Source organism: Podarcis erhardii, assembly GCF_964252035.2.
Source record: "Podarcis erhardii genome assembly, chromosome: 2".
NCBI lineage: Eukaryota > Metazoa > Chordata > Lepidosauria > Squamata > Lacertidae > Podarcis > Podarcis erhardii.
The window spans coordinates 117,051,334-117,114,819 of NC_138498.1; the positions used below are offsets into that span (position 1 = coordinate 117,051,334).

At 45.4% G+C, this 63,486-nt stretch overlaps 3 protein-coding genes across 10 annotated transcripts; all 3 read left to right on the forward strand.

The window, feature by feature from the left end:
• Window positions 1-379: 379 nt before the first annotated feature.
• On the forward strand, window positions 380-14,193 carry LOC309336611 (zinc finger protein 446-like). 6 transcript variants are annotated; one of them, XM_081852637.1, is made up of 7 exons: window positions 380-397; window positions 4,691-5,678; window positions 6,742-6,838; window positions 7,504-7,649; window positions 8,544-8,670; window positions 9,800-10,009; window positions 12,870-14,193. In XM_081852637.1, exons 2-7 carry the CDS (start codon window positions 4,932-4,934, stop codon window positions 13,799-13,801), a joined length of 2,259 nt encoding a protein of 752 aa, XP_081708763.1. In that variant the 5' UTR covers window positions 380-397; window positions 4,691-4,931; the 3' UTR covers window positions 13,802-14,193. The 6 variants fall into 6 exon arrangements, with proteins under 6 accessions (XP_081708763.1, XP_081708761.1, XP_081708762.1 ...); XM_081852635.1 differs by lacking the exon at window positions 380-397 and adding an exon at window positions 2,200-2,290; XM_081852636.1 differs by lacking the exon at window positions 380-397 and adding an exon at window positions 2,354-2,400.
• A 7,586-nt stretch (window positions 14,194-21,779) lies between these two features.
• Window positions 21,780-38,146, forward strand: LOC309336690 (uncharacterized protein). The gene is made up of 7 exons (XM_081852864.1): window positions 21,780-21,859; window positions 24,364-25,522; window positions 27,193-27,268; window positions 27,910-27,992; window positions 28,262-28,379; window positions 28,669-28,776; window positions 36,591-38,146. Exons 2-7 carry the CDS (start codon window positions 24,791-24,793, stop codon window positions 37,466-37,468), a joined length of 1,995 nt encoding a protein of 664 aa, XP_081708990.1. The 5' UTR covers window positions 21,780-21,859; window positions 24,364-24,790; the 3' UTR covers window positions 37,469-38,146.
• Window positions 38,147-44,500: 6,354 nt separating this feature from the next.
• Window positions 44,501-57,202, forward strand: LOC309336673 (uncharacterized protein). 3 transcript variants are annotated; one of them, XM_081852822.1, is made up of 8 exons: window positions 44,501-44,625; window positions 47,993-48,831; window positions 50,696-50,816; window positions 51,426-51,508; window positions 52,973-53,105; window positions 53,240-53,323; window positions 54,069-54,515; window positions 55,179-57,202. In XM_081852822.1, exons 2-8 carry the CDS (start codon window positions 48,136-48,138, stop codon window positions 55,661-55,663), a joined length of 2,049 nt encoding a protein of 682 aa, XP_081708948.1. In that variant the 5' UTR covers window positions 44,501-44,625; window positions 47,993-48,135; the 3' UTR covers window positions 55,664-57,202. The 3 variants fall into 3 exon arrangements, with proteins under 3 accessions (XP_081708948.1, XP_081708947.1, XP_081708949.1); XM_081852821.1 differs by lacking the exon at window positions 44,501-44,625 and adding an exon at window positions 46,593-47,192; XM_081852823.1 differs by lacking the exons at window positions 44,501-44,625; window positions 53,240-53,323 and adding an exon at window positions 46,593-47,192.
• Window positions 57,203-63,486: the final 6,284 nt, after the last annotated feature.

Sequence of the window (63,486 nt, forward strand, 5' to 3'; positions counted from 1 at the left end):
GCTCCCTCGGCCAATAAAGCGAGATGAGTGCCGCAACCCCAGAGGCGGTCACAACTGGACCTAATGGTCAGGGGTCCCTTTACCTTTACCTTACCGCCCTATACCCACAAGTCTCAGGACATTTGCAACATAAAATTACAAAACGAAAACAACCCAATTAACACCTCTTCCCCCCCCCCCATTTTAAAAGGGCATTGGATGTCAATCAGCCAAAGGCCTGGTTAAAGAAGAATGTTTTTACCTGGCGTCTAAAGGCGTATAATGAAGGTGCCAGCTGAACCTCCCTGGGGAGAACATTCCACAAATGGGGAGCCATCGCAGAAAAGACCCATTCTTGTATTGACACCCTCCAGAGCTTACATGAAGGAGGGCCTCAGATGATGATTGCAGGCTTCAGGTAGGTTCATATGGAAAAGGGCAGTCCTTGAGGTATTGTGGTCCTGAGCCGTTTAAGGCCTAAATGTGTTAGCAGGAGCCGAAAAGAGTATAGTGAAGGCCCCTGCATGGTTTCTGCAGCTCTAAAAGATTGATTTCTTACAAATGCCAAACAAGTATTACGTGGAACCTGTAACACTGCCAGTTCCTTTACGTCTCCCCGTTAGCCTTTTGTTCACCCCAAGCTTTCCTTTTTAAAAAAATGTATTGTATTGATTTTCATGAGGAAATGGCGACACAGAAACGCAATTTCCCAGCCGGCCGCCAGCCCACAAAACCACAAGCATCTTTGAGTGTATCAGACCGTTCATAGAGCAAAAGCAAGACCAATTGAGTCTCCAGTTGAAGAGCCCCTTCCAAACATTCAGAAGGAAGTTCTTGCTAAAATCAATCCTTCACAGCCAGCAGTCTTTACATTTGCAAATGTCTCAAGCTCTGCTAATACATAAACATCTTTAGTAGCAATGGGACCCATCCTTAGTCAATTAATTCAGTACCTGTCTATTCAGCATTTCAATAAGATGCTCTGGCAAGCCCAGGAAAACAATTAGCTTGCATTGTTAAAATCTGAGTGATAGGCTTGTCTACAGAAACCTGAGTTCTGAACTTTGCCTGATTTACATTTCTGCATTTCTGTGAAGTTACAGATAGGTAGCCGTGTTGGTCTGCCATGGTCAAAACAAAATAAAAAAATTTTTCTTTCCAGTAGCACCTTAAAGACCAACTGAGTTAGTTCTAGGTATGAGCTTTCGTGTGCATGCAAACGAAATGTGTATGCACACAGAAATGTGCATGCATTTCTGTGAAGTTTGCATTATGATATTGGGTGTGAGGGGGCATGTTGAAGCACATAGCCTCAGACTTTGCGAAGTTGTAGGCCTGACATGTTGCTGTGTTTATGGGGTCTGGTGTTGTGACCATTCGGTCCTGTTCTCTTTTTATTACTTTCTGAGGTTTTGTTGAGAGTTGTTGTTTCTGTTGATAATATTCTATTGATAATATTTTTTTTTGTACCTTTATGTTTGACATATTTTTGGATTTTTGTGGAAATTGTTATGACTTTTTCTGTTACGTTTATAATTACGTACGTTTTTTTCCGTATTGCAAGCCGTCTTGAGCATAGTTTTAACGAAGAAAGGCGGCATACAAATAAAATTATGAATGAGTGAATGAATCCCCACCTGAGCTGGGGAGGGGGGGACGTTCTATCATAGTAGGGATCCCCAAGGGGCATCTAGTCCAACCCCCCCCCCACCAATATTTTCAGTGCTTAGGTCCTCTAAAGGTTAATGTGTCTTTACTCCTGGACTGCCAGATGCTGCTCAGGTTCACTCACTACAACCCTGGATTCAACAATACTTGCCTCCTAGTCCAAGGTGGTACAGTGGTCAGACCTGGGAGACCCGGGTTCAAATCCCAACGCAACCATGAAGCTCATTGGGTGGCATTGGGCCAACTACTAACCTGCCTCACAGGGTTGTTATTGGGGATTAAACGAAGCCGGGGTAAGAGGCCCAAGAGCGCCACCTTGAGCTCCTGAAAAAGCTGGGAAATTCTTATTTTTGTTGTCGTTGTTTTTAAATCCCTAACGACGCCCTTCACCCGAGGAGAACAGGGCGCTTTACAGTATAAATTGCAGCAATGCAACGAATAAGCAAATGTGCATATTTAGATGCAGGGAAGAAGCAAATATGCATAGGGACATCCGTCTGTTTTTTCGTTTTTTAAAGCAAATTTTCTCCTGTAGCCACCCAGTCCTTCAACAGGGGGCGGTCGGAGGAGCGTCTTTCTGCCTCTGCAGCTCCGCCATTAAAACACCGAGGAGGAGGAAGAAGAGGCGAAGGGAGCATTTTAGGTAGGGGTGGGGTGGAGGAAAAGAGGGGCTGGCAGCGGGAAAGGAAGATTTGGGGGTCTGGGGAAGCGTCATAGGCGCAACTGCAGCAGCAAAGCGGATTGTTTGGAGAAGTAAGTTGCAACAGACGCGCGCTCTCTCTCTGTCTCACACGCGCACGCACACACACACAAACAAACACGTGTCTTCTTGCCGCTTCCGGGATTGTGCAAAGGTGCGCCTGCGAAGCCCCGCGGTTAATCGCAGAAGCCCCACGTGCCACGTAGCCGCCGGCTGCCCCGCTTTAAGTCGCCCCGCCTCAGTTCTCCGCGTATGTAGTATGGGAAGCAATAATAACAAATAGGTCGCAGGGTTTCTTTGCTGCAGTCCCGCCCCACTTCTTCTCTCCCAGAAGCTCAAGGTGGCGCGCACGTTCCCCCCCCCCCACCTCCTCGTTTGGCCCCCACAACAACCCCAAGAGGTAGGTCATTATTAGTATTATTAGTATGCCTCCCTCCATCCGAGGATCACAGGGCGGTTTACCATATAAAAACACAGATTAGGTTGAGCGCAGGCAGTGATTGGTGAGCTTCCTGGCCGAGTGGAGGGATTTGAACACAGGTCCCCCATGTTGTTGCCAGTTACTCTCAGCCTGCCCTTGACCCGAGATTATGGGAGAAGCTTATAATTTAAAGTTGCTGTTGTTCAGATTAGCCCCCCCCCCCCAATAAGCAATGGTGGGATATTAAAGACAGATTTTTATTATCGTGTTCCTGCAAATTGTTCTCTGCTGCTGCTGCTCCTCTCAAAATGCAATGCACTCTACGTGGGTCTACCTTTGAAGGTGACCCGGAAACTACAACTAATCCAGAATGCGACAGCTAGACTGGTGACTGGGAGTGGCGGCTGGGACCATATAACACTGGTCCTGAAAGGCCTACATTGGTTCCCAGTACATTTCTAAACACAATTTGAAGTGTTGGTGCTGACCTAAATGGCTTTGGCCCAGCATACCTGAAGGAGCATCTCTACCCCTATTGTTCAGCCTGGACACTGAGGTCCTCCTCTGAGGGTCTTCTGGCGGTTCCCTCACTACAAGAATTGAAGTTCTAGGGAACCGGACAGAGGGCCTTCTCGGTAGTGGCGCCCTCCCTGTGGAATGCCCTTCCATCAGATGTTAAAGAAATAAATAACTACAGTCGTACCTTGGATCTCAAACGCCTTGTGGCTCGAATGTTTTGGCTTCCGAATGCTGCAAACCCGGAAGTGAGCGTTCCGGTTTGTGAACATTTTTTGGAACCCAAATGTCCAACTCTGCTTCTGACTGAGTGCAGGAAGCTCCTGCAGCCAATCGGAAGCTGCACCTTGGTTGTCGAACATTTTCAGAAGTCGAATGGACTTCCGGCACGGATTCCGTTCAACAACCAAGGTACCACTGTATCTGACTATTAGAAGACATCTGAAGGCAGCCATGTATTGGGACGTTTTTAATGTTTGATGTTCTGATATTTGCTGTGAGCTGCCCAGGGTGGCTAGGGAAACCCAACCAGATGTGGGAATAATATTGCTGCATTACATAGCAGGGTTGTTCCTCAGCCGCCTCAAATTGCAATATGTCGATGAAATCCCCCAAATACATTAAAAGCCTGCTTAAGATGCTAGTCTTCATTTTGGTCTGAAAAGTGGGCATAACCTTCCTCATAGATCTAGTGCGTTAGCCACACTGGCTGTTAATACTCACATTAAAGAAGAACTTAAGAAGAGCTTGCAGGATCAGGCCAGCAACCCGTGCAATCCAGCATCCTGTTCTCACAGTGGCCAACCACTTCCCTTAAGGCAGCGTTTCCCAAAACTGGGCCTCCAGCTGTTTTTGGACCACAGTTCCCATCATCCCTGACCATTGGTCTATGATTCTCTATTGATATTGGGGTTGATAGTCCACTTTTACTAGAGAATGTGCCCCGTGCTCCAAACTCCCATAGTTCTAGGTGCATTATACAACACAGAATTTCATTAGTGTGAGCAGTTTCTGAGCTCTGGGCGCAGTACTGTGCCTAGGATTTCAGATTAAAACTGCAGAGTGGAAGGAAAGGAGGACATTTTTCTGCCTCGTCACTTCCATCTACTCCCTGAAGAGACATTTACGGTGGAGACGACGACAGGGCAAGGACTGGACAAGGTGAAAAATGAACATAATATTTTGCTGCAGTTCATTCATTTTCAGCTTTGTATTCTTGTTATTAAAAAGAAATGTCTAGACATTCCCTTGTTGCGCCCATAACCTAGGTTTAAGCTGCCATTTAGCTCCTAGCTTTCATATCTCAGTTTCTAACACTGAATGTGCCCCACCACCCTGATTGCTAACCACTTTTTGGCTTTTGTTTTCCTTGACTCCATTGTGTGTGTGTTTGTGTGATTCTTTAGCTCAGGCAGAAACGCCCCTTTCAACTCAGGAAGACCCCAGGGTCTTCAGACTACTGGGGTCAAAGGCCAATTGCAGCTCTATCGCCACCAAGCAAATTTCATCAGACCTGAACCTTTTTCTCTGAGATCTCCTTGGACTAACCATCTCTCTGTTTCCATCAATATCAAGAACTGGTAAGGATCTTCCTTCCCCCCAGAACCAACTAGCCAAAATCGCTAGCTTTTTAGCTCAAGAGTTGGCATGAAGATGATAGAGCAAAAATATGCAGGCACTGAACCTAAAGGGGGGTCAGAAGGAGCAACAAAGCCTATCAGAGCAGTTTATTCTGAATATACGACCAAGCAGTCAGGATGTGGAGCGTCTGAAGACGGCAAAGGGGGACCTGGCAAGGGAAGGCAAGAGCGATGGGAAGCCCAGTGGCAGCAGTTCCTGAAGACCCTGCAGCCCCTTCACCCAGAAGGGGGGAGCCCCCCAGAGACGCCCGAGTCTGCCCCCTGGGAAGACGCCAAGGCCTTCCTGGCCTCCTTTGAGCAAGTGGCCAAAGCCTGCCGCTGGCCCAGGGGAGAGTGGGCGGCCCGGCTCCTGCCTGCGCTGAGCGGGGAAGCAGATGAGGCCTTCCGGAGCCTGGAGGCCGGAGACAGAGAGGATTATGGGAAGGTGAAGGCGGCCATCTTGCGAGGGGTCGCCCTGAGGATGGAGGCCGAGCGCCAACGCTTCCGTCAGTTCTGCTGCCAGCAGGTGGAAGACCCCCGGAGGATCCACCTGCAGCTGCAGGATCTCTGCCACCGGTGGCTGAAGCCAGAGAGACGCAGCAAGGAGCAGATCCTGGAGCTGCTGGTCCTGGAGCAGTTCCTGGCCAGCCTCCCGCCAGAGCTGCAGAGCTGGATCCGAGCAGGAGGACCGGAGTCATGTTCGCAGGCGGTGGCCCTGGCAGAGGAGTTCCTGATGGCCAGCCAGCAAGACTTCGCCGAGGCTGCAGAGTGGCAGGTGGGAGAATAATGCATTTAACTGGACACAGAATGTGTCTTAGGCATGTGCAAAGTGTTTACATGTATCCCCTCTGAAAAAGTGCGTTAACCTTTCACAACTTCAGCCAGGAAATTTGGGGAACATTCCTGTGGGGTTTTGCCAAGACAGGCAGAGGGGAAAAAAGAACAGCATTTTTGTTTTGTAATTGCGGTGATAATAATAATAATAATAATAATAATAATAATAATAATAATAATAATACTACAGTGGTGCCTCGCAAGACGGAAAACTCGCAAGACGGAAAACTCGCAAGACGGAAAACTCGCTAGACGAAAGAGTTTTCCGTTTCGGAGGCGCTTTGCAAAACAAATTTCCTATGTGCTTGCTTCGCAAGACGAAAATGTCTTGCGAGTTCCTGCGGGGGTTTTTTCCTTCCCCCCCCCCTTTTTCTAAGCCGCTTATCCGCTAAGCCGATAAGCCGATAAGCCGCTAAAAGCCACTAAACCACTAATAGCGCTAATCCGCTAAGCCGTCAATGGGCTTGCTTCGCAAGACGAAAAAACCGCTAGACAAAGAGACTGGCGGAACGGATTCTTTTCGTCTTGCGAGGCACCACTGTAATAATAATAATAATAATAATAATAATAATAATAATAATAATAATAATATCCTTTATTAGGCATAGCAAACCACACATTATCAAACAGACACTGTTTACAATTTGTATAAAATGAGAGCTCAACATAACAAGGTTTTCCTAGTCGGATCTTTAACTCCAGAGAAAATCAATTTTCAGAAATAATACAATACAACACTACCACATCACCAATCAGTTAAGAACCACTAAATCTCTTTATAATGGCCCAGTCTTTCTACATGGACAGCACTCAAAAATTCAGCCACTATTAAAGTAATTTGATCATTCCTGTCCGAAGGCAGGTCCTGAACCGTTGGTACAGTTCCTGAACCATTGTTTTGTAATTTTAAAAAGTGTTGGTTTGGGCTGTAAATCCAAGTAAACCCCACAGAGTTCGCTCTGTTCCGAGTATGACCACCCTCACTGATTCAAGAACCATTGCAGGATCCGTGCGTGGATTCCATGGATGCAGAGGAGGTGCCATTGGACGTTGCTCAAGGACGGATCTCCAAAGACAGAGATGGGGAGATCAGTTTGCTAGGTAAGGATTCACCAGAGCGACTAACATCGCAGTCCTAACCATGTCTGCTCAGAAGTAAGTCAGGGGTTACTCCAAGGAAGAGATGGGGACCTAAGAGTTTTGCACCTTTTGTATGAGTGGTATAATTTGGACAACTAGGTGTAACGGAAGTCTCTTGTGCCTTTAAGCTGTCTAGTGATGAGATTTTGACTGGTGAGATTTGTCACACGGGGTGATGAAACACTGCGCCCGTTGAATTTCCCTATTCTACACAACAGCGCAAGGTTGCTTCAGAGGTGCCAAAACTAGCATCTCGCCAAAATAATTTGTTGTATGCTCAGGCGAAGCAACCACAAAGTACCAATTAACTGCATATTCAAGTCTGCCCCAGGTTTTCTAGATTTTCTAGTCAATTTTCCTTTGATTGTGACTTGATCTAGTACTAGAATTTGGAGGACACATCCTCTGTAGGATGCTCTAGTTAGGCATGATGTGAACTGTTGGCATCCAGTTATAGAGTTGTATAGTTGGAAGGGACCCAGGGGTCATCTAGTCCAACCCCGTGCAATGCAGGAATCTCAACTAAAACATCCATGACGGGTGGCCATCCAACCTCTGCCTAAAAACCTCCAAGGGAAGGGGTGGCCAGGTTTCACTTCTGAAATTGTCCTTTCCATCCTTTGCAGGTGGCGACATCAAAAACTCAAGTAATTCCGGTTTGTTGCTTCCTCCTGAAGGACGGGAGATGGCTGAAGTTGTCCTGAGCGAGGTGAGCTTTGGAGACCACAGCAATGCTTCCCGGGGCCGGGGTCTCAGTGTGCAAGTAGAGGAGGTAAAAGTCTCGCTTTTACCCCAATTTGCTGCTTTTCCTCTTATTCTGCCTCAGGGTATTTCTGCCCTAGTACTGTAGAGCTAATTTTAGAGCCCAGTTAAAGAACCAACAGCAACTGAGCAAACTGTCCACAAAAAAATAGTAACCTGGCTGTTGTTAGTTGTTTATAGCATGCTGGTTTCATTTTAAGAAGCAAAGAAGAAACTCCCAGTTTTTGACACTACCTTGCCTTGTCCACCTGCAGATGGTGTTTGTTCTCCATAGGTGACTATGGCTATTTATGTTCCCAGTATGTATTCATCATCCCTTTCTGTGTTCTAAGTCACAGTGCAGAGTGTAGCTTTTCCTCAGTGTTTAATTTTGTATTTTTACAACTGGATTGATCGAGATGCGGGTGGTGCTGTGGGTTAAACCACAGAGCCTAGGACTTACCGATCAGAAGGTCAGTGGTTTGAATCCCCGCGATGGGGTGAGCTCCCGTTGCTCGGTCCCTGCTCCTGCCAACCTAGCAGTTCAAAAGCACATCAAAGTGCAAGTAGATAAATAGGTACCGCTCCGGCAGGAAGGTAAACGGTGTTTCCGTGCACTGGTCTGGTTCGCCAGAAGTGGCTTAGTCATGCTGGCCACATGACCCGGAAGCTGTACGCCGGCTCCCTCGGCCAATAAAGCGAGATGAGCGCCGCAACCCCAGAGTCGGCCACGACTGGACCTAATGGTCAGGAGTCCCTTTACCTTTACCTTTACAACTGGATTGAGAGCTGAAACTCTTATTTAACGGGTCTGGGGTTTGTTTGTTTGTTTCTGGGGGAAAGAACATTAGCATCATTTGTGCATTTGCATTGTTTCTTATGCAACAGCATCTGATGGCGGTGTTGGGGCATTTTATGTTTCCAGGGACTGCCAAATTCCAAGGAGACAGGCGTGCCTGTGCACATGTTTGAAAGAACTCCAACACAGCCAGGCCAACAGACTATGTTCTGGCAAGTCCTGCCAGAGGACAATGGAAATGTCCTGTCTTTTGGTAAGGGTCGCTCAAGTCCAGTAAACAACTTGCTGTTTTTGGAATTTGAAAGAGGAAGAAAGAGCCTTTTCCCCAATTCTGTGTACTGCAGTACAAGTCATAAATACAAAAACATTAGGAATAACAGTAAGAGCTGTTTGACAGTGGAACAGTCTCTCTTGGGAGGTGGTGGACTCTTCTTCTTTGGAGCTTTTTTTAGCAGAGGCTGGATGATGATGATGATGATGATAATAATAATAATAATAATAATAATAATAATAATAATAATAATAATAATAATAATTTATTTTTACCCCACCCATCTGGCTGGGTTTCTCCAGCCACTCTGGGTGGCTTCTAACAAAGATTAAAAATACATTAAAATGTCACACATTAAAAACTTCCCTGAACAGGGCTGCCTTCAGATGTCTTCTAAATGTCAGGTAGTTGTTTATCTCTTTGACATCTAATGGGAGGGCGGGCGCCACTACCGAGAAGACCCTCTGCCTGGTTCCCTGTAGCTTTGCTTCTCGCAATGAGGGAACCGCCAGAAGGCCCTCAGCTCTGGACCTCAGCGTCCGGGCAGAACGATGGGGGTGGAAACGCTCCTTCAGGTATACTCTTTAAAGGGCAACACCAACACTTTGAATTGTGCTCAGAAACCTACTGGGAGCCAATGTAGGTCTTTCCTTGAATGACTGAGAAATGCTTTTTCTGAGGGTGTTGAAAACTCTTGGGAAACCAGAGGCCTTGGTTTGCTTCAGATAGCACGATCCCCGGGACTTGAGTGTGAGATGTCCCTTTTGCCCCTTCAAAACAGGAGCCATCGTGTGAGACATGCCCGATAGCATTCAGTGCCCCAAATTCCTTCTGTGCAGGATTAGCTGAAGCAGTTTCTGTACAAATAGAACAAAATAGCCATATTTATTCCCTTTATTTAGAGCGGCCGCAAACCAACCTGGGTTAAGCCTGGGATGTAAGGAAAGGAGTTGATATCTGGCTGGAGGTAGGGAGAGAGAGAGAGATAAAGCTTGAGCTTAGCAGATATACTTCGATTATGCGGAAGGGTGAACGGTGAGGAGAGGAAGGAGGTTGCAGGCTTCTAGAAAAGACCAGAGCATGGACAAAACCCCTCTCTCTGTCTCTACAGGTGAACAAAAGAGATGCTGGATCAAGAGCGAAACATCTCAGCGGGGAGAGACTTTGCCAGAGGACATACACAGAGCATGCGCAGAAGTACCTCAGTGGGATTTTCCTCTGACGTCTGAAACTCACGAGCAGCCATGTGAGGGGAAAGGGCGACAGAAGAAGCCAGTGGAGAGAGAGGGAGAACGCAGTGAGCACACAGAAGTTATTCCAGGTGTTGTTATCCTGACCTCCTCAGGGCCCATAGAGGGGGAGAAGCTTCCATTTTCTGGGTACAGGAGGAAACACAACAACAAGTCAGGGCTTGTTGTGAGTCACCCTGGAGAGGACCGCAGCGAACGTCCTCTGTGGGGCAAAGAAAGCCAGACAAAGCGTTGCTTCTGTAAACCTCAGGGGATGCTTACAGGAGGGAAACAACATGCACCTGCCGAGTGTGGAAGAAACTCTTTGGTTGGCCACCAGAATATTTGCACAGAAGAGGAACCCAAGGAAAGTCTTGAGGGTGGTCAAAGTTTCAGATGCAGGCTGCAGAATCATCAGGATGTTCCTTCAGGAAGGAAGAAGCATGAATGTTCCACATGTAGGAAAAGCTTCACTTCCAGAGCAGGTTTAACAAGGCACCAGAGGATTCATACTGGAGAGAAACCCTACAGATGCCTTGAGTGCGGGAAAAGCTTCAGCCGGGGAGAAAACCTGTGCAGACACCGGAGGGTCCACACTAGAGAGAAACCGTACAAATGTTCTCACTGCAGGAAATGTTTCGGTCAGAGGGGGGACTTGAAGATTCATCAGAGAATCCATACCGGAGAGAAACCGTACAAATGTCCCGAGTGCGATAAAAGCTTCAGGCGGCGTCAGCACCTGATGGGCCATCAGAAGACCCATAGCAGAGAGTAACGGTTTCAAGTTCATCAGAGCACCCACAAGAGACCTTACAAATGCCAACAAGGGCAGGAAAAGCCAGAAAAGATTGGTTAAGCACCAGAGCACTTTTAATATTGTCTACCATCAGATCCTATCACCACAGATTCCACTTTCTCAATACTCTCGATAGCAAGTGGGTGGCCACTATCAACTATTTTTGCCCACAGCTCCTCAGCGGCATGCTCTCCTGGTGAAGGAAGTTCCAGAAACCATTTTTTATCTTGTCAATAGTGGCTGCAGTATGGGACGCAGGTGGCGCTGTGGGTTAAACCACAGAGCCAAGGGCTTGCCGATCAGAAGGTTGGCGATTCGAATCCCCGCAACGGGGTGAGCTCCCGTTGCTCGGTCCCTGCTTCTGCCAACCTAGCAGTTGGAAAGCACGTCAAAGTGCAAGTAGATAAATAGGTACCGCTCCGGCGGGAAGGTAAACGGCATTTCCGTGAGCTGCTCTGGTTCACCAGAAGTGGCTTTGTCATGCTGGCCACATGATCGGAAGCTGTACACTGGCTCCCTCAGCCAATAAAGCGAGATGAGCGCCGCAACCCCAGAGTTGGCCACTACTGGACCTAATAGTCAGGGGTCCCTTTACCTTTAGTGGCTGCAGTCTTAAAAACTGCATACTGGGCATAGTTAGTGGAATATCTCATGTGTCAAACTGCTTGGGATTAAACCATTCTACTTGCCATTGCTTTTCCTCAAGGAGCATTGGGAACTGGAGTTTGGGGTGGGTCTTTTGGCAGCCCAGAGATCTGTACTGACCTCTTGATGTACAATTCCCAGAGTCTGATTCTGAGTTGTCCCCTTCTCACTTCAACAGGGAAGCCATAATATGGAGACATGGGTGATAGTATGGAAGGGGGGCAGGTGATCAGGGTCTTCAGTGCCCCAAATATATCTTCTTTGTGATTAGTTGAAACTGGTTTTGTATTTTTAAAAGGCCAAAATAGCCATATTTGAGAGAGTTACTACTCTGTTAGACGGAACACTTGGGAGTGGGGGTTAGTCCAAGTGTGGGGAATCTTTGACCCTCCAGATGTTGCTGAACATAGCCTGGGATGTTGGGAGTTGGAGTTCAGCAACATCTGGAGGGTCAAATGTCCCCCACAGCTGATTTAGCCAGTGAAACTGCTGTTGCTGGCCCCTATGGACATAACCATTTATTCACAAAGTACTTTAGCTACTAGGAAGAAGTAGACAGGTTTAGACTGCAATCCTTAAAAAGTCTGCTACCTGGCATTGTGGACTTAATTAAAATTACAGGCTTTTGATACCAGCCTTTAGAACAAACTATAATACATTGTTGCTTTCCTCATTTACCCCCAATGTACCCCAGGAATTGCTTTTTCTGAGGGTGCTGAAACCTACTGAGGAACCAGAGGTATCATGTTTCCCTCAGAAAGCAAAACTCCTGGAATTTATGTTTTTGCCCCTTCATAAAGCCATGATGGGGACACGGGTGGCGCTGTGGGTTAAACCACAGAGCCTAGGGCCTGCCGATCAGAAGGTCACGGTTCGAATCCCCGTGATTTGAAAGCACGCCAAGTGCAAGTAGATAAATAGGTACCACTCTAGCGGGAAGGTAAATGGCATTTTTGTGCACTGCTCTGCTTCACCAGAAGCGGCTTAGTCATGCTGGCCACATGACCCAGAAGCTGTCTGCAGACAAATGCTGGCTCCCTCAGCCTATAGAGCGAGATGAGTGTGCAACCCCAGAGTCGTCCGCAACTGGACTTAATGGTCAGGGGTCCCTTTACCTTTAAAGCCATGATGAGAGATAATGGCTGACAGAATGGTTGGGGACGGTCTCATTTACAGTGTGGAAGATGACTTTCCTCTGCAACAAGTTGAAACTGATTTAGTGCGAGCGGACCTGAATAGGCGCACTTGGCTTTAACATCTTAATTTAGATATGTCACAAAAGGCACCTCTCCCAGAAGCAGAACTGAGTGAAGAGGAGAACCTCACTTGTGGAGAGAGTGGTGATGCGTGGCTAGAAGTTGAGAGAAAAAGCTGAGTGTAGCAGAGAAGATTCAGAATTGCCTAGAAAGGGAGATCTGGCAGGACAGAGAAAGCCAGGAGGGAGGAGGTTGCAAGAGTCTAGAAAAGAGGTGACCAGGTCCTGGACAAAATTCCTCTCTCTTTCTCTTCAGGTGAACAAGACAGGTGCTGGATGAAGATGGAGAAATCCCAGTTGGGAGAGAATTTGCCGAAGGAAATGCACAGGGAGTTGGTGGGAGAATTCCGTCGGGATATTTCGGCTGTGACACCTGGAATTCCTGAGGAGAAAAATAATTCCAAAGGGCAACGGGAGAAGCAGCCGGTGAAGAGAGACACACAATGCCTCTCAGGAGTAATTGCAGTCTCTGTTAGCGAAACCTCAGCAGTGGCCACAGACAGTGGAAAGCCCTGCGGGAGAAAATATAAGTCAGAGAACCCTTTTGAGTGCCCCACATCAGCGAGAGACAGCCAGTCGGTATGTTGCCTTGAGAAACTACAAGGAATACTTAGCGGGCAGAAACAAAATGCCTTGCCTGCATGTGGGGAAAATTTATGTGGGAGAGAGGAATTCGTTGGACACCAGGACAGCCGCCCAGAAGAGAGCTCCCACGAATGCCCCAAAGATGAGAAACGCTTCAGACATAGACATCGGAACAATAATTCAGGAAGGAAACCCCATGAGTGTTCTGTGTGCGGGAAAAACTTCACCTTCAGAGCAGAGTTAGCAAGACATCATAGAATCCATACGGGAGAGAAACCATACGGATGTTCTCAGTGTGGGAGAAGCTTCCGGCAGAGAACGCACTTAGTTAGGCACCAGAGCATCCATACTAGAGAACTGTTCCAATGCCCCGAATGTGGGAAGGGCTTTTCCCAGAGAGATACGTTGAAAAGACACCAGAGAACTCACAGGACGCTCCCGAGGCCTGCGTCCTCTGAGGGTGGGGAGAGTTCAAATCAGGGCAGCATGTTCGCTGTGCAGGCCCCTGCCATACCTGTACCAGTGGCCATATTCCCATTGGAAGTAGCCAGCATTAGGCCTCAAAATGGGATTGAGCTCAAAAAGCTCTCTGAAAGCCCGTAGTAAAGAACAACCATGTCCACTTTCAGTTAGACTCCAAGTCTCAAATGTGTTAGTCACAAGGCACCAGTTATTCATAAACATATAATAATATCAACAATTTTGTTATTTATACCCTGCCCATCAATATACATAATGCATGCTGAAACTAAAAGCTTACCCACGAAAATGCAGTGGTGAGGAAGCATGCATAAGCAGAATACTGTAGTTGTGGCTATAATCACAGAATTTGGGCTGCAATCCTCACCCCACTTTATCCTGGACATAAACCCCATTGAATTCAGCAAGACAGACATGGTTAGGAACACACTGTTCTAGTCCTTATGGAATACCCTCTCCATTGAGGCATTTCATCCCGACTTCATTTTATTTTTCTCTGCCTACTTAAAACACACCGATTTTCACATTGAAATTGAAATTAATTTGAAATTAATTTATTACGGTCATAGACCAGAAAAAAAACAAAAAACAACGGTAGTTTACAAGGGGAGTAATGGTGTCAATTAAAAAAAAAACATTGGCTTGTTGCACATCAGAGAATCCAGAGGGAAAGAAAATGCTTAGCAGGACTGAGAACATGTAATATCCCACTGCAGGAATACCTGCAGCTGCTGTTGAAAGCAGAACATCTAGCAGCAGGGAGGCAATAAGAGCTCTGCCGACACTGTAGGCCCCACAGCATGGGTCAAGGATCCTCCCTCTGTCATCAGCCCACGGTCATGGCTTCACTTTAACCAGCTTATGCACATCCTCTTAAAGCCAGACATTGTGTCACAGGTGAACAGAAAGCTTATGGCCTCGGAAGGTTTGCCATTGAATGCTTAATTCTGCTCACTGAGGGGGGGTGCGCGCGCACTGGCCGCCACACTGCAGGGCCAGCACTTAACTGCGGGACCCGCAGTGCGCCTGAGCCCCGCAACTCTCCTGGGAGTGACATAGTGGCTTGGGCACCTGCAGGCTCTGCGCTGCCCAAAATGGCAGTGGGGGACTTGTGTCCGCCGCCCCCCCCCTCAGCTGCCCTACAGGTGATGGGGAGACTTGGCCTTCTCTCTCCCCTCTCCTTGGGAGTCCTCCGGGCAGCTGCTCAGCCCCAAGGAGAGGTGCCTCCTCACGCTGCCCCACAGGGGCCTGGGAAGCAGAGACATGAGAGGGCATCCGAGGAGGGAGGGAAGGAAAGAGGGACAGAGGCCAGTGTTGCCCATGGCACCCCTAAGCATCATTCAAGGCATCCCAGGGTGCCATGGCACGCTGGTTTAGGGATAGTGTGCTCAAATGAACAGTAGGGGAACATTGTGGTCCAAAAATTCTTGGATCCATTATCCTCCTGTGCATATTTGACACCCATTCATCCTATAGATGCCTCGAGAAGATCTTACGAGAAGGCCACCTCAAAGGCATGGAGTTGTTTACTGCGTTAAAACCATTTTGACTTGTTCTGGTTTGCACTTTTGTGACCTTTATTTCTCCTTTGACAAGCCTCCTATTTTCTTGGAGGGAAACACTCCCAAGTTACATTTTGTTGCATTCGTTAAGGTTTTGAAAATGAATAAAAATTAATTAATTAATAACCTCTGAGTGTAGCACTGTCGTTCTGTAACGGCTCACTGTGAGATTACAGAAAAATAAGACTCCAGTTCTGAAATGGAGGCAGGGGCATATTGTCTTACATTTTTCTGGAGGCTGGACCAGTTGAACGTGGGGGACTTGTTTGTTCCCAAGCGTGCATCAGTTCACTTCATGGCATGCATGCGGCCGCCACAGAACTGGGGGGGCGGGGCAGCCCCTTCATTTAATTTTCTTGAGGTGGCCCTCACGGCCCTGCATAGATGGTGCCCTTGTTCCTTTTTCCTTTCTAGAGAGGAGTGCTGGGGTGGCCATGACAGGAAGTGTCTCTTGCATAAAATGGCAGAGTGTTTAAGAAGCCAACAGCTATATCTTTAAAAAGATGGCAATACTTTTTTTTTTAATCAATGAGAAGTCTTGACATTCCAAAATATAAGGGAGAGTTGTCCTTTTGGGCTTTCTGACTAAGTTGAACTGGGCACAAATATAAGCAAGGCGACACCTGGCTTACTAGCAGTACATGTGAAAAGAATCTAGGGGTCTTGTTGGACCACAAGCTTAACATGAGTCAACTGTGACGCAGCAGCGAAAAAAGCTAATGCTATTCTGAGCTGCATCAACAGAGATACAGTGTTCAGATCAGAAGTCATTGTCCCACTCTGTTCTGGAGTACTATGTCCAGTTCTGGGTACCACAGTTTAAGAAGGATGTTGGCAAGCTGGAACGTGTGCAGAGGAGGGAAACCAAGATGATCAAGGGTCTGGAAACCAAGCCTTATGAGAAACGCTTGAAGGAGCTGGGTACGTTTAGCCTGGAGAAGAGGAGGTTAAGGGGTGATATGATAGCCATGTTCATATATATAAAAGGATGTCACATAGAGGAGGGAGAAATGTTGTTTTCTGCTGCTCCAGAGAAGCGGACACGGAGCAATGGATCCAAACTACAAGAAAGAAGATTCCACCTAAACATTAGGAAGAACTGGCATTTGTCAAATAATACGAGAAACTTAATTGACATTTTGGAAAAGCTACAAGTTAATATTAATACAAAAGCTGTTTTGATATTCATTGATGCGGAGAAAGCCTTTGACAATATTTCTTGGAGTTTTATGAGGAAAAACTTGCAAGGGATGGGGGTTGGAGAAAGGTTTGGAAATGGTATAGGTGCGATTTATTCAGAACAAAAGGCAAAATTAATAGTGAACAATGTAGTTACAGAAGAAGTCAAGATAGAGAAAGGGACATGACAAGGCTGCCCAATTTCCCCTTTGCTCTTTATTTCAGTTCTGGAGGTCTTGCTGAATATGATTAGAAGGGACCAAGAGAGAGACTTCCGGGTTAGCGCGAACGGCTAATGGCGGATTCCCTCCGAGCTCCAGAGGGAATCGGCTCTGCTGAAGACGGGTCTTGCCGTGCCGGCGACACGGGGACCCTTAGAAACCGCAGGCGCGGAAGCCTGCGGACCTGGTGACTCGGTGGGCACCTTAAGCACCCTCCCCGACCCACGAAGAGCCTTTTTAAAGGCTACGGAGAGGGTACGGAGAGTAGTGTGGTGCTGAGAGTAGACCGCTACTTCAGTAGAGCGAAGCCGCAAGCCATGGCCGGAGAGCGCTGACTTTCTTCCCAAAATTTGGACTGGATAACAAAGGACCCGTGAGTAGTGGAATTTGGACTTTAAAAAATTTTTTATCCTTTGAATTCGGCACGATCGGGGGATGTGTTAAAGGGAAGTCCGCACCCCCTCTACTTATAGACGATTTAAAGCAAGGAACGGAGAATTAAGGCGGAATGAATACTGTTTTGATGATTTAAAAGTTTTTCACAAATTTGATAAAAGAAGATTTCGTGCTGGAGAGAAAGGGAGGAACTTTGGAACTTTGTGTGTAACCCACCCCAAAACCCGGGAGTGTCCTGTTTGGATGCCGGAGGAAGAAGTGAAAGGAGTTTGACAGCTGTCAAAGAAGCTGTCAAACGGGCGGACAAAGTAAAGAATTTTGTTATTTAACAACTCTCTGAATTAAAGGTGATACATTTGAACTGAGGCGATTGGAAACAAAGTAGTGATTATAACAAAGTAACAGACTATTGGAAAAGGACTACTAAATAACTGAAAGCCCCCTAGGGGGAATTAGTGACATTACAATGGCTGCAGAGGGAAAATTACTGGCGGAGATAGAAAAAATGTTCTTTCTCGTGGGAATCCTGCAAGAGCAGAGTATGGCTCTGAGCAAAGTATTTATGACCTTGAATTCTGAAACAAACAACTCTGCTGAATGCACAAAGGAGACGTATGACAAAAACTCTGCAGCTGAGCAGGAAGAGATGCTTTTGGAATTGGCAGAGAAGAAAGAAGGAGTGCAGACACTACAAGTGGAAAATATCAACCAGGAATCTACACTGTTAGAGTATGAGCAAGAAGACCTTCGGATTACAAACCTGCGAAAGATGAGAAAGAAGAAGAGGGAAGTCCCTGGAGTACTTGGAATATTAAAACTAAAAAGAATAAAGCAACATGATTGGGACTTTCCTCTTGAGTATGGAAAAGTAGATGATCCTTCGCAGCAAACACTTTTTAACATTCTGGATGAAAGAAAATATGATGTGACTCTGACTGAACTCCTTCGGGGTCTTAGGACCAACAAAGAGGACTACCAATATACTTGGCAGAGAGGGGCTGACAGAGAATCAGACGCCTCGGACGTGAGGAATCCGGGCTAAGAACTTTTTTTTGTTTGTTTTTTGGACATTTGTTTGGGAAGGGACAGAAACCGGGGCGGGGGGGGGGGAGAGAGAATAGAATTATAAAATGTTATGATTTGTTTTATTTGGTCAATGTGACCTATAATTAATATAATAAAGGGAAAATTTGTGGAAGGGAAGTTAGATCGACCTTAAAAAAAAAGAAATTAATGATTATAAGAGAATTGGATAAGTTGAATATAGATAAACAAAAAGAATTAAATTTATAAAAGCAATATGAATATGTTTAAGACGTTAGGTAAGAACTTGCTGAATTAATTATTGGAACTGGGATGTAAGAGGAGGGGGTGGGGGGAAGTCAATGAAAGTGGGTAAAGAAAATTAGGGTATGAAATTGTATTTGTGTGTTTTTGTCTTTGTGTGTGTGTTTGTTGTTATAAAATGTAAAAACCCAATAAAAATTATTTTTTTTTTTTAAAAAAAGAAGGGACCAAGAGATTCAGGGTATACAGGTCGGGGTTAAACACTATAAACTCAAAGCTTTCGCAGATGACCTAGTATTGACACTACAGGAGCCAATCCCTAGTTCTAAAAGAGCTTTGGAAATAATACAAGAATTTGGTCAGGTGGCAGGTTTTAAACTGAACAAATCTAAAACTATGGTTTTAGAGAAAAATTTAACACCGATAGAGAAGGAAAGGTTTCAGGAAGAAACAGGCTTAACACTGGTGAAAAAAGTAAAATACCTAGGGGTGAACTTGACTTCGAAGAATGTAAATTTATTTAAAGACAACTATGAGAAGTGTTGGTTAGAAGTGAAAAAAGACCTTGAAATTTGGACAAATCTGAAGCTTTCCTTACTGGGTAGAATTGCAGTTATTAAAATGAATGTATTGCCAAGAATGTTATTTTTGTTTCAGACGTTACAAATCATTGACAAAATGGACTGTTTCGAGAAGTGGCAAAAAGAAATTTCTAGATTTTTCTGGCAGGGCAAAAAGCCCAGAATAAAATATAAAATTCTTACTGATGTAAAGGGGGGTTTGCCCTGCCAGACCTTAAGTTATATTATGAAGCAGCAGCTTTCTGCTGGTTGAAGGATTGGCTACTTCTTGAAAATACGGACATTTTAGATTTGGAAGGATATGATAATGCTTTTGGGTGGCATGCATACCTGTGGTACGGTAAGGCTGAAGTATACAAGTCATTTAAAAACCATATTGTCAGGAAAGCACTGTTTAATGTCTGGATGAAATATAAAGATTTTTTGGAAAACAAAACACCAAGGTGGCTCTCACCTATGGAAGCAAAGGCCTTGAAAAAGCTTAATATGGAATCTAATTGGCCTAAATATTGGGAAATTTTGGAGCAGGAGGGAGACAAATTGAAATTGCAGAGTTATGAGAAACTTAAAGATAAGGTGCGAGACTGGTTACACTATTTCCAAGTAAGAGAGGCCTACAATTTGGATAGGAAAAAGGGTTTCCAGGTGGAAAAATCAAAGTTGGAAACAGAACTGCTAGAACCCAATGCTAAGATATTGTCGAGAATGTATAATCTGCTGTTGAAATGGAACACTGAGAATGAAACGGTAAAATCTGCTATGATAAAATGGGCACAAGATGTTGGTCATAATATTATGTTTGCTGACTGGGAACAGTTGTGGACCACCGGTATGAAATTTACGGCATGTAATGCCTTAAGAGAGAATATTATGAAAATGATATATAGGTGGTACATGACCCCAGTCAAGCTTGCAAAAATCTATCATTTGCCCGATAACAAATGTTGGAAATGTAAAGAAACTGAAGGAACATTCTTTCACCTTTGGTGGACGTGCCCAAGGATTAAGGCGTACTGGGAAATGATTTATAATGAACTGAAAAAGGTATTTAAGTATACCTTCTTGAAGAAACCAGAGGCCTTTCTCCTGGGTATGGTCGGCCAACTGGTGTCAAAGAAGGACAGAACTTTTTTTATGTATGCTACAGCAGCAGCAAGAATACTCATCGCAAAGCACTGGAAGACGCAAGATCTACCCACCCTGGAAGATTGGCAGATGCAAGTAATAGACTACATGGAATTGGCAGAAATGACCTGCAGAATCTGAGATCAAGGAGAAGAGCAGGTGGAAGAGGATTGGAAGAAGTTTAAAGTTTACTTACAAAAACATTGTAAAATATATGAATGTTGAGGACATTGAAAATGAAACGAAGGGGTTCTAGTGATTAAGATAAATAAGAGTACAAAGGGAGGGATAAAGGATGAAAATGAATAACGAATGATCTTGCTGAATTAATTTCTAAGTGGAATACAAGAAAGGGAGGCGGGTGGAAGTAAGGGAAATAAGATTTTGAAGGTTACAAATCTGAAAGAGAGTTTTTTATGCTAAATTTGTTTTTTATGTGCTTTTCTCTTTTTTTCTTTTTTTCTTTTGTTCTTTTTTGTGATATTTGTGGATTTTTTGTTGGTGTGTTAACTTTCTTTTTCTTTGTAAAACTTAATAAAATATTATATATATATATATAAAATATAAACATTAGGAAGAACTTCCTGACAGTAAGAGCTGTTCAACAGTGGAATTTGCTGCCAAGGAGTGTGGTGGAGTCTCCTTCTTTGGAGGTCTTTAAGCAGAGGCTTGACAACCATATGTCAGGAGTGCTCTGATGGTGTTTCCTGCTTGGCAGGGGGTTGGACTCCATGGCCCTTGTGGTCTCTTCCAACTCTGATTCTATGATTCAAACATCTGAAGGGCTGTTGCTTGGAAGATGGAACAAGCTTGTTTCTCCAACCCTGGAGGTTGGCATCCAAACCAGGGGCTTCAAGTTGCAAGAAAGGTGATTCCAACTAAACATCAGGAAGAACTTTCTGACGCTAAGAGCTGTTGAACAGTGGAACGGTCTCCCTCGGGAGGTGGCGGACTCTCCTTCCTTGGAGGTTTATAAGCAGAGGTTGGAGGGCCATCTGTTATGGATGCTTTAGCTGAGATTCCTGTTTTGCAGGCGGTTGGACTAGATGACCCTGTGAGTTTTGGGTCCCTTTTCTTGTGGACTATAAAATATTGTAAACCACCTGTGAGCCTTGGATGAAGGGCGCTCTACAAATACAAATAAGTTGGAAGGGACCCCCAAGGGTCATCTAGTCCAACCCCCTGCAATGCAGGAAACTCTATGAAAAGCAAAATGGCTATTCAACCTTTGCATTACCTAAGGTCTCAGAGCGGGTTACAACTACTAAACAAAACAACTTTTACATATTCGTGTGCATGTTGTAGGTTGCTTTCATTCGTGTTTAATATCAATTTTTCAAATCTTTGCTTTTGCAAGCCGGTTTGAGTTCGATCCTTCGGGGTGGGGGTGGGGAGAGGGCAATGTAATCATAATTAAACAAGAACTAATTGCAGTACTCAAGTTACAGATAGGTAGCCGTGTTGGTCTGCCATGGTCAAAACAAAATAAAAAAATTCCTCTGAAGAAGTGTGCATGCACACGAAAGCTCATACCTAGAACTAACTCAGTTGGTCTTTAAGGTGCTACTGGAAGGAATTTTTTTTATTTTGCAGTACTCAAATTATTTTGGGTTGGTGGAGGAGCCATGAGCAGCTCCTTCCAGTCGGGGGCAGCATTGCTCGCGTGCAGGAACCTCGGCTCCCTCTCTGCAAGCGCCGCCATTGGACCATGAGGAGGAGGAGGAAGAAGAAAAAGGCGGCGACCGGCAACAGAGACCTCGCAGCCGCCCTCGTCTCCCCTTTCCCCGCCGGAAAATCCCGGGGAGCCGCGCTTCCCATCCCTCTAAAAAGGTGAGTCTCACTTGCCGTCCAAACTCCCCTCCGCCTCCTTCCCTTTTATTGCATTTGATCATCATCATTTAATTGCATTCCATCATCATCATCTGCAGACCAACTTCGATCCCTCCTTTGCACACAGGGAACAAACAGAAACTGGGGAAGCCGTGGGTTCAAATGAGGACATGGGGGCTTGGTTTTATGTACAATCTTTGAATATATCGTTAAAAAAAATAAAATACTGCTGCGCCTGCCGGTGATCATCTTTTAGGAGCAGCCTGCGGGTTAATGAGCACCCGGTGCTTCAAAATGATGCTCTTTTAAAAAAACAACAATTCCGTGCTGTGAAAAAGGCTTCCCCTGTTTCCCTGAAGGTGCAGCTGGAGTTAAAAGGTATTTTTGGTTGTGCGTAAGGAAGCTTGGAGGGGGTGGTATTCTCTTGTGCTTTTAAGAGGGAGACCGGCTCACTCCTTTCCTTGGTATTGAATGGCTAATAATAATAATAATAATAATAATAATAATACTGTAATAATTTATTTATATCCTGCCCTCCCCTGCCAAAGCTGGGCTCAGAGTGGCTAACAACAGTAAAAATAGCACAATTTACATAAAATCACAGTCAATTAATTAAAATACATTCTCAAATCAATTCAGAATCAAATTAATAGCAACCATTGGGCTAGAGTTCTATGAGGATAAGGGCTATCGGGCTAAGAGCCAGGAGGGAGATGTTTGTTTGTTTGTTTGTTTGTTTGTTTAGCCGAAGCCATTACAAAAGATAGAACACAGAATACAGAATAGAAATGGAATACAATCTATTACGTGGTTAAAATGATTATTAAAAGCAGACACTCTGTGAGATGACAGTTTGCTCCCCTGAAGAACTTTACATCATCCCCATAAACTTTTCTTCTCAAAATTGCCACTCAAAAGGCAAAACCGGCCACTTTTTCCAGAAGTGTAGGGGGACCTGCCACCTTATAAAACGTTAATCAAATACCCAGTTGATCTCCCAACTGGGAGATTTAAATCTTTGAACAAAGCTTCTCTTAATGTCTGTGTAGATTGGGCAAACCAGGAAGCAGTGGGGCATAATAATAATAATAATAATAATAATTAATAATACTTGCCTCCACATGGGCAAGTGGATCCCATGTATAAGGGATCTGGCGATAGCATCCTTCAACTGTGGCCAAGTGCACACAGACTGGAGCCACAGAGCCATAAAGGCAATTCTCCATTTGCTGCTGGTGGTGCTGATCACATAAGTGACGGCAAGGCGTCTGAATGGGTAACTTGGCATACCAAGGGGCAAATTTTGGACAGACAAGCTTAGACGTGTGGCCAGCACAAAAATAATGCTTCAAAACGGCAGATTTCATGAGGCAAGATGCCACCTCAAAGTCTAAGGAACTCAGAATTGTCCAAAGAAAGGCCGTAATTCTCAGTAACTTGTAGCATTTCCTGATTCCAAGATGGCGTTGCTCCGGTGTTAAGATTCAGCACGTCCTTGAAATCTGAAAGTATTAAAACGGGCCCTAACCCCCTTTATAATTTTAGCCAGTACCTAAGGGCAAGGATATGCACTTGTTGGAGGGAAGCACTTGTTTGAAAACCTGAAGCCTCCAACAAAAGAGCATAGGCATCCTGGTCTTTGCCTCCAAGGCCTACCTGTGGATGCTGAGGGATTAAACCTGGGATCATCCTGGGTAGCTCAGTTAGAGCGTGGTGCTGATAATGCCAAGGTCACAGGTTCGATCCTTGTATGGGACAGCTGCATATTCCTGCATTGCAGAAGGTTGGACTAGAATGAGCCAACTCTGATTTCTGTGATTTCTGCTTGCAAAGTAATTCCTCTAACACTGAGCGACGGCTGTTCCCCTGAGCAGAGGCCTCTTGACCAGAATTCTGCTCTTTCTCGTCTTCTTTTAAAAGTTTTATTTATATTCAAAGGTGATGCAACACTCAAATCAATGTGTGTGTGGGGTTTTTTAATAAAAAAATGGGGAGAGGTTTGAACCCTGCGGTCCTTGGGCCCATTTCATGAATCCAATAGTATCATCACCTTGGATGTTTGTAACAGCCATCATTTGTCAATGGTAAATATTTTCATCTTTCTTTTCTTTTTTTAAATACATTTTTATTAATTTTAACATATAAATCATACCGCACAGTTTATTACAAATATAATCTTATTGGACTTCCATCAGCACCTCTGATGATCCTCCGTCTTAACCACTTCTTATGCATTTCTTAACTTTATATTGTCTTTACATCTCTTAACGTATCATCACCCCTTCTCCATTTTTACAATACTTCCAATAATACTCCTCACAGAACTTCTTGCAAACCTACAAACGTTGTCTGGTCATCACAAATACTTTTCAAATACATCATAAATTTACTCCAGTCTTCGGTAAATTTCTGGTCCCACCGGTTTCGGATCCTTCCTGTTAATTTGTCTAATTCTGCATAGTCCATTAACTTCATTCTTCAATCGAAATATTTTCATCTTTCAGGTGCCACGTGGGGTCAGAAACCAACAAGCCATCAACAAGGCATAATTAAAGAAAACAACCACCAACAGACCTTTCTTGAGAAGTCCCTATCTTTACTGCTGCTTATGGAGGATAATCTATGTCAGGTCGATTTCAAAACGAAATAAAATTTTACCAGATAATGTGAAAAGGCACCAGCGATCTGCCTGCAACCCTTATTGGTCTCTCTTGGTGTGTTGATTTTTGCCACATTGGGTCTTTTGTTATACACCCTAAGGTCAGCCTCAGGCAATGAGATAACACCCGCCAAAAGTTCAGGAAGTCTCTTGTGAGAAGAGAGATTTGAGTGTGGTGGGGAAAAAAGGCTTCTACTGGGATTAGTCTGCCAACAAGCCCACTCCTCTACCTCCTGATTCCAGATTCAGGGCTTCGCAGACTAGGTGGGAAAATGGAGCCTCAAATTGTGAGCCCAGAACAAGAAGGAGGGCTGGAAGGGGATAACAAGCCCTCCAGGGTGGCTCAATCGGACTGTGTGAGGGAGCAGCCAGGATGGAGAGCATCCCTAGAGACCAAGCAGGAGCCCTGCAACGGGATGCAACAGCGCTGGGAGGCCCAATGGCAGGAGTTCCTGACAACATTGCAGTCTCCTCACACAACGGAGAACCCATTGTCACTGGAGGCCGCCCCATGGGACGATGCCAAGGCCTTCCTGGCCTCCTTTGAGCAAGTGGCCAGAGCTTGCCAGTGGTCTAGGGAAGAATGGGCAGCCCGGCTCCTGCCTGCTCTGAGCGGGGAAGCCAAACAGGCCTTCATTGCCCTAGAAGCCAGGGACAGGAAGGACTATGGGAAGGTGAAGGCGGCCATCTTGCGAGGTGACGCTATCAAGATGGAGGTGCAGCGCCAGCACTTCAGGAAGTTCCGCTACCAGCAGGTGGAGGACCCCCGGAGGATCCACCTGCAGCTGCAGGAGCTCTGCCACCAGTGGCTGAAGCCAGATAGACGCAGCAAGGAGCAGATCCTGGAGCTGCTGGTCCTGGAGCAGTTCCTGGCCAGCCTCCCGCCAGAGCTGCAGAGCTGGATCCAAGCAGGAGGACCAGAGTCGTGTTCGCAGGCGGTGGCCCTGGCAGAGGAGTTCCTGATGGCCAGGCAGCAAGACTTGGCCAAGCCTGCAGAGTGGCAGGTGAGGGTTTGAGGTTTAATTCCTGGAATCTTGAAGAGGATAACGCTACCTTTCCCAAGTAGTTTCCTTCCAGATATTTCACACTACAACTCACTTGATCCCTGAGCATTGGCCATGATCCCTGGGGCTGAGAGGTGGTTCTGTTTTCAACCACCTGGAAAGCAGCAGGTTGGGGAAGTCTAGGATATGGGAACAAAATATGGACGAGGTTGTTGCCATCATCCAGGGTGCTCAACGTTGACTGGTTCATGCCACCCATTTAAACTCTGCGACACCACTTTCAACACTCATGGCTTTCCCCAAATAATTATGGGAGCTGTAGTTCATCAAGGGTGCTGAGAGTTGTTCCCCTCACTCTGCTAGAATTCTCAAAGTGGTTTCCCGGTCAATTAACCCTGGGAATTGTAGGTCAGAGGGGAATAGGGACCTCCTTACAACTCTCAGCACACTTAACATACTACAGTTCCCAGAATTCTTTGGGAGAAGCCATGACTGATTAAAGCAGTGTCACACCACTTTAACGTACAGTGGTACCTCAGGTTAAGAACTTAATTCATTTTGGAGGTCTGTTCTTAACCTAAAACTGTTCTTAACCTGAAGCACCACTTTAGTTAATGGGGCCTCCCGCTGCTGCTGCACGATTTTTGTTCTCATCCTGAAGCAAAGTTCTCAACCCAAGGTAATATTTCTGGGTTAGCGGAGTCTGTAACCTGAAGCGTATGTAACCCGAGGTACCACTGTTTAGTGTGAATGTGGCCGTAGAGCTGTTGTCTAATTCAAGGAGATAACTCTTAGTAAAATATTAGTAGCCCTACTGGGAACACACACACAGAGAGTTGTCAGCTAACCAGCTCTGCCCTGCTTTTGTGCTTTTAAGCAGCTGCTTGAATGCAGGGATAGGTGTAACCCTTCACTGCACAGTGCAGAGGGAGAAAAGCAGCAATTGCCTGCCAGTGTCAGTGAAATCAAACTGCTGCTAAGCCCAGGAACAGAGGCTGATGGAAAAGCTGGCAGCCCTGCTTTTCAGAGGCTGAAATGACTGCAAATGCCCAATGTCATCTTTTTTAGATGTCTTTTTGTTTTGCAAATGTAAGAAAAAGGGGGTGGGGGGTGGAAACACAATCTGCTCGCATTAAGGGTTAAAGTAATCCACCAGTCCTGACTTAAACAAATGAATTCATATAAGCAGTCCATATGCTGAAAGAGATACCCAAACAAATTTGATGATTATAAGAGTTCAGATGTAGGAAGGGCAGCTTCTACGTCAGGGGTCAGCAAACTTTTTCAGCAGGGGGCCGGTCCACTGTCCCTCAGACCTTGTGGGGGGCCAAACTATATTGGGGGGGGGGAATGAACGAATCCCTATGCCCCACAAATAACCCAGAGGTGCATTTTAAATAAAAGCACATATTCTACTCATATAAAAACACCAGGCAGGCCCCACAAATAACCCAGAGATGCATTTGAAAGAAAAGGACACATTCTACTCATGTAAAAACAAGCTGATTCCTGGACCGTCCGTGGGCTGGATTTAGAAGACGATTGGGCCGGATCCAGCCCCCAGGTCTTAGTTTGCCTACCCATGTTCTACATTTACGAGCATCTTTAAGTCCTATGGATAAGGATATCTTTAAATTCTTCACCAATCGGATCGTCTTTTTTTTTCTCAGAAGCCACTGCCGGAGGGTTCTCTGGAGGCTGAGGAAACAGAGGAGGAAAGCAGTAGCAACTGTCTCTGTTTGCTGGGTAAGGCTTCCACTTAGGCATTAAGGCTATGATCATAGCTGTCAATGTTTCCCTTTTTTTTTAAGGGAAATTCCCTTATTCCGAATAGGATTCCTCGCAAGAAAAGGGAAAAGTTGACAGCTATGGCTATGATCCCCTTACACATGCTTCTTCAGAGTTTGCCCTACAGAAGCATATGCAGAAGGAGCTGCAAATTCAGAAAAGTGGGATGTGCCACCTGAGAGATGACAGAAGGAAGATTAAAATTTTGAAGGCCCTGTGTTTGAAAGAAGCAATGCCAGCACCTGATAACTGCCTTCTGCAGGAGGGTTTCCCCTTCAGTCCCCCAAAATGTCAGAAATCTGCTCAGAGCAGGGCTTGCAGTGTGGCTGCTGCTGTTCTATGGAACAGCATTCCTGTCGCTGTCTGCACTACTTGGAAGCAGCAGGAGGTGTTTTTGTTCCAACAAGCTGCCCCAGATGGGTAAATTTCCCTCTGCTATTAGCGTCCATTATGCATCGTTCTTAAACCCGTCTTCAGTTTGTTTTCTGTTCTATTTTTTGGGCTGTCCTTCTGGTGTATTTGTAAATCCCATTGAAACATAAATGAAAGGCAATAAAATGATGATGATGATGAAATAATCTCCCTTCTGTCCTTCGCAGGCAGTGGAAGCCAAGGTCCAAGGGATCACAGCAACTTGCTTCCTCCTGAAAAAACGGAAATGGCTATGTTGGGTCAGGCTAAGGTATGTTCACTTTTAAGGAGCAAGACCTAGGTTGTCTATTTCTCAGTCATTTAAACTATTTAATTTATGTATACGCAGGTTACTTGCCAGAATGACTTCTAAGTGATTTATTAGTGTAAAACCATCCCTAAGAATATAGCCACACATCATTATGTTTTCCCTCTCTGTCAAATCCTAAATTGTGACGCACCTCTGGATAGGGAGCCCTTGCCAGGTCCGTGCATATTGATGTCGCCCTATAAGCAATCTTGTCCATCTCTCATTCTCAGGGGCCAATGAATCTCGAGGAAACTTCACACATGGACCAGACCAGACCAGACCAGCCAGGCCAGAGGACCATGTTTTGGCAAGTCATGCAGGAAGACGATAGAGATACAGAATCTTTGGGTAAGTCTCTGCTCCATTAAAGCCCTGATATATCGATTTTTTGCTTGACGGGTCCAAACATACAATTCAATACAAACCACAATATTTGTTGGTTTCTAAAAAGACTCGGGCAGTGCTTTTGTTAGACTGTTTTGAGTTCAAATTGCTTTTCTTATCGATAGTTCATTTTTGTTGTCAAAGGTTTTTTTAAAAAGCCAAAAACTGCCAGGAAGAATCAATGCATGTTCTTTGTGACAGAAATAATAATAATTATTATTATTTTTCTGTCTCTCTCTCTCTCAAACTTAAGAGGGACTCTTGATTCCTAAACCTGACCCTGCCTCTCACCATGAAAAAGAAGAGGAGATCTTTGTCCAGTTTCCTGGGGAAAATGAAGGATTCCCAAGTCAAGATTCAGGTAAGGGGATAGAGAACCCAAAATGGCAACTCTTGTAACACACAAAAATTCCTGTGTTTTAACGTTGCCTTTCTGCCAAAGTGCTCTTGGTGGTGTAAATGGATTGTCGCCCACGCCTTTCTTAATCCACAAGGTAGGTTAGGGGTGAGGGATGCAGTTTGGGACAAGATCGCCCTTGCAAGTCTCATGGCTGAATTGGATTTGAACTTGGGTCTTCCTCAGTCTTAATCAGATGCTCTAACTGCTACACCACACTGCCTCTGAAGAACTCTGGGGTTCCCCTTAGAGGACTGGAGAACATCCTTGCCTCTGTCTTCTCTCTCCCAGGATGGTTTCCCCATAGATTTTTCTAATGTTCTCAGGCTTAGCAGAAGCAGCAGAAATTATTTGGCTAAAAATCTTAAGAGGTCTTTTTTGTTTTTTGTTTCCATGCAGTTTTGCAAAAAGTGGCATAGTTTCATTTTATTTTTAAATAGAAGTCTCTTATTTGTGAATGCAAAAATAAGCTGGAATGTGTATGGATGATGCTTGATGAAATCTCAGAACGTAGGACGTTGTCTGCCTTTAGAAGAGCCACATGGTTCTTAATGGGCAGCAGGCCTCTCCTGGATCTGCTCTCTGAAAATGAACATGGGGTCCTCTGGCTACAATGCACATGCTCCATTGCTGAGGTCTAAACTTCATTTTACAGTAGGAGTGGGGAAGTTCAGGTCTGGGGGTGGAAAATGGCCCTTGAGACCTTTCACTGTGGCCCTCAAGACTCTTCCCAGGCCATACCTTGCTTCACACTCTTCTTGAGCATTTTTGTGGAGCTGTCAGGTCTGCCTCTAGATCCCAGCTCACAGAGGACCAACGCCCGGTGGATATAATATACAAAAGTCTTTATTAAAGTTTAGTTTCCATTTCAAAGCTCTGGGCGCGCAGACCCACGTCTCGACGCTAGACCGGCTAAGTCCCCTCTGACTCACTGCTCCTCCCACACCAGTTTAAGATCCTAGCCCGGCTCCACCTCCTACGCTGTTCTTTCCTTCGCTGGGTCCTTCTGCCCTCTGGGGTTTCCTCCTTCCTGGACTCCTCTGACGCTGACCCCCCTTGGTCTTCCCCTTCCTTCCGGCGGGCTTTAGGACCTGGCTCCCTACCCGGGCTCCCTGCTGTGCCGCTCGCCTGTACATTTGAACTTGGCGCGCGCGCCCAGCCGGTAACCTTCCTCCTGACCGTTTCCCTGCTTCCTGATGTGGGCGTGACCCAACCTGACTCCTCTCCTCCCGCTGGTGGTGAGAGCACTGGTCCCGATTCCTGGGACTCCCCCTCCCCACTGCGCTCTGGTGGGGAAGCTGGTCCTGATTTCCAACTGCTGCTCAGGGACTCCCCGCTGGCCCCTTCCTCCTGGGGCTTCCCCCCTGGAACCCCCCTCGCTCTGGCCATCGGCGCTCCCTTCTGTGAGTCCTCCGATTCGCTGGAGAGGCTTGTGGAATAACTCTTTCCACTGTCACTGCCTGCACCCCCCTCGGACTCCTCCTCCTCACTCTCCATTTGCTCCCCCTCCTGTGTCTCTCCTTCTGAACCCCTGACAGGAGCTGAAATACATTATTGCTTCCTTGGCCAGAGGATGGAGAGTGTCTGTGTGCGCAAGTGTTTTTGTGGCCTGTGTGGTATTCCTTAGTGCCTGTGGCAGGGGTGGGGAGCCCCTCAGTCATGCCTTTCTGTCCAGCTTTCCCCAAGCCATACATCCTAATGGCTCTGTTTGATGCCCTCCGCAAGTGGCGTTTGTCTGAGCTGGAATGTGACCTTGAACATTTGCTTCTTGCCCTGCCCACCGCTGGCATGTGGTCCCTGGAAAGGTGCCCAGAAGGGAGTGTGGCCCTCTAGCTGAAAAAAGATTTCCCACCCCTGTTTTACATTAAAGAGCTGTGTGTCTTTTGCCAAACACAGGTATAAATGTTTTCTTCATACGTGTTCTTACTATGCCTGTATTTCCCCTTAACATTTGTTCTATGGCTCGCTCCTGTTTATGCTCTGCCACTGTCTCTGAGTCCCGTTTTATGCCTCTGGCACCTGTATTGTTTTGGCGTCACAGTTTATCCCACTGTGCTTCCCTGCACCACACCTCCCCTCCCGTCCTGCGTCGCTCTCATAAATCCTGGTTTCTACATAATTGCGCCGTACTCAAATATGGTGGGTGGCACTGTGGTCTAAACCAATGACCCTCTTGGCCTTGCCGATTGGAAGGTTGGACGGTTCGAATCCCCACAACGGGGTGAGCTCCCATTCCTCTGTCCAGCTCCTGTCAACCTAGCATTTCGAAAGCACACTAGTGCAAGTAGATAAATAGGTACTGCTGCGGTGGGAAGGTAAACAGTGTTTCCATGCACTCTGGCTTCCATCACGGTGTTCTGTTGTGCCAGAAGCGGCTTAGTCATGCTGGCTACATGACCCAGAAAGTTGTCTGTTGTGGACAAATGCCGGCTCCCTCGGCCTGAAAGCGAGATGAGCGCTATAACACCATAGTTGCCTTTGACTGGACTTAACCATTCGGGGGTCCTTTACCTTTACCTGTTGTTGTTGTTGTTCATGTTCACCGTTTCCCCAGGTGATAGATGGGGAAATCCATGCCTTTATTGAGAACTGGGGGTGACTCTTTTCAAACAACTGGACTGTCTCCCAGTTGCTATGGATCTCGGATGAGACAAGGACGCGTGACTACGAGAGGAATTGGCTACGGTTCTGGCGAGAGGCAGGGCATCTGTGGAAGGGCGACTAGGCCTTCCTGGAAGGGAACAGCCACCAGGGAGTAGCAGGCACGGCTCTTTTTTGAATGGCTGAGACAGTTCCCGCACGTCAAGCAGGACCTGGCAGTGCCACGTTATTGACATCATTGACCACTAGCAGAAAAGGATGAGGAACACTGCCACCAGTCAGGCAACCAAACCTTCCCAGGTTCAGCTGAACAGTTTGGGGCCTTCAGCATCTGAGGGTGAATGTCTTCCTTTCTCCAGTGGAATGGCACTTTCAGGTTTGTGTTGGATCAGCGTCTCGCCCAGCTCATCCCAGTTAAGCATTCACATTTCTTTAGTTTGATTTTTGATTCATACAGAACCCATACAAGAATGCCACAAAGTTGGTCTCCGCACATTCAGATGTTTGGCCCTACCTTTCCCTCCAGGTGGGACAGGGTGAGGGACTGTTGTGGTTCTCTCCCAACAACAGCACAGTTTATCCTCCTGTTTTAACAGACCTGTTCCACTCGTGTCCTTTAGTGCAATCTGACTTGCTTCACTCTGCCCTCTTTCTTTTTCTCCAGGCTTGGATGTTGAACCTTCTTCCACAAAAAACCTATTTACTCAATAGTCCCAACCCTGCAAATTGTATGTCCACGCTCACAGGGTGCCATCTAACTATGGGATCGGAGGTTTCACAGGGCCTCTGTGGAGCCATCCAAGGACAAAGGTGGACCTTACACACTTTGCCAGCACAGTTCTAATATTCCTTTTTTTGTACCACGAGCTGGGTTGTTTATATAATATTCCCTTCAGTTTTGTTGCATTTCACTTTTTCTTTTTTTAAACATTGCAATAGATTTCCTAGCAATTTTTGGAATTTGTTGCTGTGTACCTTTATACCAAGGGACGCGTGTGGCGCTGTGGGTTAAACCACTGAACCTCTTGGGCTTGCCCATCAGAAGGTTGGCGGTTTGAATCCCCGTGACGGGGTGAGCTCCCGTTGCTTGGTCCCTGCTCCTACCAACCTAGCAGTTTGAAAGCACGTCAAAGTGCAAGCAGATAAATAGGTACCGCTCTAGCAGGAAGGTAAACGGTGTATCTGTGCGCTGCTCTGGTTTGCCAGAAGCAGCTTACTCATGCTGGCCACATGACCCGGAAGCTGTATGTCGGCCCCCTCAGCCAATAAAGCAAGATGAGCGGTGCAAACCCAGAGTCGGTCACGACTGGACCTAATGGTCCCTTGACCTTGACCTTGACCTTTATACCAAACCCTCCAATAAAAAAAGTGGAAAAGCTTTTTTCAAAAGGCTTAATAAATAATAAATCAAAACCTTTGCTTCCTATTATTTTGCCTGGTTGTCTTGTGTTGTGATGAGGACTGTGGGCAGGTTTCTTTGGCATCGATTGGCCTTTTTGTATGGCTTGAGGTGCCTTTTTTGTTGTTGTTAAGGGGAACTAGAACAGGGACAGAATTCTTCTCTCTTTTCTCTCCAGGAGACAGGAAAGGAAGAAACATCAAGAGAGAGGATTCTCAACAGAGAGAGACGGTCTTAGAGAGAACACGTAGGACACCTGCAGAAGTATCCCAGAAGAACCTCACTCTGAGAGCTGCAGTTTGTGGGCAAAGATGCAAGTCGAAATTTGTGAAGGACCAAAACGAACGCTGTGAACCTGTGGAAGGTCTTAGAGCTGCTGTTAACCAAACCTCTGCAGTGAACATAAGGGGAGGAACACCCTTGTCATCCAAGTATGCTAAAAAGCACCTCTGCAGATCAGGACGTCTCTTGAAACCTACTAGGGAAGACTCTCGTGAGAGTACTACGGGGAGGGGAAACGTCCTGCAAAAGTCCCGTCTTGATAAATATCAGAGAATCCAGGCAGGAAAGAAATGGTATGAATGTCCCGAGTGCGGGAAAAGCTTCACTCGCAGAGGGAATTTGAGGAGGCATCAGAGGATACATACTGGAGAGAAACCGTACAAATGCCCCAATTGCAAGAAATGCTTCAGGCAGAGTGGGCATCTGTTGAGGCATCAGATGATACATATGAGAAAGCATTTCGTATAAAGTGCTCAAAGACTGGGGAGCTGCCATTTGATGAAACCGTCAGGCAGCCTGGGCAGGAGAGAGACTCCACCAATTGCCCTGAGTGCAGGAGAAGTTTCCCTTGCTGGTCTTGATCAGTATCAGAGGAAACCTTTTCCATGAGAAACCACCTGGATGCCCTAAGCAGAAGGACAGCTTTTCCTCCCCACACAAAGGCCACCAGAAAAACTGATAAGAAATGGGTGAGGACTTGGTGACCTGTAGAAAAACAAGCAGTACAGAAATAGGAAATGCCATGTTAAGAACTGCTAGGAAAACCCGCGTGTACTCTGTGCTGAATAAATATTATATAGACCTGGGGTCACACATCATGCTAAGCCAAGCTGTGGTTTGCACGAATGAATTGAGTGTGCTGGTTCCCAGGGAGGTCCTTTTGCTCTTTTGCCTTGCCAAGTCAAGCTCAGCATGTTGAAAGCTGTCCACTGTGAAAGCTGGTTTTGTGGGTGGTCATTGGCAACTCAACTGGTCTCAGCTGCTTTCTATATTTCAGTGTGCTTGAGAAATAGCCTTTTCCAAAATGCCTTCGGTTCACAATAAATACCATTTTGTAGCATTTTGTCATCCTTTTTTTTTTTTTTTTTTGCCTGCTAGAAGGCTGAAAAAAAGCCCTGGTACTGCCTGGTTGGATCTCAACTGGGTTTTTTCCACTTGAGGCCAGATTTGATCCCTTATGGCACCCAAAGTGTATAATATTCTGCACTGGGGAGTGGAGGAACCTGTGATTCTTGAGATGTTGCTCCCCCAAATCCCATCAACCCCAGCCAGTGATCTCACAAACACACACACTGCTTCATTAATTTTAAGAGCAAGCCAGCAAGCCAGAATTAATTTTAAGAGCAAGCCAGCGGACTAGTTTCCATTACATTCCAGCAGTTGACCATTGTGTGGCTGTTGCTCTGAAACAACTGGGAGTTAAATCTATTGCAAGCCCATGGACAAACCAGCAGGTCCCAGTTTACCTTCTGCCTAGTCTTCCTTTTTTATGACTTTGCTGCGACTGACTGATACAGCCACTCCTTTTGGAATTTGCATGGAAAACTAAGAGGACCAAACTGCCGTCCTGTTTTACAAAGCTGCTTTCCCCCAAATTAAAATACAGATGTTGGACCCCATAATGATAACTAAAGAACCTTGGTTGAAAGAACCATGCTGTGCCCAAGTTGCATGCTGGTGCATTCTCCCTAACAAACCAGGATTTGTAAGATTATCAAAACATTCCGCCTTGTTTACCGAAAAGGGCTTGTTGGGGAGAAATGAACTATTATCTCGGGTTTGGAACAATGCTAAGATATCCCCCCTCACACAAAGAAAGGCATGAAGGAGGAGGGATCAGGCCTTTGGGAAGGGCTGTGGCTCAGAGCCAGGTTTTCAGGGGGTCCCAGGTTTTCATTCCCCCGGCTGGGCTGGGGAAAGGATTCCTGCCTGAAACCCTGGAGAGACGCTGCAAATCAGTGTAGATAATATTGCTCAAATGTCTATAAAAATCCGGATGTATGGCAACCCATGAAGTGTAGATTTTGGCGAATTTCTTGAAAAATAGCTCAAAAACTTCTTCTTTTTTTTTGAGATTTTGCAAACAACAACAACAACCACCTCAACAACTTTTGTGTCTGGATTTTCACTCTTTGAAATATGGCAACCCTAAATACTGAGGAAGATGGGACAGTGTTCTGATCAAGCATAAGGCAGCTTCCTGCATTCCTCTGTGGTGCCCAAAATGCTTTATTGTGAGAATGCTGCCAATTGCTTGTGAAAGGTAAAGGGACCCCTGACCGTTAGGTCCAGTCGCAGACGACTTTGGGGTTGCGGCGCTCGATCTCGCTTTATTGGCCGAGGGAGCCGGCGTACAGCTTCCGGGTCATGTGGCCAGCATGACTAAGCTGCTTCTGGCGAACCAGAGCAGCGCACGGAAACACCATTTACCTTCCCGCCAGAGTGGTACCTATTTATCTACTTGCACTGGCGTGCTTTCGAACTGCTCGGTTGGCAAGAGCAGGGACCGAGCAACAGGAGCTCACCCCGTTGCGGGGATTCGAACCGCCCACCTTCTGATCAGCAAGCCCTAGGCGCTGTAGTTTAACCCACAGCGCCACCCGCATCCCTTGCCAATTGCCTGAGCCACGTATTATTTGCAGTTTGGAGGAATTTGCTGCTACCTTGCTGCAGAAGTTTGGTTTTCATTCTTTCACTGAGAAGTAAAGAGAAGTGTGTCATGTGGCCATAGAAGATGTTGAGAAAGTGTGGTGTTCCTTTAAGGGGAATGGTTTGGGAGTGACACAAAGGTATTTTTGTTTTTTCCTTAATTCCCACTGAGTATTATGAAAAGCAAAAAGAAGTGCACTTTCCTGTTCTTCCTTTCCTTTACATTTTGTAGAAGCAGGGTTCTTTTTGTTGTTAACAAGGTTTGTCAGTTCAAATAAAAGAAATTAGTGTTAAAGAAATCAAGCCTCTGAGAACCATTGTTCCTGGTTAAGAAATCCTTAACTGTTGCAACGGAGGCATTAACATCATTTGAGAACACAGCATTCAACATTAAAATATTCAGTTATTAATCCCATTGCTATTGGCCCTCGACAGAAGGACTGTTGTCATCTGTGCTGAAAGACGATCCTGAAGTTCAGTGCTACAGCACTGTGAAATCTTGCTTTTTTGCACGATTAGTTCTGCTGTTTTTAGTATTTACCATAAAATCTATTCAAGTTTTGGTCTGCGAGGAATTATGCTGGGCCTTGAAGCCTCACCTCAATTGCTGGAAATCCTGGTCACCTAAAGCCCATTGACTTCTAAATGTAAAGGTATGGTTGTTGTGGGATATGATCATAGATACAGGAAATAAAGAGGAGTTTTAGCAACGACACCCTACTGTGGAGAAGGAAAGAGAAAGAGAGAGAGAGAGCGCAGGAGGGAAGGTTGGCATGAAGTCTAGGAAAGGTGACAAGAACCTAGATTTTAAAAACAAAACAAAAAACAATTCTCTCTGTCTCTTCAGGTGATGAAAAGAGATGTCTGATCAAGGCGAACCCCTCACAGCAGGGAGAGACAGGGACGATAATGAAGTTATCTCTACGGACCATTCCTGGAGCTGGAGCAATTCATGAGCAGAGATGCGAGGGGAAGGAAGCAGTGAGGGGAGAAAATGGCTCCAGGGAGCTTTTAGCAGATGCACATAACGAACCCTCCCTTCCACACTCCAGAGCAGAAAATTCCTTCGTTTCCAAATACCAAAGAAGGTACCACCACCACAACGTAGGACTTACGGCTTATAATGGAGAGGACCGCTCTAACTATCTGAAGTGGGAGGGAAACACCTGCCAAAAAGCTTCCCGTTCCCAACACCAGAAAATCCAGACAGGAGAGAAACCTTTCAAGTGCCCTGATTGTGGGAAGTGCTTCAGGCAGAGAGAAAATCTGACGAGACACCAGAGACTGCACACTGGAGAGAAATTGAATGAACGCTCTGAAGGTGGGCTCGCTTTCCGCCCAAGAGAGAATTTACAGAGACTTATTCGTGCAGGAAAGAGGTGCTATGAATGTCCCGAGTGTGGGAAATGTTTCTCTAATAGAGGGACATTGATCAGGCATGAGAGGATCCATACTGGGGAGCGACCATTTGAATGCCCTCAGTGTGGCCAGTTCTTCAGTCAGAGAGCCCATTTGATGAGGCACCAGAGGATCCACACAGGAGAGAAGCCACACATGTGTCCCCAGTGTGGGAGGAGCTTTTCCCGGAGTGACAGTTTGGTAGACCACCAAAGGAAACATCTCTGCGAGAAACCTTTCAAATGTGCCAAGTGTGAGAAAAGCTTTAGCCAAAGATGCACTCTCGTTAAGCATCAGAGGACCCACATAACCGAGGCTGTACTCTGAGAACTCAGTGTTGGGTTGGAAAAAGTTCCAGTAGCAAACTTTGTCATATTAGGAATTGGTTGGCAAACCCACCTGTGCTCTGTGCTAAAGAAATATTACACAGACATCATGGATTGTATCCAACAATTGTGCGGAGTTTCACTCTGACAATGTGACTTCTGTCCCCACATGCCCTCAAAATATGCTCCAACTCTTAGAGACTTGTTTTCTGGCGGGAAATTCCATGACATGTTAGAAACTGTGATCATAAATACCTATGAAAGAAGGCGAGTTTACACCATGTGATGTGGGGGAGAACCTCCAGCAACAGCTCACACCCTCCCCCCCAAAAAACCTGAAGACGATAGAGAATTAATTCTGGAGTGAAACCTCACAGAAGCCCCTAGTGTGTGAAAAACCACTCTTGGATAGTGTTTAACTGATACATACCATGTGAACAGTGTTAGAAACTGGGATACAAAAGCTAGGAGCCAAACTGGCTCCAGGGACCTGAGTTATGGGTGCAAAAACAAAATGTCTAGTCGCCATTTGGGGGGGGGAGGTTGGGAACACTTTTTATTTCTTATTTTGATAAGCATGAACTAATACACAATTCACATAAGTGACACATTGTTAATACAGTATCACATTTTTGTACAGAAATTGTTAATATGTGCTTAATTTGGCATTTACAATAAAAATATTTCCAGTTACAGATAGGTAGCCGTGTTGGTCTGCCATAGTCAAAACAAAAAATTCCTTCCAGTAGCACCTTAAAGACCAACTAAGTTAGTTCTTGGTATGAGCTTTCGTGTGCATGCACACTTCTTCAGATACACTGAAACAGAAGTCACCAGACCCTTCTATATAGTGGGAAGGTGGGGAGGGGTATTACTCAGAAGGGTGGTGGGAATGGGTGATTGGCAGATAGCTGTGATGAGCCTGTTGACGACTCTTAACGACTGCAATAGGTCTTACAGGAAAAAGCAAGGGGTGAAAAGGTGAAAAATGGAGTGTGTATCTGAAGAAGTGTGCATGCACACGAAAGCTCATACCAAGAACTGACTTAGTTGGTCTTTAAGGTGCTACTGGAAGGAATTTTTTTGTTTTGACTATGGCAGACCAACACGGCTACCTATCTGTAACTGGAAAAATGGCTTTGTCATGTACAATGAGATAAGAATCCAATGTCTTTGTTCAGACCAGGTCTCTCCATGGTTTTAAGTTTGGTAATAAGTTGCAATTCAGCAGCTTCTCTTTCCAGTCTATTTCTGAATAGAAAAATATTGATACCATACTTCAGTTTTCAAAACACTCTACTCTTTATTGTTAAACTACTTAACTTATTGTCTATCCTTAACATATACTTTGACATACCTTTCAGTAATCCTTGAGTGTTGTTGCTGTTGTTTAGTCGTGTCCGACTCTTTGTGACCCCCTGGACCAGAGCATGCCAGGCACTCCTGTCTTCCACTGCCTCCAGCAGTTTGGTCAAACTCATGCTGGTAGCTTTGAGAGCACTGTCCAGCCATCTCATCCTCTGTCGTCCCCTTCTCCTTGTGCCCTCCATCTTTCCCAACCTCAGGGTCTTTTCCAGGGAGTCTTCTCTTCTCATGAGGTGGCCAAAGTATTGGAGCCTCAGCTTCACGATCTGTCCTTCCAGTGAGCACTCAGGGCTGATTTCCTTCAGAGTGGATAGGTTTGATCTTCTTGCAGTCCATGGGTCTCTCAAGAGTCTCCTCCAGCACCATAATTCAAAAGCATCAATTCTTCATCGATCAGCCTTCTTTATGGTCCAGCTCTCACTTCCTTACATCACTACTGGGAAAACCATAGCTTTAACTATACGGACCTTTGTTGGCAAGGTGATGTCTCTGCTTTTTAAAATGCTGTCTAGGTATCTTAAAAAGCAGAGACATCACCTTGCCAACAAAGGTGCGTATAGTTAAAGCTATGGTTTTAGCCAGGTGCAAAAAAAATGGCACCCAGACCATTTGAGGAGCTCGCAAATGTGCAAAATGTGCCAGGTGCCCTGCTAATTACAAACCCTGCATGTGAAAGGTCACATTCATAAGACGTGAAGCATCAATTAATGCATTGTGTGGAGAGTGGCTGGAAAGGAGGTTGCAGGAGGCTCTCAGATCATTGGTCAACCATCAGAGAAGCCATGTGTGGCATTCCAGCAGGCACTGAAAAAAGTACAGCGAAGGCACCTGCCTGATGTCAGTAGGCAGCGAGCTCCAAAATGTAACTGCTGCTACAATAAAAAGCTGACTTCGTAGAAATGCAGAATGAGTATTATGTGACACCTGTTAGCAGGGCCAGTTCCACTGGTCAAAGTGCTCAATGGGATATATAAGGACTGAATTCCTTACATATATAAGGGATAAGGCAAGTAAACTGGTCCCAAGCCATTCAGTGCTTAACAAAGAACCATAACCATCCTCAAAATTAAAATTTGAACCACCTTGCAGGCTCCCACATGGAGGGGAAGAGGGGGGAGGGGGCAGCCAATGGTTCTGTGCCACAAGCAAAAATAGGTACATTGCCTTGGTTTTTCCTTCTCTGTCCAGGTCCCACCAAAATTTAAGGCAATTTTGGTTACTGTCCTTGCTGCAGGATTTTGCTTTTCACGCTTCAGTTTGACATATATATGGGGCCCTGGATGTATGGAGAGGGGTACTAAGATAATGGGGACAATAAATAAATATGGAGTTTAGCAGAAACAGTCTGAATCAGCTTGAGGAAAGAATGGAAAGCCAGTGAGATGAAGGCTATACAAATCTAGTAACTGGAGAAAATATGATCAGAGTGTGGACTAGGTTCCCCTCTCTACCTCGCCAGGTGATAAGAAGAGACATCAGCTCAAGATGGAAAACTCTCAACAGGGAGCAGGGGAACGGAGAAGACTCAAAGAAAGGACAGTAGCAGCTGTGTTTCTGCAGAATTCAGTTTTCCACTTTGTAGCTCAACCACCACTCATAACAGGCATCTGGTTGGTCATTATGAGATAATGAAGTTGATGATGATGATGATGATGATGATGATGATGATGATAAATTATTTATACCCTGCCCATCTGGCTGGGTTTTGCCAGCCACTCTGGCTGGCATCAAACATTAAAAACTTCCGTAAACAGGGCTGCCTTCAGATGTATTCTAAAAGTCAGATAGTTGTTTATTTCCTTGACATCTGATGGGAGGGTGTTCCACAGGGCGGGCGCCACTATTGAGAAAGCCCTCTGCCTGGTTCCCTGTAACCTCACTTCTCGCAATGAGGGAACCGCCAGAAGGCCCTCATCGCTGTACCTCAGCGTATTGGCTGAACAATGTGGGTGGAGACGCTCCTTCAGGTATACTGGGCCGAGGCCATTTAGGGCTTTAAAGGTCAGCGCCAACACTTTGAATTGTGCTCGGAAATGTACTGAGAGTCAATGTAGGTCTTTCAGGACTGGTGTTGTGTGTTCTCCGCAGCCACTCTCAGTAGCTTCCTTGGGCCTGATCCAACTTCAGGGGTCTTCTTAAGGATTATGGTGCAAATATAATTAGACAGGCGAGAGATGAATGTAGCAGAGATATCCTGAATCAACTGGAAAAGGAGGGATGGGTTGGGGCAAGCCAACAAGAAGGTAGTTGCAGGACTGTAAATAGGAGGTGACCAGATCATGGAAAAATTCCTCTCTCTGTCCCTTCAGGTGTCAAGAAGAGGAGTGTGATCAAGGTGGAGAACTCTCAGAAGGATGAGGTGCATAACACATTAACAGAAATTTCTCGATGGAACATGCCGGTGACAGCAACTATTGATGAGGAAAGATGTGAGTCCAACAGGGACCAGGGGAGGAAGCCAGCAGAGCAGGAGGATGAAGTCAGCAAGTACCCAGAAGGTCTTACAGCTGCTGCTAATGAAACCTCCTTCGTACACTTGAGGCCCAAGAAGCTCTCAGTCTCCAAGTACGGCCAAAAGCGCAACTACCGATTAGGACGTGTCATGAAACATGCTGGAGAGAAACACTGTCACTCTCCCACATCAGGGGAGAGCATCCAACAAAAAACATGCCTTCTGGCACACCAGGGAATCCAACCTGGGAAGAAATTGTACGAATGCTCTGAATGTGGGGAAAGCTTCCCTACAAGATCTACATTTCTCAGACATCAGAAAATCCACACCAGGGAGAGTCCCTTTGAATGCCTCGAGTGTGGGAAAAGCTTTAATCAGAGAACAAACCTTTTGAGACACCAGAAGATCCATACGGGCGAGAAAGTGCATGAATGCCCCAAGTGTGGGAAAAAGTTCTATCGGAAAGATAAGTTGATTCGGCACCAGAGAATTCATACCGGGGAGAAACCATATGAATGCCCGGAGTGTGGCAAAAGCTTTGGGGTTAAGGAGAATTTACGTAGACACCAGACAATTCATCTTGGATATTGACCAGAGTTAATGCTCAAATAATTTTTTTAAATTAATCTTGTTCCCAATCCTATACAGAGCGAACACATTCCACTCATATTTACAAAACAGAAAATACTTCCATCCCAAGGAAATAATTTTTCAACTCCTTGATCAATAGTGAGAGGGAATGTGGTTTTTGCCAATTATCTTTTCCTTTTTGGCTATTGTGTACTCTTATGAGAAAAAACTGCTCCTTTTCCCTTATGGGGTACCCAAGAAGTTCTGCATTGGTAGGAGAAAATAACAGAGACTATCCAGAGAATATTGAGAAGCAAAGCAGCCAGTAAGACTGATCTTTATTAAAGCTGTTGCAACAGGGTGCTCCCCCCACACGCAGGAGGGCAGGGAGGGACCCAGAACAAAGGTGTGCCTGCCCTTATATAGACTTTTTATTTTTTTTATTCCCCCCCATTTTTATTGGTTTTTTTCTATATTACATCACAATGCAAATATACCAAAGCCATCCCCACATCCTCCCCATCCCCACATATATTTATCATTTAAATCATCAATCAAATGCAGTATTTTGTCCCTCCCCCGCTTCCCTCCGCCCCTACTTGATTTCCTCTACATTCTGAGATTACATTTATCTTTGCATTCTACAATCTTCTCAATCCTTCTATGTATTCTTATTATCCTTCCTTACTAATTAACCTCAGATACTTTACATTTTAATCCAAGCATTTTAGCATATCTTTTTTTGAGCAATATTTTTCCACTCCTTTCTTAATTTTTGATTCAATTGATTTCTTATAATAGCTGTTATTTTTGCCAAAGTTAAGTATTCATTTAATTTACAAACCCATTCCTCCCTTGAGGGTAGAGTTTGAGATTTCCGTTTAGCAGTAATCACTATTCTAGCTGCTGTACTTGCATATAAGAAGATTGACCCCTCCCCATCTCTTCCCCTATCAGTCCAAGGAGATATATCTCTGGTTTTTTTATTATTGATATTTTCAACATCTTCTTTAATTCTTCATGTATTACTGTCCAGAATTTCTTAATTTCCTCACACCCCCACCATATATGTATTGTTGTTCCTATTTCTTTACCACATCTCCAATAAATGTTGGATTTCAATTTATATATCTTTGCCAACTTGTTGTTTTGTTCTTGTTGTTTAGTTGTTTAGTCGTGTCCGACTCTTCGTGATCCCATGGACCAGAGCACGCCAGGCACTTCTGTCTTCCACTGTCTCCCGCAGTTTGGTCAGACTCATGTTTGTAGCTTCGAGAACACTGTCCAGCCATCTCGTCCTCTGTCGTCCCCTTCTCCTTGTGCCCTCCATCTTTCCCAACATCAGGGTCTTTTCCAGGGAGTCTTCTCTTCTCATGAGGTGGCCAAAGTATTGGAGCCTCAGCTTCAGGATCTGTCCTTCCACTTTGCCAACTTAGCTGGTGTTAAATACCACCCGTGGAATATATAGACTTTTTAAATTGCCCACCCTCAAACTCCAGACCATCCCCAGAAACATCATACATACACCACAGAAGGGGTGTATCCCAGGACCACCTCTCCCAGACTACAATAGAAATCTGAGTGTGTTGTTTTTTTCTCTTGCCTGCTAGGTCGCTTGATTGGATTACCTGGGCATCCTGGCCACTCTTTTGTTACTCAATTCCTGAATCCAGGCCACAGGCTCACACCCTATTCATATCTTAAATGTGCCCTTAGGACAGGATTTGTGAAAGAGACCATGGGGAGATTTCCCATTTCCTTTGACCTTGCAGAGAAATATTTGAGGTCATTTTGGAAGAGAGAGAAAATGGTTTCAGGACTTTTATGTGGGTTTCAGACATGTGGTTTACATATTTGTATGCTTGGTACATTTATGAACATCTATTTTATATATATATATATAAGACCTTAAAAATCTTATAACAGTACCATTGTGCTTTTTGAACAAAAACCAAAAGCAGGCCCATGCCTCCTAAGAGCATTATGATATCTAGGGGTTATGTTAGCAGACCCTGCAGCTTGGATGAAATAGATTGGAATAATCATTTACAATTTCTGGAGTTTATTCATGCAGGAACTATTTAAAGGATGAGTGGAAGTATCAGACATGTTGATTCAACAAGTTGAGAAAGAATAACAAAAAAAATAATGGTTTAGCTTTTAAGGGTAGAGTTAACAGAGAGTTACAAACAAGTGTTCTCTGGATTGCTACACAAACAGTGCACAAACAGAATAAAAACCCATTGGAAAAGAATATTAGGTTATAAAGTTCCCCTACACCCAGCAATGCTTAATCAATTACTTTGCACCTCACCATTTTAAAAAACTTAAACATGGATTTACTACATGCCCTTGCAATTACAACAGGCAAACAGTTACAGATAGGTAGCCGTGTTGGTCTGCCATAGTCAAAACAAAACAAATTCCTTCCAGTAGCACCTTAAAGACCAACTAAGTCAGTTCTTGGTATGAGCTTTCGTGTGCATGCACACGAAAAGAAGAAGTGTGCATGCACACGAAAGCTCATACCAAGAACTGACTTAGTTGGTCTTTAAGGTGCTACTGGAAGGAACAGGCAAACAGATATTAGAAATGATCCAATAAAGGCAAGGAAGGCATTGCAGATAGCTGGCTTAGGCCTTCTCCCTCTGGGCGCTTAGCAACAGACTGCCTGGCAACCAGCCATGAGCTTTGCTCCTTATCCTTAACTCATGGAAAGCGGCTGATTTACTGAGAAGGTTCTGCACCTAGCATTCTGCACGTGCTCAGAGGTAATTCATCAACAAATTCCCTGCCTGAGTCCGACATCAGAGAGAGAAAAAAGCGGGGCAGGAAGAACTATGACTGGCTTAGATTATGCCCCGCAAATTGGGCTGCATTGATTTAAATCTATTTTGCTAATAAACAGCCATACCATTTTAGTTTTAGCCAATAATTTAAATATATATATATATTGAAAAATAAAAAATGGAGTACCTGTGCCCCCCTACATATTGTTGGACTACATCTCCCACCACCCGATCTCTAACCATGCCAAGTGGGGCTGATGGGAGTTGTAGTTCAGCAGGCGTGCCATGGGGGGGGAGGCAAGGCCCCCAAAAATGTTCATGCAGGGGCTCTCCTGCAGCTGCAACTGGCCTCTCAGGGCCTACCTGTGGCCGCAGCGAACCCACACGCACCATGCACATAACTTCATGCACGCACGCTGCCCCTGCCCCACCGAAATTGGGCAGAACCTGGCACGTCCGGAGGGCTGAAAGTTGCCCGCACCTGGTGTAGTTCCATTAAGGTGGTGAGCAGCTTTCCCTAACTTAGTGCTCTCAATGTACTTTTAGACTACAACTCCCATCAGCGCCAGGCAGCATGGCCAGTGGTCAGGTACCTGGAGAGTCTGACTGACAATGTCCACACAAGGAAAGCCTCTCATGCACCAGATGAAGATCCTCCTTTGTATTTGTTAAGTTGTGGGTGAACATATCAGACGACACAGCAATTCTTCAAATAGCTCTTGTTTATTCACAGGCCAGAACAGAACTGAACTGAAGGGTTCAGCCAGCCTGCTTATATAGAGCTCCAGTACAACGTAACTAACAATTTTCTAAAACTATCCAATCACTGAACGTCACTTTCGATCCCTTATTTGCATAACTATCTACAGTATCCCCCTGCTGACCCAGGGTGAGAACTTCAGTACATAACAGTATTCATTTGGTCTGAACCCAGTCCTCTGAAACAGGTGGGCAGAGGATGGACTTCTGTGCTTGTTCCATCAAAGAGAAAAATGAATGTCCACAAAAAGAGAATACTGTGAACTGCAGTTTGTTATGAGTGCTCAGAGTTAATAGGAGACTCCCTATTTCCTTCAGAGAACTATAGTTCCCAGAGTTCCCTTGGAAGACGGACTGATGGTTAAAAACCACTCTGGATATTGTGGCTCTGTGAAGGGAATAAAGATAAAGGTAAAGGGACCCCTGACTGTTAGGTCCAGTCGCGGATGACTCTGGGGTTGCAGCCCGTATGTGTGGTGTAGTTGTTAAAAGGATCAGACTAGGACCTGGGAGATTAGAGTTCAAATCCCGGCTCAGCCATGAGCCAGTCCCTGTTTCTCTCAGCTTAACCTACCTCACAGGGTAGTTATGGAGATTAAATGAAAAAGAAGAGAACTATGTATGGCAGATTTTGAGCTCCTTGGGGGAGAAAGTCCCTTGACATCTAAGGACCCAAGACTGAAGAACAATCTGCATCTGAATCCTTATTTTCTGTGTGGAATATATTGTCCCCAATCAACAAAATGAGTCAGTCTTTCCTCACACCTGAAAAAAATAATACTGATGGCAGATGCACATTATACTTTCAAAGCACATGACTTACCCCAATGAATTATGGGACAAGTTGTTTAAGGGTGCTGGGAACTGTAGCTCTGTGATGGTGAAGCTCCCATTTCTAGGAATCTTTGAGGCAAGCCCTGCGCAATAGTAGTACCTGTTGTTGTTGTTTTGTTGTACTCCACCCATCTAACTGGGTTGTCCCAGCCACTCTGGGCAGCTTCCAACAAATATAAAAGCTTAACATCAAACATTAAAGACCTCCCTATACAGGTCTGTTCAGCTAATTATCTCCTTGACATCTGATGGGAGGGTGTTCCACAGGGCGGGCACCACTACCATGAAGGCCCTCTGCATTTAATTTGCTTCAAATGTATGTTGTGGATTTGCCCTATGCTCTGTTGACAAAGGGTAGTCCAGAGTCGGGTTTTTTTGGGGCGGGGTTCTTTAACAATAAACCTGATTTTCTAAAAGACCAGGCTTTTTTCAATAAGGAAAGTGACAGGAAAATGCGCTTGTTCTGATGCAGCAGCATCTCTCCTCAATGCAAACAATGAATGTATGCTCATTAAATAGCTGATGCCATCTAATCAAGCCTGCAATAAACAGGTTATCCCAAAGTGCCTTGGGAGGAAAGTTGTGTTTTATAAAAAATATCCGTCTGCATGGGAAACATCTATATGGTCCTTCACCGCTCTCCTAGGCTGGGAGTTAGCATGATTTTGCTAGATTGTGTAATTTGTCCACCTGCCAGTTTAACACCTGCAAGAGATATTACGTTGGGAGTATCCCATCCCATTCTTAATGACCTTGGAGTGGTGTTAGGCTTTTTCTTGGCAGCTGCAGCCCTGATCATGTGGTCCACCCCAGGTGTGAGCAATTTAGTGCTCTCTCACTCTCTCTGGAGGGGGGCAAGTAATTCAGCAAACAAGCCTTGAAAAACCTATAAGACCCCTGGGATTCCAGGCTACGGTGGGGGCTCCCAGCAGCTGAAAGGAGAAATTGCTTGCTTGGTATGGTATATTCTTATGTATGATCTGCCTGCTGTTTAATAAATCTTGAGACTTCTTAGAATTGTAGAGTTGGAAGGGATCCTGATGATCATCTGATGACTAAGGCTTATTAGATGGATTTCCCCCAAACTGATTTCTGAACTTTGAATTTTATTGTTATTCATGTTTTTTTACTGTATTTTATGCTGCTTCTACAATTAAGTGTTTTAAATTTGTTGTTAGCCGCCCTGAGCCCGGTTTTCTGAACTGGGAAGGGTGGGGTATAAATAAAAATTTATTATTATTATTATAGTATAATCCAACCACCTGCAATGCAGGAATATGCAGCTGTTCCATACAGGGATTGAACCTGCAACCTTAGCGTTATCATCACTTGTGTCTTGTATTGTTTCTGTATCCCAGAGAAAGAAGCCCCTTGCCTTTGGCAAGACACTGTCCAAGCTGTTTCTTAATTATTATTTTGGGGGGGGGGGGAGTTGGTAGAAATAAAGAACAAAAGTTGGCTTCTCCCTCAAGTATGTATCATGTAACTAAACAGATACAGTGGTACCTTGGGTTACAGATGCTTCAGGTTACAGACTCCGCTAACCCAGAAATAGTACCTCGGGTTAAGAACTTTGCTTCAGGATGAGAACAGAAATTGTGCTCTGGCGGTGCGGCGGCAGCAGGAGGCCCTATTAGCTAAAGTGGTACCTCAGGTTAAGAACAGTTTCAGGTTAAGAACAGACCTCCAGAACGAATTAAGTTCTTAACCCGAGGTACCACTGTACTTATTTTCTACTCTTATCTCTTTCCTGTAGGGAGTATCCCCACTACCCAAGACTACACTCTTGGGGAATTTTCTCAAGAAAAGGCTCAAGGCCTCAGAAATGCACATAAAACTACCTGTTGTAACTGACAGGATTTTGCCAACAGAATAAGGGGAGGAAACTGAAGGTCAAAAATGGAGATAAGCTGTGAAGACCTGGGAAAAGGTCCAGGCATTGCCCACTTTGAAGAGTTTCCAAGAGGGGCAGCACCACAAAATGTTAACCAGCAAACCCAGGAGCGGCCGCCACAGCAGAGGGTGAGCCACTCTGAAGAATTCCTGAAGGACCTCCAGCCCCCAAAGCTGACTCTGGAGAATCCAGGATTGACAGAGCCCATACTGTCAGAAGATGATCCTGAAGGGTTCCTGGTCTCCTTTGAGAAAGTTGCCGAAGCTTGTCAATGGCCGAGAGAAGAGTGGGCAGCCCGGCTTGTGCCGGCCCTTGGTGGAGAAGCAGCAAGAGCCTTTAGAAAGCTGGCTGCTGGCGACAGAGAGGACTATGGGAAAGTGAAGGCTGCCATCTTGCAAGGGGACGCAATCAAAATGGAGGTCCAGCGCCAGTGCTTCAGGCAGTTCCGCTTCCAGGAGGTGGAAGACCCGCAGAGGGCATATGGCCAGCTCCGTGAGCTTTGTCGTCAGTGGTTGAAACCAGAGAAACACACAAAGGAGCAAATCCTGGATCTGGTGGTCCTGGAGCAGTTCCTGGCCATCCTGCCCCAGGAAACCCAGAAGAGGATGGAGAAATGTAGCCCAAAAGCCTGCGCCCAGGCAGTGGCCATGGCAGAAGACCTCCTGAGGAACCATCAAGAGGCCAAGATGTGGAGACTGGAGGTGAGATTTGCATGATGTGAAAACTTAATGGCCTGTCTCTTTGAAGCCAGCACAGAGGGGTGATGTGGGTTGCCAACTGCTGAGAAAAGAGGCTTGATCTACAGCAGAGGTTCCCAAACTGGTCCATGGACCACCAGTCTCCACAAGCTTTGTTCAGGCACAATAGGAATGGAGAAACCTCATGGGAATACAAAACATATTTTAAAATAATAATAATTAAACATTTTTATTGAAAGTTCAAAAAGTACATCATTATATGTGCACTGAACATCGTGAGACGTAAATAAAAGAGAGAAAGCGAAAAAGAGAAACAGAACCTGTGTAGAAGGGAAAATAAAAGAGGGGAGGGGAAAAAACCCAAAACTGTATATTTTGCAAGGTTATTGTACCTCACAAATTCTTAACCTATTACAGTAGCTATATGAATTCCAAACATCATTGAATTTGTCCATGGCAAGTCTGCGTTTATATGCAGATTGTTCACATGTTACGAGTTTGTATAAATCTTCAATCCAATCGTAGAAGGGAGCTGAATCTTAAGAATGGGGGGGGGTAGGGAGGGGGGGAAATCTCAAAATAGCCCAATGCTGACTTCTTTTGTGGGGCAGGGGAGGCTAGAAATTAAACAAAATAAGTCAAAAGTGTGGATCAAGGCCGTTTTGGTGGTACCACCACTGGGGGCTGCAAAGTTGGTGCTGTTTAGTTGGTGCAGAGAAAGCCTATGATAGGGTCTCCTGTTTGTGGAATGCCCTTCCTTCTTGCAAAGTATGTCTTTGCCCTTCATTCAGGTGAAATGTTGAAAACATTCCTGTTTACCCAGGTATTTGAAAATCACTGTTCCTTTGGGGACGCGGGTGGCGCTGTGGGTAAAAGCCTCAGCGCCTAGGGCTTGCCGATCGAAAGGTTGGCGGTTCGAACCCCCGCGGCGGGGTGCGCTCCCGCTGCTTGGTCCCAGCGCCTGCTAACCTAGCAGTTCGAAAGCACCCCCGGATGCAAGTAGATAAATAGGAACCGCTTACTGGTGGGAAGGTAAACGGCGTTTCCGTGTGCTGCGCTGGCTCTCCAGATGCAGCTTTGTCACGCTGGCCACGTGACCCGGAAGTGTCTGCGGACAGCGCTGGCTCCCGGCCTCTTGAGTGAGATGGGCACACCAACCCCAGAGTCTGTCAAGACTGGCCCGTACGGGCAGGGGTACCTTTACCTTTTAAATAAAAAAAAATTAAAAAAGAAGAAGAAAAAAGAAAATCACTGTTCCTGGCACACCTGAGATCACTGTTTTGAAATTGTAGAATCATAGATTTATAGAGTTGTAGAAGGGACCCCAAGGGTCATCTAGTCCAACCCCCTGTAATCCAGGAATCCTGCCCAAAGCTGTCTCTGGGTGGGCTTGAACCACCAGCCTTCTGGTTAACAGCCAGGCACACCAACCCATTGTGCCACAAATGTTTTAACTGTTTTTAGGATGGTTTTGAAATAGTTTTCTCCTGATATGTTTCCCCCTCTGGGCTCCTTTAGGAGGAAGGGCAGGATTTAAATTGAAGGAAACAATAAAGTTAATAAAGTTTCAAAAGTGATATACAGCTCACTTCAAGTGAGCCAGGCCATTGTCTCCTGCTCTGGCCAGCAGCAGCCGTTTCCCGCTACCTGATCCTTTTAAAGAACAAAACTAAAATGGGGACTTAGCTTGGGATCTTCTGCATGCAGAACACCTGTCCTCCCACTGGACTGCACTCCCCTCAACATCAAGCCACTTCCAGAGCGGTGTCCCCAAGGAAACGGGAGTTCAGAAATTGAGTATGGCTTCCATCCCTAACGTTTCTGTTTCAATCCATTTTATGGGATGCAGTTTTCCTTGCTGTTTCAGGAGCCGGTTCAGAAAATGACCCAGAGTTTCTTGAGGGCAGAGGAGATGGCGGCCCACTCCGCCGAGAGAGAGATCTGCAAGGAAGCCAAGCAGCAGGGTGGTGGTGGTGCCACGCTTCTATGTAAGGGTTAAGTGACTCGCCATAGGCTGGCCGAGCAGTGGGGCAGGCAGGTGGCCAAGGCAGGCCTTTCTATGCCCACCCCTCATCCCCCCCCCTTTGACCCCAACAGCTGCCACTGCTGATAGAAGGAAGTGTGCAGACAGAAGGGGGGGTGAAGGGAAGAAACATGAGCAGCAATTGGGGGAATCTTGGGACTGGGCAAACTGGGAGGGGAGGGAGGGGTTTGGGGTGAAATGTGAGGGGATGGAAATTGGTAATGGGGCAGGGCATTGGCAGGTGGTCTGGAATTTTTGATGTTGCTGAGCAAGCTCTTTTTGTTGTGCAGAAGAGGACAAAATAGGTAGTGCTAACACAGTAACTTTGCCAGTCCAAGCAGCCCATTGGATTTGGCTGTTGTGCTCCTCTAAGAACAGGGCATCCACTAGTGGAATGGCTGTTGTGATTCTGTGGCTACCACAAGTGGATCTCCTCCTATGTGTGTCCAAACTCTCTGATACTTGTAAGCCACTTTGGTTATGTTTTGAGAAGGGATGGATCATGGAAATGACTGAAATAAATGACAATACAAATGTTGCTTCTGAAAACATAACCTGTTCTTGTCTCTTACAGCCAGCAGAACAGCATCCCAAAGTGTCTCTGCTCCCTTGCATTGCCCTGATGGATCAGAGTTAGCAGAAGGTGTCTTGGATGAGGTAGGTTCATGCGTTAGCTGTCTTGCTGTCTCCCCTCCTCCTGCGGGCTCCTGAATCTTTCTTTGCATCAAAAAGTCTGTTTTTTTTATTTGGGCAGCTTTTTTCTGTCACCTTGCTGCCAAATTCAGAAGGTGCCATCTTTTTCATTTTAGTTTTTCCTATTGTTGACTGATTTGCCCAAAATGACCATGGAGGCCTGTCCAGCCTAATGAAGCCCATGGGCTATGATTTGCCAATGCTGCACTAACCCATAGGTTGTTCCACTGGTGGAGGCAGAGAGGGGCGGGGAGAGCACGGCTGCCCATCACGACTGCCCCCCGCCTGCGTTGGGCGCCACGCCCCTGGGACGCACACCAGCCACGCCCCTGCCTGCTCTCCGCCCCCCCCCCCCGGTGCCGGAGCATGAAGCTCCTCCACTGGGTTGTTCAACAAACCATTGGTTGTCCTGCAAACAACCGGACAAGCAACAGTTTGTTTCTCCAAACTGTGTTTTAAAGAACTGGTGCCACTTCACTAAAAAACCTTAGTTTCTATAGGAAGCAGATGCATATGTGATAGTGAGGGACCTAAGGGGCTAGATTTAAGGGATTTAAGTGGCAGGAAGGGAGATTTTGGTTGGACATGAGGAGAAACATTTTGATGGTAAGAATTGCTGGAGATCTTCAATCCGAATCTGGAGAACTCTAGCTCTGAATCTCCTGCACCAAGCAGGAAATTAGACTGGTTGGCTAAGAAGGTATTTTCCAGGTCACATCCATGGCATATATAATGATCTCTGGCAATCAAGCAGCCTAATAAGCAGCAATGAGTCCCCATCAGTTTTATGTAAGTTTATTTAAAAGAAGAAACATATCCAGAGCCCAGTCTTTCCGCCTGCTCTCATTAACAGTAGTTGCTCAGTCTGTCTCATTGTCCCTTCCCCAACAGGAAGAACCCCAAAATTGAGCTGTTCTTCTCCTTCCCTTCTGTTGTTCTCTGAGCTTCTCCCATCTTCTAGTACAGGGACTGAACGGCTGGCCTGTCTCCTCCCCACTCCCAGAAGACACAGACTCAGACTTTGGCTGATGGTTGCCTGCCAACGATCTGGCTGACTTCCAACTCTTCCTCTCCTTGGGAGCTAACAGCTTCTTCCTTGGGAAGGAGTGGGCCTGGGCTGTCCTCTCTAAACTCTGACAAACAGCTGTCATCTGCAGTCGGCCCCTTGTTCCTTTAGTTCAGTTTCTGAGGCTGACTCTTCTGCTGTGCTCGGGGCGGGGGACACATTCCTGACACCATACATTTAAAAGCACCTGCCAAGGAATCCTTGGAACTGCTGCTTATTCCTCATACAGTTACAATTCCCAGCACCCATAACAAACAACAGTGCATCCAGGTTTCTTTGGAGGGAAGGAATTAGCTTTAAATGTATGGCATGAATGTGACCTGTCTACAGTTCTGTATTCAGAGCAGGAAACCCTCTTGTAGTTTCAGGGGACAGTTGATTTGAAGGGTGCGACTGTCTTGTCGGATACAACAGAGAATGCTGTGCTCTGTCCCATTCAGAGCCCTGTGTACTGGAAAGTTTTGGTGGAGGAGGATGAGACCGTTGCTTTCTCAGGTAAATGTCTCAAGCATATGTACACTGCTGTCACACCCCAAAAGCATTGGATATGTCTGGCATCCATATTTCTCCCAGTTGTAAGACAAACTCCTCTTTTCTCCTCATACATCAATTGTGTCTCCAACCTGTAGGAGGACCAGTGGTCTTCCCCAGCCTGGTTGGACAAGAAAAATTAGTATTTCTCCCAAACTCTGAGCATAAAGATACATTCCCAGGTAAGACTCTCTCAGGTAAGGGTAATCACAGAGACTCCATGGTTACATCCTGGTGGTGATGAGTATATAGGCAACAGCCTGAAACCACATCAGTGTCTTGCCCCGTCTAATCCAATACTACCTGCTCTGACTTGCAGGAGCAATTCAGAGTCTAAAACACAGAGAAGGTCCTTTCCCATCCCCCTGCTTCTTGAGATCCTTTATTAGGTTAGAGAGAGCAGAGACTGAGATGGAGATATTGGCTGTGTTTGTACTTCCAGTAATCTTGTTAGGGGGATAGTGGTCCCTATTATTCCCATATCACAGGAGAAGCATGTAAGAAAGAGAGCCCTGCATGATCAAATCCTGCACCCTAGCCCAGCACCTTATTTCCCCCGCTAAGTCCCTTGGAAACCTACAAGCAGGACCATGAGAAGAGCAAACCAGCTCATGATTCCCAGCAACTGATACCCAGATGCAACACTCCGGCTGATATTGACATTACCATCATGACCAGTTCTGCTAGATTAGGCCTAAGAACCATCTAGTCCAGTATATTTTTCTGGCAGCAGCCAAGCAGATGCCCATGGGAATCCCATGAGCAGGACCTGAGCAACTGATTATCACTGGCATATTTTCTCTGGACAGCAGATATTGAGGCCGGGTGTTCAGGGTTTGCTCAAAGCTCAGTTCTCTTTACAATGCAGAATTGGCTCTTGTATAAAATAGCAACGATCCCCCCTGTGTTTTCTCACCTTCACAACAGGCAGGAGCATGAACAGGAAGGAAACTGAAAATTCTCAGCAAGGAATCCCTGAGCGACAAAGCCCAACTGTGATACGATCAGGAGAACCCCAGGACACTGTTCCCTTGAGTCCTGGTGTTTCCCTGAGTCCTGGAGTGATGTGGCCTCAAATGAGTGACCGAGGGATGAAGCAGGGAACTCCGACTCTGCATGGTATGAGCCAGGAGTTTGCAGAAGGAATCGCAGATCCACCACAAGAGAAAAAACTCCGTCGCGGGTCCAGAACTTGCTCCTCAAACCTCGCTCAGCACAGGCAGATTCACACGCGGGGAGGACTTTACCAGTGCTTTGAGTGCGAGAAAACCTTCTGTGGGATACATGCCCTTGCTGGCCACCTGAGAATCCACAAGACCAAGATGGAACCCAGAGGCAAGAAGCAACTGCTTGCCACGGCATCTGTCACTAAAGGTCAGAGATTACTTTGAGGCTGCAGATATGATCAGACAAATAGACTTGGGGAAACCTGCTTTGTTGGGGGGTTTTGTTTTGCAGGGGGGGGGGGAGTCCAGCAACTGGAGCTGAGGGCAAAACAGTCCTTCCTCAGAACAGCTGCTGGGGACTTAATTGCAACTTTGATTTCAGATTTGACCACTACTGAGGCAAATCCAGTTGTCCAGTCTTCCTTGTATTATATACATTCATTAAGTTACTCTTGAATTTTATGAAACAGTACACGGAACAGTAAAATGTTTCCCCTATTATGCGCTTTCAGAAGTGGCTCGGTAGGTGGGGCAGAGTTGCTATGCCAGCTTCCCAGCAGGTGGGTTACTGCTGCTTACCAGGCGATAGATGGGTGAGGAGGTTGGCATGGTGCAAACACACCAGCAGAGAGAGCCAGACCAGTGCTCCTGCCAGTGCCTTTGCACCACACTGGCCTTTCCCCTCTCCCTCCTGGTAAGCAACAGCAATCCACCTGCCAGGAAGTTATAATAATGGATTTGCCCCACCCAGCGCAACACCTCTACTTAAGTTTCATTCTCTGTGTTGAAGAATTAATCAAACTGATTGGTTTATTAAACATTGTGTCTCATATCCAGATGGATTAATTCAACTTTCTCTCCATCCCTGTAGGAAATGAGGGGCTAAGTAAGTTCAGGGTGGAGACTCCTCAGCAGGAAAGGAATGAGAGAGAGGGTGTATCTAATGGAAGGATAGCAGAATTTCCTCAAAGTAAGATGACACTGGCTCAAGAACCAGAATGGGAACCTGAAGGGCGGCAGAGAAAGAAAGCGGTGAAGACACAAAAGGAGCCCATCAAGCTCTTAGAAGGCCGCAAGTCCCAAAAGGAAACTGTGGAGCACCTGTGGGTGAAAAAATTGTCATACTCCTCCCGGCCTGGGAATGTGTGCCCCAGCACACCAGGATTTGTAATCCAGGAAACTCCTCCTACAGAGAAGGCACCCTATCAATGTCCCTCGTGTGGCAAAACCTTAATGAACAATGTTTGTCTTGAAGATCATCATAGGCTCCATATAGGAGATGCCTTATGGATGCCCACAGTGTGGGGGAAAGTTTCGCTGGAGAAACTGTGTGTTCAAACATTTGTGGATCCATAGTGGGGAGAAAACGTTCACATGTACTGAGTGTGGCAGAAGCTTTCGTTGGAAAACTGGGTTGAGAACACACCGGGAGACTCATACAAGGAATTGTTCTAAACTAAACTTGATTTAGTTTGAAATTGCAACATGCAGGCAAAGGTACAGGGCTGTGCAAGCACTGACTATCTTTGGTGATGCCTGTGACCCCTTTTTGGCCTGGCCACATTTTTCCTGCCCCAGTGTCTGACCTGATATCATGCATGGTATCGGGTGTAGGGCCTATGGGCATGGCTGTGCCAAAATGGCCCTGTGAGCCAAATTAGGGAGGTCTGATGGGCCTAAATTGGCCTGTGGCCTGGTGGCTCCCTACTCCTGCTTTAGAGAGTGTTTCATTGACCATCAGAGAATCCACACAGGAAAGAAAGCCTATGGATGCTTTGAGTGAAGAAAAACCTCTGACTGTAAAATTTGATGGGCGCAGGAGAGATAGAGAGCACCACTTGTTTCCCCAACACCACTCTGTCATTTCCCCCCTACCCGAATCTAACTTCACTTGTTGCAATGGTGAGAGTGATGGGTTGCTTGGGTGTGGAGGCTTGTAATCTGTAAAGCCCGATCTGTACTTCTATATGAAGACACATTGCTTTTCGCCCATTTTCTCTTTCTTCCTGGTTGTTTCCTTGAAGAATGTTTTGTAGAACTTTCCTGGAACTGTTGATGCACAAATCCAGAGGAACAGTCATGTGAATCACCAGAGAGCAAGGGAGAATGTTGCTTGTTCTGATGTAAAAAGAAGCTTCATGCTGTATGATTGCATCTTGTACAAGGGCTACATTCTGGGGATGGTGCATGTATACAAAAACACGCATACGCAAACCTCCCTCTTGAAACTGCCCCTGTGAGACCATCCTTACCTTCCAAGGAAGGGCAGAGAGCTTTTAAGCTCTCCAGCTTGCTTACCAGCCCAGTGAGTAAGCTTGGGGATCCCATGGGTGTGTCTGAGTTCCTGCAAGAGCCTCTCAGAGCCTGGCAAGGAAGACAACGCTTAAAAGTTTCTTCATGCCAGGAAAGCATGGCACAAAACAAGCTTTTAAGCTCTTCTCTCCACAGGCAATCAATTTGTTCAAGTTCAACTGGATGGATTTCAACTGCACAAGGCTGAAATCCTCCAATTTATTTGTGAGCAAGATGCATATGGTACTGTCATTGACATTTGAATCTATGCATAGTCAACCTGGCATAATTCAAATAGTGTGGGACTCCAACTCTCATCAGCCACAGCCAACCGACATGGCCAATGGGCAGGGATGATGGAAGTTGTAGTCAACAAAAAGTGGAAGGCCCCACTTTGGCTATCCCTGCTCTAACCAAGTAGGAAATTAGACCTTGTTACACACCCAGAAGAGTCAATAGAGAAACCCTATATACCCTGTTCTGATACATGTGCAGATAGATATGCAAAGTTATGTGTGCCCTGTTAAAATGTGGCAGCTGGGGGGCAAGGAGGAATTGTTGAATTACTTTTTGTCCATTAAAAATGGCTTTGAAGTTTCAAAATCAGTGGAGTGACTTCTTTAATTTAACCTCTTGTACTTACAAGCTAATTCTTAAGCCCCACTGATCTTAATGTGACTTATTTTTCGGTAAACACATGCTTAGGTTTGCAATCCAAGGTGCTGGTTTTTACTAGTTAAGCCTTAAAACGTTCTAGCTCTTAGTTAGGATGCCCATGTGAAACTCTGCCAAATCAATCCCTACAAAACAACAAGTGAGACCTTTTCAACTTCTATAAGTCAGACTGGTCTCAGCAACAAGCAGGAACTTTTCTGTTTTGGCCCCCAGGATCTGGGGTGCTCTTTGAAATTTGCTCTGTTTATTCCTCAAAGATTTTGGCAAATTGACTCACCCCCCCCCAACCCAGCTGCACTGCCTTACTGTTGCTGCTGAAATAGTTTTAAAGCTGCGGTTATCAATTTTTCTACCTGCGGGCCCATTTTGAGATGGCTGAAAATTACTGAGGGTCACAAGTCGCATTTCCCTGAGAGTCTTTCTTCCAAATATTATCATTGATTGATCCTGAAGCAAGCACCTTGCCCAGCTTTCCAAACTGGGGATCCTTAGATGTTTGTTGGAGGAGCTGGGATTCTCAGTGACAGAATCAGTCGTGACTTTTTTGACAACTACATATGTACGTCAGAGCCTGGAGAGAAGTAGAAGTTGGCAACTCAGGTAGACAGGAAGAAGCCAACCCTGTTTTCCCTTTTGTGTCTCTGGTTAGCCATGCCTCTGCTTCTCCTAAGCTGCCTCTTTTTGGGGTTCTTCCCTCTAATAACTGCCTCTTTCCCCTCAGCCATTTTCATTCATTTTATGTATTGTATACCTATGCCACTTTTCACTCACACGAGTCACAAAGTGACTCACAAGCAAGAACATAATAAGGTAAAGGGACCCCTGACCATTAGGGCCAGTCGTGGCCAACTCTGGGGTTGCGGCGCTCATCTCGCTTTACTGGCCGAGGGAGCCGGCGTACAGCTTCTGGGTCATGTGGCCAGCATGACTAAGCTGCTTCTGGCGAACCAGAGCAGCGCACGGAAACGCCGTTTACCTTCCCGCCGGAGCGGTACCTATTTATCCACTTGCACTTTGACGTGCTTTCAAACTGCTGGTAGGCAGGAGCTGGGACCAAGCAACTGGAGCTCACCCCGTCCCAGGGATTCGAACCACCAACCTTCTGATCGGCAAGTCCTAGGCTCTGTGGTTTAACCTACAGCGCCACCCGCATCCCTAAAAACATAATAGAACATCACAATTATAGAATAATTATGAAATCTGTAAAACAACCACCTTATATAAAGCACTATTGTTAGAAGAATTCTACGGTCTCAAATATAGAATAAATATTCATAAATGCACATATTATAATAATGTTTAGGTCTTATGTGTATATAAGAAATGTACATAAATGTACCAAGCAAAGACATATATAAATATATAAACCACATGTCTAAAACCCACAGGAAAAGTCCTAAAGCCATTTTGACTCTTAGTAACCTCAAATATTTCTCAACAAGGTTGAAGGAAATGCAGAAACCTCCCCATTGTCTCTGTCCTCACAAATGTGCCTTAAGGGGCACATTTAAGGTGTGAATAGGGTGAGCTGTGACCTGGCTCAGGAAATAAGTATTATCATTACAAAAGAATACCTAGGCTCCCCAGGTAATCCAGTCAAGTGACCATTAACAGGTAACTTGGCAGACAGGGTAAAAACAATGCACTCAGATTTCTGTTGTAGCCTTCTGTGATGTATGTATGATGTTTCTGGGGGTGGTCTTGGACTCCATGGCAGGCAATTTAAAATGGATGGGTTCCTCCTCCTCTCTCCTGCGTGTGGGGGAGCTCCCTGTTGCAACTGTTAATAAAGATCAGGGTTACTTTGCTTTGCTTTGCTTCTCAATATTCTCTGGTTGGTCTTTGTGATTTTCTCCTACCGACAGAGAACCTACAAAAGAACTCTATATGATCTCTTGGGTACCCCATAAAGGAAAAGGAGCAGGGTTTTTTTACTTATATCACACACATATCTAAATAAACATATCTATATAAACTATGTGTCTAAAATAGTAGAGAACAACCCTGAAGCCAGATGCAGTTTCTCCAGCTGTCCCTGATCCACCTTCTCCTCAGCCTCCTTGTCTTAGGGGCTTTCCCCCTCCTTTCTCTTACTTAGGGCTGCCTCTCCTCCCTCAGCCACTATGTCCTTTTGGGCATCACAAGTTATCTGTATTTAACCGCAACAGTGCAGCCTCCCAAGGCCTGACAACTGCCGGGGCAGCTCAGCAGTGATTTGTTTCTTTAAAAAAATATTTGTCAAATGAAACTCTGAATGGATTTTGATGGATTTTGAAAGACCTTTATTTAGAAATAAGAGAGTTGGCCGGCACTTAAGCCCTGCATTCTGTCACATGGAAGATGGAGCAAGCTTGTTTTCTCCGGCTGTGGAGGGAAGGCTCAAAGCAATGGCTTCAAGTTACAAGGAAGGAGATTCCGACTAAACATCAGGAAAACTTTCTGACGGTAAGTTGTGGACTCTCCTTCCTTGAAGGTTTTTAAGCAGAGGTTGGATAGCCCTCTGTCACAGATGTTTTCACTAGATTCCTGCATTGCAGGGGGTTGGACTAGATAACCGTTGGGGTTCCCTTCCCACTCTATAATGCTATGATATCTCTTCATTGCTTTCACCAGGAGGGTTTGTTATGTATTCAGACTGGCTGCAGTTCTCACTCTGGGCCACCAGTATGCAAATGAAGGATTGAGAGTTGCTTTCACCAATTGGGGTAGTTAGTTGGAATTTGTTACTGTTACAAGTTATTGAGCATTATACAGTGGTGCCCCGCAAGACGAACGCCTCGCAAGACGGAAAACCCGCTAGACGAAAGGGTTTTCCATTTTGGAGGCGCTTCGCAAAACGAATTTCCCTATGGGCTTGCTTCGCAAGACAAAAATGTCTTGCGAGTTCCTGCGGGGTTTTTTACTCCCCCCCCCTTTTCCTAAGCCGCTAATCAGCTGATCCGCTGATAAGCCGCTTATCAGCTGATCCGCCAAAAGCCGCTAAACCGCTAATAGCGCTAATCCGCTAAATTGTCAATGGGCTTGCTTCGCGAAGAGCCTCACGGAACAGATTAATTTCGTCTTGCGAGGCACCATTGTATAAGGCAGCCAGCTTCACTGTTGTTCAGAGAGACTTAGAGCAGTGCTAACTGCTGTAATAAAGGGCTGTTGCTTAAAAGAGCTGTGTCCGTTGCCCATCTTTCCCACTATACAACAAAAAGGTGTGTGGTTTGTTTGTTTTTATGCAACGCTTCAAAGAGCTAAACCCAGAGAAGGTTGTTTCCTAGAGAGGCCCACCAAGGATTGCAGAGAGGAAGCATGCAAAACAGTGAAGCCTCCCTTCGTTATGCAGGGCATGTTCCCCAAAGGGACTAGAGCTACTATGCAGTCCTTACAATATTTCCGGTAGTCAACTCAACAGATTTCCACCCTAACTTTCAATGCAAGGGGTATATAATGCAGTGAGATGCAAGGTTGTCACCACAGACTTGCCAAGGAACAAATCGATGCCACATTGCACCCACAGAAAAGTCTTTGTTGCTTTCAGACAAATACCAGCTGTAGAGGCTGTGTACCTTTCTCTCTTCCTCTGTGAAATTCCTTACATTAGGAGCAGAGGGATAAGAAGAGAATCTGGAGTGGAGCAAAGAGGTAAACTCTCTTGGTTTATTTATTTATTTTTTTAAAATAATTTTTATTGGGTTTTTACATTTTATAAGAACAAACACACACACAAAGACAAAGACACACAAACACACAAATACAATTACATACCCTAATTTTCTTTACCCACTTTCATTGACTTCCCCCCACCCCCTCCTCTTACATCCCAGTTCCAAAATTAATTCAGCAAGTTCTTACCTAACCTCTTAAACATATTCATATTGTTTTTAAAAATTAAATTCTTTTTGTTTATCTATATTCAACTTATCCAATTCTCTTATAATCATTAATTTCTTTTTTTTTTAAGGTCGATCTAACTTCCCTTCCACAAATTTTCCCTTTATTATATTAATTATAGGTCACATTGACCAAGTAAAACAAATCATAACATTTTATAATTCTATTCTCTCTCCCCCCCCTGCCCCGGTTTCTGTCCCTTCCCAGACAAATGTCCAAAAAACAAACAAAAAATAGTTCTTAGCCCGGATTCCTCACGTCCGAGGCGTCTGATTCTCTGTCAGTCCCTCTCTGCCAACTATGTTGGTAGTCCTCTTTGTTGGTCCTAAGACCCCGAAGGAGTTCAGTCAGAGTCACATCATATTTTCTTTCATCCAGAATGTTAAAGAGTGTTTGCTGCGAAGGACCATCTAGTTTTCCATACTCAAGAGGAAAGTCCCAATCATGTTGCTTTATTCTTTTTAGTTTTAATATTCCAAGTACTCCAGGGACTTCCCTCTTCTTCTTTCTCATCTTTCGCAGGTTTGTAATCCAAAGGTCTTCTTGCTCATACTCTAACAATGCAGATTCCTGGTTGATATTTTCCACTTGTAGTGTCTGAACTCCTTCTTTCTTCTCTGTCATTTCCAAAGGCATCTCTTCCTGCTCAGCTGCAGAGTTTTTGTCATACGTCTCCTTTGTGCATTCAGCAGAGTTGTTTGTTTCAGAATTCAAGGTCATAAAAACTTTACTCAGAGCCATACTCTGCTCCTGCAGGATTCCCACGAGAAAGAACATTTTTTCTATCTCCGCCAGTAATTTTCCCTCTGCAGCCATTGTAATGTCACTAATTCCCCCTAGGGGGCTTTCAGTTATTTAGTAGTCCTAAATAACTACTAAAAGGACTACTAAACTCTCTTGGTTTATTGCAGGAACAGAACATGGCAAAAATGTGACTGCTCTCCTTTATGGGAATGGCTGTGGAAAACAAGGAAATAATCATTTGACACTATGCAGCAGGAACTTCAGGTTGGAGCTGATAATATTGAAGCATTTGTTATTGATGCTGTAAAGACAAAGATGGTGCACTGCAAAATTGATCGAACAGAGGAAAGTAGTGGTCAGTCACAGCACACATCGAACCTTTGGAAAACAGCAGTGGCAACAGCTGTATGATACCTAACTTCTGGAAACGAAATTTGAATCAAGTGAAAAACAGTCTCCTTAGCTTGTCGGATACCTGATTATTTGATGTAATATTTAGTTTGTATTGGGTGGAAACTCGGCTATATTAAACCATTCAACTTAACTTTGTGAATTTTTTATTGAAAATATCTAATAACAATCATACCTCTTGTTATGTTCAGTTCAGGTTACGTCTTTTCAGGTTGTGTCCCGCGGCGACCTGGAAGTACCGGAAAGGGTTACTTCCGGATTTCGCCGCTTGTGAATGATAAAATAACTTGAACTACAGGCTGATAAAGCAATAAACTTTAAATAAGAATAAAAAGGGGGGGGAAGGTTTCCTCAACAGTTTACAAATATTAATGAGAAGACATGACACAAAAGGAAAATTTATTGGGAGGGGGTAAGTAAGCATAGGCACTGCTTCTCAGGCCCCATCTACGGCTTTCTAGGCTATGCATTTAAAGCACAATGTGCCACTTTAAACCCCACAAAATTTTGGGAACTGTAGTTTCGTAAGGCTGCTGAGGGTTGTTAGGAGACCCCTACCCCCCTCACAGGGCTACAGTTTCCAGCGTGGCTTAAAAGTCTGTCTTTCTTCCTGGGGAACTGGGAACTGTAGCTCTAGCAGTGAATGGGGAAGGCTCTGCTAACACTTGAGCTACAGTTCCCAGGATCCTTTGGGGGAAGCCATGACTGTTTAAAGTGGTACGATTCTGCTTTTGATGTACAGCGCAGATGGGGCCTCGGTTACAGAATTCTTACCAGGACCACCTGAAGAGAAAAGAAATTATGCAAACGCGTAGAATAAAAAAGGAGTCAAGAACTGTTTGTTTTTTCTTGTTTTTCTGAAGGCGCAAGACATTATTACTGCAGGATCTGGTGAGGATGAAAATGGAGGTGTGAAAGCTTCGACGGGATGGATGTCTGGGCCATAGGCAAGACCCTCATGTCCTCCAGGCTGGGAGTATTAGGCTGGGAGTGTTGGAGAAGTGCTTCCAAGATGCAGCTGGTCAAACAGGAGCCATGCAAGGGTCTGCTTCAGCACTGGGAAACGCAGTGGTAGGAGTTCCTGAGGACGGTGAAATCGCCTCTGCCACACCGGGCAATGGCATAGTTGCTGGAAGAGCCCAGAATAAAGGCCTTCCTGGCGTCCTTCAAGCAAGCGG

Excerpts from the sequence above, each read along its gene's own strand:
- LOC309336690 (XM_081852864.1), top strand. The coding sequence starts at position 24,791 with ATGGAGCCTCAAATTGTGAGCCCAGAACAAGAAGGAGGGCTGGAAGGG. Across the intron at positions 25,523-27,192 it reads CCAAGCCTGCAGAGTGGCAG|AAGCCACTGCCGGAGGGTTC; the intron begins GTGAGGGTTTGA and ends TTTTTTTCTCAG. Across the intron at positions 27,269-27,909 it reads CAACTGTCTCTGTTTGCTGG|GCAGTGGAAGCCAAGGTCCA; the intron begins GTAAGGCTTCCA and ends TGTCCTTCGCAG.
- LOC309336611 (XM_081852637.1), top strand. The coding sequence starts at position 4,932 with ATGAAGATGATAGAGCAAAAATATGCAGGCACTGAACCTAAAGGGGGG. Across the intron at positions 7,650-8,543 it reads TCAGTGTGCAAGTAGAGGAG|GGACTGCCAAATTCCAAGGA; the intron begins GTAAAAGTCTCG and ends TTATGTTTCCAG. Across the intron at positions 10,010-12,869 it reads GCACACAGAAGTTATTCCAG|GTGAACAAGACAGGTGCTGG; the intron begins GTGTTGTTATCC and ends CTTTCTCTTCAG.
- LOC309336673 (XM_081852822.1), top strand. The coding sequence starts at position 48,136 with ATGGAGATAAGCTGTGAAGACCTGGGAAAAGGTCCAGGCATTGCCCAC. Across the intron at positions 48,832-50,695 it reads CCAAGATGTGGAGACTGGAG|GAGCCGGTTCAGAAAATGAC; the intron begins GTGAGATTTGCA and ends TTGCTGTTTCAG. Across the intron at positions 50,817-51,425 it reads TGGTGGTGCCACGCTTCTAT|CCAGCAGAACAGCATCCCAA; the intron begins GTAAGGGTTAAG and ends TGTCTCTTACAG.